At 34.5% G+C, this 72,089-nt stretch overlaps 4 protein-coding genes across 17 annotated transcripts; 3 read left to right on the top strand and 1 right to left on the bottom strand.

Moving 5' to 3' along the window:
• Nucleotides 1-809: 809 nt before the first annotated feature.
• On the top strand, nucleotides 810-52,160 carry LOC132274233 (uncharacterized). Of its 14 annotated transcripts, none has more exons than XR_009470362.1 (5): nucleotides 811-934; nucleotides 2,308-2,416; nucleotides 2,508-2,616; nucleotides 47,204-51,249; nucleotides 51,355-52,160. XR_009470362.1 is itself a non-coding variant. In XM_059775469.1 (5 exons), exon 5 carries the CDS (start codon nucleotides 47,445-47,447, stop codon nucleotides 48,594-48,596), a length of 1,152 nt encoding a protein of 383 aa, XP_059631452.1. In that variant the 5' UTR covers nucleotides 811-934; nucleotides 1,050-1,494; nucleotides 2,308-2,416; nucleotides 2,508-2,616; nucleotides 47,204-47,444; the 3' UTR covers nucleotides 48,597-51,348. The 14 variants fall into 14 exon arrangements, 5 of the variants coding, with proteins under 5 accessions (XP_059631452.1, XP_059631455.1, XP_059631451.1 ...); XR_009470364.1 differs by having other exon boundaries at nucleotides 47,204-48,878; nucleotides 51,355-52,158; XR_009470365.1 differs by having other exon boundaries at nucleotides 47,204-48,716; nucleotides 51,355-52,157.
• LOC132272781 (uncharacterized) lies at nucleotides 13,701-15,707 on the top strand. The gene is made up of 2 exons (XM_059773874.1): nucleotides 13,701-14,771; nucleotides 15,381-15,707. Exons 1-2 carry the CDS (start codon nucleotides 13,701-13,703, stop codon nucleotides 15,705-15,707), a joined length of 1,398 nt encoding a protein of 465 aa, XP_059629857.1.
• Nucleotides 52,161-53,590: 1,430 nt separating the features above from the next.
• LOC132272782 (transcription termination factor MTERF9, chloroplastic-like) lies at nucleotides 53,591-54,715 on the top strand. The gene has a single exon (XM_059773875.1). It carries the CDS (start codon nucleotides 53,591-53,593, stop codon nucleotides 54,713-54,715), a length of 1,125 nt encoding a protein of 374 aa, XP_059629858.1.
• A 6,606-nt stretch (nucleotides 54,716-61,321) lies between these two features.
• Nucleotides 61,322-65,851, bottom strand: LOC132274235 (pentatricopeptide repeat-containing protein At4g18520, chloroplastic). The gene has a single exon (XM_059775473.1). The coding sequence runs from the start codon at nucleotides 65,638-65,640 to the stop codon at nucleotides 63,787-63,789; it is 1,854 nt and encodes a 617-aa protein (XP_059631456.1). The 5' UTR covers nucleotides 65,641-65,851; the 3' UTR covers nucleotides 61,322-63,786.
• Between the last annotated feature and the right edge of the window lie 6,238 nt (nucleotides 65,852-72,089).

A 72,089-nucleotide genomic window follows, 5' to 3' on the forward strand; every position in this document is an offset into this window, starting at 1 on the left:
TGGGTTGAGACTGTGATGGGTTGGGCCAACCCAACTTGCAGCCCTACCCAGGACGACCAAGTCTGTGAGACCTCTTAGATATTACTAGTTGTGTGGGCTGTGAAAGTGTGAATCTGGGGAACGGCCCAATATACCATCCGTTTGGATAATATAAAAGAAAATGAGTAACTTCTGGGGGTGGTTTAGCAATGTTTATTATATATTTATGTAAGAATGCCATAAAAAAATAGAGGGAAAAAAAAAAAAGTCCCAGTTAATAATATGTTTGGTCAAATTATTTTTAGTTTTAAAATTTTGTAAACAAAACACCAAAAACACTTTATTTTCGCCTAAAGATTTTTTTCATTTCTCTTTCCACTTCAGCAATTAGCAAAGAGAAAGAAAGCTTATTGTCACAGTCCAGCATCAAGGCATTACTTCTACTCGCACAAGCGATTGGTCAGCCCGTACGATCTGGGCATATCAAGACTATATGCTGACTGATTTCGACCTACCTTGATCTCATAAGAGGAACGACTCCATCGACAGGCATGACATCATGCCTTACTTTTATTTATTTCTTAAAAAAATAGCTCGATAAGCTGATGAACATCATACACACCGTAAAAGATTATTTGAGTAAAAAGTAAACACCTATTCTGAGTAAAGGGTAAAAAGATACTCCGAATGGCCTTTGAGATCAACAATCAAGCTGGAGCTTCATTTTAGTTGGGCCAATTTCTATAGGGCCTTGGCCCAATATAGATCCAAGATACAGGTCATTTTGAATCTGGCCCACTTCTCCCACGAACTTTCAGTTAATGATTTTTTTTCGCAATTGAAACGGTACAATAATCTTCAAGGTCTGAGGCTATCAATCCCCAGATTTACTACGAGAGAGGGAAGAGAAATTTGCAGTCCACGATCTCTATCACCCAGGGACTTTCAGTTTCAGGTACTTCATCTAAGACTCAAACTTATATATTCTTTTCTTTCATTTTTCCTGCGATTTCTCGCCAACCAAACAGAAATGTTCGGATATGATTTTGATTTAATCGAGTGATTTGTAGTCCTCAGATAAAATACAGCCCACTCAGCTAGAATTAGACACCATGGACGCAGAAGCTAGATCAGTCCACTTTCTAAAAAAATATTTTTAGGGCAAATCAATTCAGCCTCCCCAATCGCCTCCATCTCTATTCTCGTTCTCAACTCCGAACTTGCCCCCCCTCTCTCTCTCTGCAACTGCAAACTACAAGAATCAGAAGTTCAAAACCCATATATTTCAGTTTATATGTCTGTCTGCAAGAATCAAAAGTTCAAAACCTATTACCTATATCAAAACCCATATCGGTATATCATTTCAGATTGTTCAAAAATCAAAACCCATATCTTTCAGTTTCCATCGCCCGCTGTTCCAGTTCGGGTTCGCAGTTCGCAAGCTTCAGCCGCTGGCCCGCTGTCTCTCAACTCTCAAGCTTGCCCCCCTCCCTCTCTCTCTGCAACTGCTAACTTGTATGTATGGGTTTTGTTTTAATTTTTTTTTTTTTTTCTAAATCAACTAATCAAGGTCTGTAATTCTTGTTTTGCAAACTAAATCCTATTTGGTGAAATTTTTTATGATCTTTTTTATATAATTTTTTTTTTAACAATATAATAACAAAATTTGCATTGTATTTTGAGGTAATCATTGCATTGCATTTTGAGGTAATCACCGTAATCTACATTTTATTTCAGCAAAACAAATAAATTTTTTTAAAATTTCTATAACTTCTATTGCTGTTTTTTTTTTTTTTTTTTTCTGTGTCATTATGTCTACAAGAAAATTTGAATCTGGGCATGAAAAAAGAAAGAGAAAAAAAAAAAGAATCTGAACTGGATTAGAAATCTGCAGAGAGATTGAATCTGAAACAATTTTTATTTGAAAATGGAAATATTTTCAGAACTAAAAAAAAAATCATAACAAGAACTTTGACAAGCAAAAGTACTTAATATAGGGTAAAGCTCTAAAGTTACTTCTTGAAAATTAAAATACTTACAAAAAGCATGCTTTTGGGTGAATTCCGTAGTGTTGGAAGGGGCTTGCCATGAACCACCTCACACTCTGCTTCCACAAGTAGATTCTCAAATAGGATTAGTAAATTGGTCAAAAGAAGAGATAGGGCATTGAGTGGTGAATTGTTCAGAAATAAATTGGTAATTTTTTTTTATTAAAATCCCAAATAGGATTTCCTATGCCTTAATCAGTCAATTGTCTAAAGAAACATTGTTAGTTAACTAAAATTGAATTAAACAACAGTTGATTTTGGTTGATATATTTTGATTTAGCCCACCCCATTGAGAAATCCTGGATCTGCCCTTGCCCAGATTTACTACGAGAGAGGGAAGGGAAATTTGCAATCCACGATCTCTATCACCCAGGGACTTTCAGTTTCAGGTAATTCATCTAAGATTCAAACTTATATTTTCTTTTCTTTCCTAAACAGAAATGTTCCGATATGATTTTGATTTAATCGAGTAATTTGTAGTCCTCAGATAAAATACAGTCCACTCAGCTAGAATTAGACACCATGGACGCAGAAGCTAGCTCAGTCCCCTTTCTCTGATCTTCGCTTTCCGCAAACTACGACACAAACGGTACTTGAAACCTGATTTCCTTTTGATGAATGATAAATATAGATAATTTCTAAGAATAACACTTTTGATTTTGTAATTTCTAGCTCATAAAGTAAATTTTCTTGAGAAATATCATTTAGAAGCCATTAGATTATAAATGAAGATCCTAAGAAGTTTTTTGAAGAATTCAGTGGCTTTTGTTTGTGTAGTGATCTATGTTTCTTGCCTTTCGGTTACGACTATTTCGATGCTTAGGCTTCCAGAGGTATCAGTGGGAAATAGTACAATTCTTGCCTTAAGACCCCATAGATTCAATAGATTTGAGAAGGTTTATGTGGATAGTATAGGGAAATTTGGGGAAATGATGGTTGATATGTTGCCTAAAGATCTAAAATTTACTATATTTGTCCCTTCAGAGAAGGCGTTTGAGAGGGACTTGAGGCTGCGGGTGAATGAGAGTTTGAGTGCGGAGAAGGTGAATGATACATATGCAATACTCACTCGAGTATTGGGTTTCTCGGCTGTGCCTCGGATGATTTCTTCAGTTATGTTACCATTTGATAAGGAGATCAATTATGATTCCTTATCTGGATTTAGATTGTACATTTCAAAGGGATTAGATGGAATGCTGGTAGTTAATAGAGTTAGGTCAGTGCGGGAAGGTCTTAGTTAATATTTTTTATTTGAAAATGAGCCTAAATTACAGAGCTCGAGCTAGGGTTAGGGCACACTGTTCTCTGAGAATCAGAGAGAGAAAGAGAGATCACTGCAAATCTACGAAGCTCCCCACTTTACAGGCAAGTACTCATCTGTACACTCTTCGCTTTGATTGATAGCATATTAGTATATGTGTGTGCATCTTCAAGAAATGAGGACTATATACATCTGCAAAAGTCTCATCTCACTCTCTCTCAACAATTCTTCACATCTCAACACAGCTTTTCCTTAGCACGGGTAAATGTGATATCTCATATGTTGTTAATAACCCACTCTTACTTACTTACAGTGTTGAGAATAGGCTTAAGCCACGGCTAAGAGTTCTGGAGGTTTTGGAAAGCAGGAATTTGCTTCTTAAAAAGCCGAGTTTGGGGACTGTATGCAGGATGACTGATAAGAAGTTCTTTGAGAAATATGTAGTCCCTCATTCAAATGAAGTTGGCCAATTATTTGTGGCTCGTTGAAAGCAGAAATATGTGCTTAAGATCATGATATCATTCGTGACTTAATGATTTAATACCTAGGGGCAGGCTGAGACTGAATCTTTTTTCCAGAAAGCAAATGACTTTGAGGCATAGCATGGCAGGTAAGTAGCTACTCTTTTCTCGTACTGCAGAGAAAAACATGGATTAATTTTCCAGCTGGCTGTCTAATTTCAAATTTGTTGAAATATATCCTTAATTTAACATTTCTTTTTCCCTTTTTCAAATTTTCAATTGAGGCATCATGTTGAGTAATCCTGATAGGTATTATATCTTGCTCAAGCTTTCTCATTTTGTGTGAGGCAATGATTATGGCCGTGATCTTAATTTAACATTCCCTTTTCCCTTTTTCAAATTTTCTTTTCAAATTTTCAGACTTCCATTAGATTGAGAGATCCAATTTTTATTTACTCTATAATTATTTCCAAAAAACATGACCAACACAATCCAAGGTTAAGCTATGAATTCCCTATTTCTCAACTCGAAATTTCTTTTAGTTATACAAAGGTTCCAAATCATAAATAGAACACAAATAAAGAAGAAAAAGCGAGTCAAGAATAAAGTTGGTACATAAATAAAATAACTAAAGTTCAATATAAATTACTGCAAAATGTAAACAGAGTCAACTTTTCAGTTTTTCACTATGAAATATGGTATCTAATTAGTACACCATATTCCATATAGATACAACCCGGAAAGCTAAGGTAACATGCAAAGTTTAGCCTTTTGTGATTGGACTCCAATCCTTTAAACGAACAAACCGACAGTGATTACAAATTTAATTCATCTGAACCTTATAAATGGTCTATAATCTCACAGCTTCTCCTCTGTCGCATTTTGGCGATGGCATGTCGGTCGGAAAAATCTTCTTGAAGATATAAAAGAAGCAACCTTGTGAATTTTCACTTTCATGATCTTCAATTACCTCCCTTTTGGCCGCCTTCTTTGATGTTATCTTCATTTTCTCCTTGTGGGTTTTTCGCATAACGTAAACTTCAGCAAGATTAGCTCCGGCTAAAGACATGGCCGGAAAAACAAAGCCGAAATTGTGTGTGAGAACTGGATTGTCTTTTGACAATTGGATTTTGTGATGATAAGGTTTTGGGGGGCTTAAAGAAGCTATTTATACACAAGTATGGGCGTGGAGAGCAAGCAAGTTTTGTCACTGCAAGTTCTTGGCTGTTTCATTTCATGGCGGCTTGGAAATAAGATTGAAGACTTCGTTTAAAAAATATGGAGTGGGGTCACATGAAAAGTGGTCCTTTTAATATTAGACCATGAATCCTGCATGACATAAACATGAATAAAGTTGGCTTGGTGACCAAGTCATTTTTTGACACCATTGCACATTCTTAAAAGGTTGCCTGTTGTGATTGGAAAAAATTGGCATGATTTAAAAAAAAAAAAACAAAAAAGAAATTGATATTGGCGCTCCACTGACATTCCATTTCCTTTTTTTCTAAAAATTAAATTATAATAGAATCCCCACAAGGTAAGGTGCAAAAAACCACTTAACTAGGGCCATTTTACAAATAACCTCTTGAACTAAAGATTGTCTCACTGAACTATTAATTTGTTGCAATTAAGGACGAACTCATCACTATTTTACTCTTTCTTATTAAAATTGTCATTTCTTAGTAAATTATTTTAATTATATTTTCTCTTATTCAAAAATTAATTATACCATTTACCTTAATTTTATAATCCGTATCAATTTACCATAAAAATGAAAAATAATAAATAGATTAATAGCTACCATTTTTTAAAATGATTAACTTATTTAATAAAACTTTTTTATACTCACTTAAACAAAAATTGTGTAAAAAAATATCTTCTTTTTTATGCAGTATTAACAAATTACGTAAATAAAAAATAGCTTTTTTTTATGCAATATATTCATGAAAAATTAAGAAATTACTTAAGTTATTTGAAAATATTCTACTTAAGATTTTTATTTAAATAATTAATTTCAAAATAAAAGTCAAAATTATACAAATTTAATAGAGAATATTTTATCAAATTAGTATGAATTTTTTTCGTAATTTATTTCAACAAGAAAAATAGATTGAATGTAATTCAACAACAAATGGTACTATAGTCATTTAATGAAAAATAGTCAAGGTAATGGAGCATTTTGTAACTAAATGTGATAACTCAGGGGTTTTACGCACAAAAAATATTTTAGGGGCTTATTTGCAAATTTGGACATAATTTAGGAGGATTTTTTTGCTCTTTACCCCTACATCATACAAAATTTAGTTCTAATATTTTTTATACCATAATTTCCCTTCATATAAAAGGAGATTGAATATCCTCCTATTCTATGCACCATCCGGTGTATAAAAAGGACTTAGTTTAAATCGAGTGCACAAAGAACTAGTGGAACTGGAGAACCGATTGGAATCGAACCGAATCAGTGCTTCGGTTCCGGTTCCTCACTAGTCCAGTTTTAGTTCAAATTTATAGAACCGTTGAGTAACGGTTCGTTTTCAGATCCTTTGGAACCGAACCAAATATGTTATTTTTTAAATTATATAATTCCTATGAATAATGATAATATTAAGGGATTCTGATATCCCTCCCATACTGAATATTCCATCCTCTCTGGAGTAGATTTGGGCTTGGTATTAGGCTTTTATACACATATAGGCCCAGTTTGGATCCATCCTTGTGTTTATGTCATTGCTTTTTGATTAGCCTCCAGGTTAGGCTTTCGGCTAATTAGCCCAATCCACTTTTTCCTGGCTAAGAGGATCCATATATGCTTAATTGTGGAGGCAGTGTTCAGGTTTTGCCTAATCGGTCCATATTTATTCAAATATCAAGGAAGATGAGTGTAATTTATCTTTTTTTAAACCTCGGTTATAGAGCAAGAGAGGTTGATGGGCCTAATTATTACGTGGCCCATTGAGCTTTACTTCTTACACCCAGTCAGCTAAAGGCCCGATAATTTCTTTTTTATTTGGAAATGAGCCTAACTTACAGAGCTCGAACTAGGTTTAGGGCACACTGTTCTTTGAGAATCAGAGAGAGAGATCACTGCAAATCGACGAAGCTCCCCACTTTACAGGCAAGTACTCATCTCTACACTCTTCGCTTTGATTGATAGCATATTATATGTGTGTGTATTTTCAAGAAATGAGGACTATTTATATCTGCAAAAGTCTCATCTCACTCTCTCTCAACAACACTTCACAACTCAACAAAACCCCAATCTCTCTTTTCTCTTCCCTCTTCTCTCCAGAAAGCCCCATTCCGGTGGCCGATTACTTGATTGATAGATACAAATTTTCTGCTGAAACTGCTTCGAAAGTCTCTTCCGTCGTAAAGTATCTGAAAAGGCCCGAAGAGACCGATTCGGTTCTTTCATTTCTCCAGGAAAGTGGTTTTGCGGATACCCATCTCGAGCTTCTCATCAAACGCATGCCTCAAGTTCTCTCTGCAAATCTTGAGCGCTCCATCAAACCCAAATTCAAGTTTTTACAAGACTTGGGTATTTCTTCTAGCGATGTTGTGGAAATTGTTTCGTCTCACCCACGGATTCTAGCTACTAGCGTTGATCGGCTTGGTCCGTCAATTTTAGCATTGAAGAGTGTTTTGGGTTCAAATATGGATGTGCCTATGGCTTTAAAGAGATCTAGGAGGCTTTTGGGGCATGATTTGGCGAAAACAATGATACCCAATATTGAATTTATGAAGAGTTGTGGTATTAGTTCGTCGCAAATAACCCACCATGTCTGTAAATTCCCAAGATTATTCTTGCATAAACCGACGAGTATTAGAGAATATGTCAACAGGGTTGATGAGATGGGTTTCAACAGGAAATCTAAGTTGTTTATTGAAGCGATTCGGATTATTAGTTCTATGACTAAAGAGAATTGGGAGTTGAAATTGGAGGTGTTTAAGAGTTTGGGGTTTTCGGAAGATAACATTTTGTCAGTTTTTAGGACACAGCCTCAGGCTTTTGGTAAGTCAGAGAGGAAAATTAGGGCGATAACTCAGCTTTTCCTTAGCACGGGCAAATGTGATATCTCATTTGTTGTTAAAAACCCAGAATTATTTGGTTACAGTGTTGAGAATAGGCTTAAGCCACGGTTAAGAGTTCTGGAGGTATTGGAAAGCAGGAATTTGCTTCTTAAAAAGCAGAGTTTGGTAACTGTATGCAAGATGACTGATAAGAAGTTCTCTGAGAAATATATACTCCCTTATACAAATGAAGTTGGCCAATTAGTTGTGGTTAACAAGCCCCCTTGTTGAAAGCAAATAACCCACCATGTCTGTAAATTCCCAAGATTATTCTTGCATAAACCGACGAGTATTAGAGAATATGTCAAGAGGGTTGATGAGATGGGTTTTGACAGGAAATCTAAGTTGTTTATTCAAGCGATTCTGGTTATTAGTTCTATGACTGTAGAGAATTTGGAGTTGAAATTGGAGGTCTTTAAGAGTTTGGGGTTTTCGGAAGATGACATTTTGTCAGTTCTTAGGAAACAGCCTCAGGCTTTTGCTAAGTCAGAATGGAAAATTAAGGCGATAACTCAGCTTTTCCTTAGCACGGGCAATTGTGATATCTCATTTTTTGTTAAAAACCCCGGAATTATTGGTTTCAATGTTGAGAATAGGATTAAGCCACGGTTAAGAGTTCTTGAGGTGTTGGAAAGCAGGAATTTACTTCTTAAAAAGTCGAATTTAGCAACTGTATGCGGGATGGCTGATAAGAAGTTCTTTGAGAAATATGTACTCCCTTATTCAGATGAAGATGGTGAATTATTCGTGGTTAACAAGGCCTTGTTGACAGCAGAAATATGTGCTTAAGATCATGACATCCTTTGTGACTTCATGATTGCATACCTAGAGGCAGGCTGAGACTGAATCTTTTTTCCAAAAAGCAAATGACTTTGAGGCATTGCATGGCAGGTAAGTACGTACACTTTTCTTCTATCCATATGGTGTACTACTGAGAAAAACATGGATTAATTTTCCAGCTGGCTGTCTAATTTCAAATGTGTTGAAATATATCCTTAATTTAACATTTCTTTTTCCCTTTTTCAAATTTTCAATTGAGGCATCATGTTGAATAATCCTGATAGGTAATATATCTTGCTCAAGCTTTCTCATTTTGCATGAGGCAATGATAATGGCCGTGATCTTATTCTTCACGCATAATTATGTCATTGTGCAGAATTGTATGCTATTATAAGTTTTGTTTATCATGTACATTGAAACTTACAGTAGTCATGCATATCTTCCAATATAACCATGAATTGGCATATCTTCCAATATAACCATGAATTGGGGAAGTAAGGTGCTTCTTACAGTAGTCATGCATATACTGAAAATTGGATCAAGTGAGTTCAGCAGTAGGATAAATCCAACAAAAGGGAGACTAGAGAACCTCCTCACACAGCAAATGTGACAAAACCCCTTTTTAAGTGGATTATTTGATGTGAGAAATTGGTTGAAATTGAATTTCAAGGCTTTTTTATTTTTTATTTTTTTTATAACTATTTTTAAAATTATAGTTGTTGTTGTTGTGGTGGTGGTGGTGGTAATAAAAAGAATTGCAAGTTGAACCTAATTTCACAAACAAAATGTGCCAAATTTTAGCTATTTTTTCATTCAATCTGGAATCAAGGTGAAAAAAAGCCTACTTAGGCAGTGAGGGTGCCTATCCTGGGTCGCCTTACGGATGAGGATGACCATTTTTCACTTCTTATAATTTGTCCGAGCTTACCTCGTCAAGATTTATTCTAGTAGGTTACACTGTTGATGAAATATACATTAGTAAAGTGCATAATTTACTCCTATAACATTCTAAATTCTATTGAAATGTCCCCCCAATAGAGGATCATGCATTTTTCATTTAATTTGTCCTTAAATACTTGTATGAAGTGGTTTCAACCAGTCCATTGACCACACCAAATTCAATCTAACCTGTTCCCAAATTATTAGTCTATTTATCTATTGTTCTAACAAAAACTCATACTCACATTCTCCTATAATGAGTTCTCCACATTTTACTTTGGAAGGTGAGTGGATGAGTAAAGATCCCAAGAGATTCCTCCTTATCTTGTCTTTCTCTATAGCAGTGATCTTTATTCTGCAATCCTCCTGAACTAAAAATGTCTTTTGGCAATGGTCTTTCTAAAATGCCCTTAACAAGAAACATGATGTGATGCTCACATATACAGTCATAGTACTATGTGTGTGATATATATATATATATATAGTTACTTTAGTTGAAAGATGCTCCCAACTTGTGCCAGAATTACTAATTCCCTTTCTGTCCATAGAATTAATGATGATATGCAGGGGCATTAAAGTATTTTTCCTCAAAATTTAGTTCTTTCTCAAATTGTTAAATAGTCCTGAGCCATAAGTCATTTGGTGGTTCATTTGAGACCAAATTTTAATTGTAGTGAAATCCTTTCTCTATGACAGTGATCTTTATTCTGCAATCCTTCTGAACTAAAAATGTCTTTGAGCAATGATGAAAAAGATGGACAAAAGTAATAACTTTCATCATATAAGCCGTTGTTAACTCATGATTTTGGATAGATATTCTAAATCCCATTTTATAACTGTTCTCTCTTTTATAGCATACCCCAGGTTACTACTTTTATAGCTTGTGTTCGGCTTAGGGGTGCACGCGGTTCGAATTGGACTGGTTTGAGAATATTTTGGAACCAAACCATTTATAAAGGTTCCATAAAAATTGGAACCGAACCAAACCATGTTCCAATGGAACTGAACCAAACCAAACCATAAAAAAACGGTTTGGTTTGGTTGGGTTTCATAGTTTTAGGGTTTTTTATAATTCAATCTAATATATATATACAATTAAAAATATATATTATATATTATATATAATATAATTTTTATTATATATTATGATATATATTTGTGTGGTTAAAGAGCTAATCTTATTATTTTATTATTTATATAATACAAAATATAATACGAAATATATAAATATATATACAATTTATAAAACGGTTCGGTTCGGTCTTGTAGAACCTCAAATCGTAACCAATCCGTTTATAGACGGTTCCATGTTTTTGAACCATAACTGAACCGAACCGTGAAAATGGTGATTGAGTGTGTTTTTCCTTTCTTCCTTTTTTTTTTTTATTTTTTTTATTTTTTATTTTTATTTATTATGATGGCAGAAAACCTTGAATAGATATGGAAAGAGAAGTTTAGATGTTGTTTGCTTTTGTCACTATGGCAGAGAAAAAGTAATAAAAGAAAATAGAAGCATTAGGTACATAGGTGAAGCTATTGCTATAAAGACGAATATGACGTATGATGCGTTCAAAGAACTATTTTGCTGACAATTTTCGATTGATTTTCATAAGAAAGTAACATGGTATGAAGGCAATGCTTCTAGTAAATCTGTAAATGACAACAGAGTCAATGTTTATATTGATGATGGAATGGTTGTGGGGCTAGAATCCTTTCCTTGTCATGTCACCTTAAGGTAGTTCATAATCCTACTAAACTTAATATGTTTTTGATTTATTTATTTATTTATTTTTAAATGTAGAGAATATGTTTTTAGTCTAATACTGTAAATGTTATGTAGGACACCAAATGAAGATCGTGACAACTCCCAGTTGTTGAGCAATGGCATTATTGGCTTGATACTCGGGCTAAGAGGACAGATACTTGATACTCGGGCTTGCCATCTTTATAACAAACCAACAGTGATTACACAATACAAAACCATATAATTTAATTCATCTGAAGCTTATAAATGGTCTAATCTCACAGCTTCTACTCTGTCATGTCTTGGCGATGGCACGACGGTCGGATGTATCTTCTTGAAGATCGAAAAGTAGCAACCTTGTGGATTTTCACTTTCATGATCTGCAATTACCTCCCTTTTGGCCGCCTTTGATGTTCTCTTCATCTTCTCCTTGTGAATTTTTCGCATCACATAAACTTCAGCAAGATTGGCACCGGCTAAAGACATGGCCGGAAAAATAAAGCCGGTACGGTGAAATTGTGTGAGAAATGGATGTCTTGTGACAATTGGATTGATTTTGTGATGATAATGTCTTGTGACAATTGGCCTTAAAGAAGCCATTTATACACAATTATAGGCTTGGAGAGCAAGCAAGTTTTGTCACTGCATGTTCTTGGTTGTTTCATTTCATGGCGGCTTAGAAATAAGATTGAAGACTTTCTTGGGAAAAATATGTAGTGGGGTCACATGAAAAGTGTTCCTGCATGACATAAACATGCATAAAGTTGGCTTAGTGATCAAGTCATTTTTGGCCTATTGCTCTTGTAGGCTCAACGATATCCTTTTGACAATTTTGCATTTTGTGTTAGACACCATTGCACATTCCTAAAAGGTTGCCTATTAATTGGCTGGTATATATTGGACAAAATTGGCATCATCAAATATATCATAGAGAAAAGTGCAAAAAAAACCCCTGAACTATTGGGGTTTTGCAAGTAACCCCCTTGAACTATAAAAAACCCCATGAACTTTAGCATTGTTGCAATTAAATCCATTAAAACAATTGCCGGCACCGGAAAAGCCAAAAGGCATCTATACCTTTAATAGTAACGACGTAGTTTCAACGTCTGTACACTTTAACTTGCTGACATGTAAAGTGAAATATGAAGGGCCACTAATATTGTGACAACACACGATTTAAAGATAATGTTTCTCACCCTTATCTAATTGGCGGCATTACAGAACCCACCCTTCCCTTTTACGAGCTATTATAACGAATGAAGGACAGTATCAACAACTCTGCCATGGAATTCCTTTATTCTCTGCAACTCCTTGATTACCTCGAACACTAATTGTAGTTTTAAAACCCTAATAATTTCTTTTGGTATGAGCTGACCCCCAAGGATCTGTCTTGCTTCAAGCTCTGGAACTCAGTAAATTCCTTACCTTTATTCCATTATTTTCAGTTTTCTTCTAGCTGATTTATATATAGAGAAAGTGTAAACCCCTTATGCTTTATCTTGTTTTGTTGATGTTGACAAAGTATTACTCGACAGAGACAATGATTGTTATTTGTTCCTTTTTGGTGCCTTTATCGTGCTTTTTTTTTTTGTGAGTTTTCTGTGTTTTTTATATTTGTTGCTTACTATTGAAAGCTCCTAGGTACAAAAGCTTAAATGTTGTCTTTGTATAAACGACCTATGTTCTATAAAATGCTTATTTGTGGTCTCCATCAGTAAAAGTTGTCTGCATCCGAAGACACATATCTATAGTGTATGTAACTTGTGGTCCCTCTATTTGAGTCAAATTTTTTTGTATGTTCTGTAGTGGTTGAGTGGTCCTTGTCGTGTGTTTAATTTTCTTTTGTATTATTGATTTTTTTGTCAACTTGTTATGTTGAATATTTAATTATGTCTTCCTTGTTTGTGCCTATCATGTGTTATTAATTTTGCCTCAATATTAAAATTTGATTTTAATTTACCTTAATTTTGCCTTAACATTGTGATAACCATTATTTTTTTTTTTTAAGTAATTAAACACTGTGATAACTTTGTAAGCACATAATGGTATTTAAATTTTCTCTTACCACTATATATTACCATGTCTGCACTATATGCCTTTGAAAGATCTTGGTATTGTTTCAACTGATACCACTTGTTTGTCATTGTAATTTGTTATTGTAAATGGATGGTCTTTACACAATTGAACTTCATCATGGGGGTGTTTTTGAGAAATCACCCCCCATGACGTACCTAAGAGGAAATATCTCACACTTCGAGAAAGTAAACCCTGACTTGATGTCAATGATTGAGATTCAAGGGATGGCAAGTAAGTTAGGATATGGGCTATCAGGGAAGTTTTTTACAAAGTACCCTATGAGTGGCAAAGCTTTAGAGAAGTCAAGTGTGATATAGATGTGTTTAGAATGTTTTATGGCCATGAAGCCCATAGGGAAAGCAGTAAAAGTGAAACTTTACATTGTTGCACCTTTATTGAGCAATGCAGAAAATGTGGCAGGTTTATATGGTGAATTAGGTTCAAATGGTGAATTAGGGTGGGATACTGCAGTACACCAAACCCTCATTGCTCACGTGTCTAGCCCAAATTGTCAAAATGATGAGTTGATAAGTTTATATGGATTTGATGATGATGGATTTGACAGTGGTTCTATGCAGCAAGAGTTTATTCCTTCAAGGGATTTGGGGGAAAAGGAATTAGAAGTAGGCATGAAATTTGGGTCAGCTGAAGATTTTAGGTTGGCATTGAGGGAAATAGCATTGAAGAACAAGTTTGATATAAAATTCACAAGAAATGATGGAGATAGGGTAAGTGCAGTATGCAAAGCTGAATGTGGTTGGAGGATATATGCAAGCAAACCAGAATATAATAATTGCTTAATAATTAAGACATGTGTATCAAAACACACAAATTGCCTTTGGTTTCACACCAATGCACAAGCATCATCTTCCTATTTAGCAACCAAATACTTAGAACAATTGAGAATTAACCCAAAGATGCCTTTAAGTACACTTAGGACCAATATTGCATGTGATTTAAACATTGATGTATCTAAACACAAAGTGTATAAGGCTAAGAGGAAGGCATTAGAATTGATTGAGGGAAATGATGCAGAACAGTATGAAAAAATGAGGGATTATTGTAGTTTGATCTTGAGAACAAACCCTGGTGTTATTAAACTACAAACTGAGCCCACTGGTGTTGAAAATGAGAGAAGGTTTCAAAGGGTTTTTATCCGTTATTCCGCAATGAAAACTGGTTTTAAAGAAGGTTGTAGGCCCCTAATTGGTGTGGATGGTTGCTTTCTAAAAGGGCCATATGGTGGCCATCTATTGAGTGCAGTGTCAAATGATGGAAATGGCCAAATTTTTCAAGTTACAATTGCAATAGTGGAAGCTGAGACAAGAGATTCTTGGGAGTGGTTTATGGGAGAATTGATTGATGTCATAGGGTCCTACCATGGTACAACTTTCATATCTGATAGACAGAAGGTACATATTTTTAGTTGCAATTGTGTTTTACTATTTAATTAATGTTTTTAACAAGTTGATATTGTTTCTATTAACATAAATATTCTGGTATTTTATCTCATATGCAAGGTTTAGTAGAAACCTTTGATCACATGATGGAAGGTTCAGACCACAAATTTTGTGTGAGGCATTTGTATGAGAATTTCAAGCTCAAATTCAAAGGACAACAACTAAAAAATGAGTTATGAGAGGCAGCAAGGTCATATACTGATGCAGATTTTGAACAACATATGAGGAAAATAAGGGACTTGAATGTTGATGCTTATGAATGGTTGAGGAAGGTGCCAGCTGAACTGTGGTCTAGGTCAGGGTTCACACATATTTCAAAAAATGATGTGCTCATCAACAACATGTGTGAGAGTTGGAATGCAGTTCTTGTTGAAGTAAGGGATAAGCCAATCATATACATGTTGGAGTGGATTAGAAGACACCTAATGCTAACGTTCCAATGCAAGAAAGAATGGATGCTAGCACAGGGTAGGTTATTATGTCCAGAAGTACAAAAGAATTTGAACAAAGTCAACATCAAGCTAGAATGTGTAATGTGCAATATGCTGGTGATCAAATGAGGTACAATGCTATGGCATTAGTGAGGCAGTTGACATTGAGAATAAATCATGCAGTTGTAGGGTCTGGGATGTGACTGGTATCCCTTGTAGGCATGCTGGAGCATGCATATTTACCAAGAGAAACTCTCCTGAAGCATATGTTCACCCACACTACCACAGAGAAACCTATTTGAAGTCCTATGCTGGTATAATCTTGGCAATTCCAATGGGGAGGTTGATGACAACAGACCCCATTCACCCATTGCTTCCACCATACTATAGGAAACCCACTAGTAGACCAAAGAAGGTAGGAAAGTGGTCACAACTCAAGGACATGTCAATTAGTTGAACCATTGGTCATTAAGAAACCTCCACCAAGAAGGGGAGGTAGACCACCAATTATGGGAAGAGGAAAAGGAGTAGGACCTGAGGGGATGCCAATTATGGGAAGAGGAAAAGGAGTAGGACATGAGGAAGAGGAAGGAGGGGTTCAAGGGGAAGAGCAAAAAGACTTCAAGTTCCTGCTGCAGTACCTGCACAGGAAGAGGTATTCTTATGTGATCTATACTTATAATTTTCATGTAATATATACCTTAAAATAAGCTAACTTTTACTACTGATTTGCATTTTAGGTTCTAAATATACCATTTTCTCAGCTTTCACAAACTCAAGCATTATCATCTTCTTCAAGGTATAATCAAAACACTCATATGTTCTTTGTATTTTGATAATGACTTCTTCCAGATTTTTTTTTAATTGCTTGGTTGAGTGACAGGTCAACGATGGATAATGAATATGCTTGTTGGTAGTGAAGATGGACACTAATTGTAGCTTCTGTTGATGGTTTTTGTTGGTAGTGAAGATGGACACTAATTGTAGCTTCTGTTGATGGTTTTTGTTGTTGACTGGCCACCTGTTACAACTTTTGTTTATGGTTACTTCTGTCTACTTGTTGCAGTTGTCAATGCTTTTTGTCACTCCAAGCTACTGTTAAAGGTTGTTTTGCTGTAGTTATGCCTTGTTCTGACAAGATGAACTTAACTTTTATGTTTTTTGGTGATTGTAATTGTTAACTTCTATGACATAGGATTTGGTACTATTTTCTATTTGAATGTATGTTATTAAGTACTATGGGTGATGTTATGAATGTTTAAGTTCAGGAAATGTAACATGTTTTTAATTATGATTGTTGTCATGTGGTGCTATGCTTATTTTCTTCCATTATTTTGTCAATGCATAGCAGAGAGTAAAGCACTATGTCATTTAGTGTTTCCAAATTCTATTCCTTTCTTTAATTATGATTGTTGTCATGTGGTGCTATGGGATGTGGAGTTATGTTTATATATATATTTTTGCCATTTTTTTTGTCAATGCAGAGCAGTGAGTTCCTTTCTTTAATTATGATGGTTGTCATATGGTGCTATAGTATGCGGTGTTATGTTTATATATATTTTTTGCCATTTTTTTGTCAATGCAGAGCAGTGAGTGAGTTTCTTTAATTATGATTGTTGTCATATGGTGCTATGGTATGTCGTGTTTATTTAATTCTATTTTATTTTTTTAATGTTGTAAACTAGATTACTTTGTGTTATTTTTCTATATATCATTCATTTCATTGTCAGTACATAGAACACACACAAAATAAAATTAAAATAAAAAGGGTTAGGAGAAAAAGGATTCTGAAGTAAAGCACCCTAACTCTGATCTGTGTACTTGTTTCCCTCATCTTAAAATGTAAATTGTGTTTAAGAGAAAAAAATGTTCCTGTATTAAGCTTTAAAATTCGAGTTTATGGATTGTAGACCAGTAGTATTTTAATATGTGGCTTATTTGTTCATGTTAGACTTGGGTGGACTGATTCTTAATAGTTATTAATGAAATCCTTGTTGTGAAAATAAACTGTCATGTGAGCATGTTATAGGATTTGCATGTTGTCTTCCTCAAGAAGTCCTTTTTCTTATACAAGTTTTGAGTATTTTGAAATTTGGAATAAATATCAAGAATTTGAGTTAGACTCAAAACCAGCAGGTGAGTTTGAAAGCATATTAGATTACCTTACAGTTTCAAGATCATCCTTGTACTTAGTAACCCTGCTTAAGCAACTACCAAATGCAGGCTTTTCTCTCTCTCTCAAACACACACACACACACACACACAAATTGCTTTCTTCTTCTTCTTCTCTCTCTCTCACTTACTTCTTCTTTCTTTTCTTCTAATTTTTTTGTCAATACAGAGCAGTGTGTAAGGCACTCTGTCATTTATTGTCTCTAAGTGCCATCCTTTGTGTCATTTATAGCTCCAATTGCTTTCAATGCAAAGTAGTTCTAAGGCATTGCAATTCCATTCCAGTTCATTAATCAAAACACAACATTTCATTCCAATTGTCAAAATATTACAAGAGGATTTCATTCATGAAGCTACAACCCAACCCTCTAAACCATCCTATAACAAACTAACTTACAACCATATTACCCAAACCTCCATAAGATTATACAATAACCCAGAACCATAAAAAAAAAAAAAAAAAAAAAAAAAAAAAAAAAAAACTTCACCCGAAGCCATTCACTTCATAACCAGAGCAAAAAGAATAAGTAAAACTAATAAAATAGAACACCCAAACAAAAGCAAGCTTCCGACAATCATAGCCTTTGCAAATGCAATTATGGAACTGAGAGCTACTGGATGAACTTCATTAGGCAGAAGATAACCATTTTGTGCAGCTACTGGATGAGCTCCAATTTGGTTTGCTATAGCAACAGGAGTCGCCCATTCAAAGTATTTGCAATGCTTTTTATTGCACTTGTAATACAATCTCCCAAGATTGTTGTTGGACTCAGAAATGCATAAAACAGCTCTTATGCGACACCAACACTTCTTATTCACAAACTGAACCCTTCGAAGCCCAGCAATGTCCATTACAAAAACCTTCAAATTTTTTTGAAAACTGAGACGACAAAAAAAAAAAAAAAAAAAAAAAGAAAAAAGGGACAAACTATTTGTGATTAATAATAGACAAAGAGTAAAAATGAGGCAAAATCACACAAAAACAAACCCAAAGAAACAAAGGAAAAGTATATATATAAATATGTATATGTGTGTGTGTGTGTGTGTATATATATATATCTCAAAACACACAAAAACAAACCCGAATCCTTTATTACCTTTCAGTCAAATACGAATCGAGAGTGGGAGGGAAGAGTAGATGACCACCAACCGAGAGTGATAGAGATTAACAGATAACGACCCAAGAGAGTAGTCTGAGTTAGGGTTAAAATGATTTGGGAATTTTATAATTGAGGGTAAAGGTAAGGGGTTGTTTGGCTGTAACGGTCAAACTATGGGCAATTTAGTATTTTCAGTTTTCAAGGGTATTATTGTCTATAAAACATATATTGTACAGCACGTGACAACCACATGTACTGATAACGGCCATTTTTGGATGGATTCTTGCCGGACTGGGCTACTACAACAAAAAATCATAGTTCAAGAGGTTTCTTGCATAAATTGTAGTTCAGGGGTTTTTTTTGCATTTTTGTCAATAGTTTAGGGGTTTTTTACACTTTTCTCTATATCATATAATGAAAGATATATATATATATATATATATATATATATATATATATATATATATACACACACACACCATATATAAAGGGCTAGCTCAAGGCAGACTTTGGTTGGTGCGGGTCTGAAGAGAGTACACAAGTCTACTTCACGTTCCATGAGGCATGGGAAAGATTCAATGAATTGCTTAGGAAGTATCCACATCATGACATGCCCAAATGGCAATTGGTTCAATATTTCTTTGAGAGCTTATTGGACAATTATAAGGGCATGGTTGATGCTTCCATGGGTGGCTCTTATAGTGATAGGCATGAGGAGGACGTGTGGCGTCTTTATGAGAGCATGAGTGAAAATTCCTTGCATCGAACTTTATCTTCCAATAATGGTAGGAATTCAAGTGGAAGGAAGAGTGTTGGCTTACATCAAGTTGACCATTCCAATGAAATAGCCGCCGAGATGAAATCCTTATCCCAAAGGTTTGATCGATTCTTGATCAACCAAAACTCGGCAAATCAAGTATCTTCCATCCCTAACCATTCCCATCATGCATCCAATGAGACATGTATGACTTGTTCAAGTGTTTTACATTCTACTTCCAATTGTCCCCATGGACATGTGCAAAATAAGCATTATGAACAAGTCAATGCAGTTTTTGTTAATCAAGGGAACAATCTTTATGGAAATCATTATAATCCTAGTTGAAGGAATCACCTGAATTTCTCTTGGAGAAACCAAAGGGAAGGCTCAAACCCTCCCCAAGGTGATTTCTAAGAGAAATATGTCACACCTCCAATGCAAAGCCAAGGTTCTCAAGGATATAGACCATTTCAATCACAAGGAAATCAATTTTCTAATTCTCATTTTCCTAATCAACCATCATATTCTCAAGGAAATGCTAGGAGTCCCACTTTTGAAGAGAAAGTTTTGACCGTTCTAGGCACTCTAGAGGCAAACACTCAATTGCTTCATTCTCATTCTCAATCCAATGCTAAGCTAGAAACCCAAGTAGGGCAAATAGCTAGTACTTTAAATGCTTTAGAAAAAGGGAAAATGCCTTGAATGCCCCACAAAAGCAACAATGTGTTGTGGAGACTCATTCCTCATCGGAAGGTCACACAATAGAGCATGTCAATGCGGTGACTACCTTGAGAAGTGGGAAGATTGTGGACAACCAAGTGGGTATGTCCAATGAAGAGAGTGAACCGGTGCAACCACAAGTTGACACCCGTCCCGTTTCACATCCTATTCCTCCTTCATTGCATATGCATGATCTTTCAAATGAGAATATCTTGAAAAGTGATTTGAAAAGTAATTTTGAAAAGAAAAATTTGCAACATGATTTCAAAACTTCTTGTGTTAAAGAGACTTCAAAGAAAATGTTTGAAAAGGTTTTTGAGCCAAGAGCTCCATTCCCGGATCCATTAAAAGGATCCATTTCAATTGACAAGCAAAAGACCAAAACAAATGAAATTATAGATGTGTTTAGGCAAGTGAAAGTCAATCTTCCACTTTTGAATGCAATCAAGCAAATTCTGGCTTATGCTAAGTTTCTGAAAGACTTATGCACCCAAAAGAGGAAGAACAAAAGCCAAGCACCTAGGAAAGCGGTCTTAACCGAGCAAGTAAGCTCAATTTTGCAGCATAACACTCTTCCGAAGTTTAAAGACCCCGGTTCACCTACCATTTCATGCATCATTGGAGATCATATCATTAATCGGGCTCTTCTTGACTTAAGAGCAAGTGTTAATCTTCTTCCATACTCGATATATGTCAAATTAGGCTTATGAGACTTGAAACCGAAGTCGGTGGTTTTGCAACTTGCCGACCGATCCATCAAAAAGCCTAAGGGTATCATTGAGGGCGTATTGATTAAGATTGATAAATTCTTCTTCCCTGTTGATTTCGTTGTCATTGACACGGAACTGGTCCCGAATCCTAAGAGCCAAATTCCCGTTATCCTTGGCCGTACTTTCTTGGTAACCGCTAATGCCAACATTAATTGTAGGACGGGGATAATGAAGATCTCATTTGGCCACATGAAGGTGAAGTTGAATATCTTTAATTCGACCCCCAATTCATTTGATAAGTATGAAGAAGTTAATGTTGTGGAGAAATGTCATGACCTTAAATGTGAAGGAATTGAGTTTTTGTGTGAGACCGAAGTTTCAAAAAGTTCATCTTCAACCCTGCATTCTAAGAAAATTGTTTCAAATTCTTGCTTTGAAAGGGTATGGAAGCCCAAAGATTGTTTTGATCAAGGACCGAAAACTTCTTTTAAGCTTAATCTAATAAGTTACTTAAAGAACAATTTGTTGGGTGGAGTTCAAAGCACTTATCACCTCGTCAAGGAGGGGATGCATTATAAGATGTTTGATCTGGGCTAAAAGAGCCCAACGTCTTACTAGAGACGTTAAAGACTAGTACAATTCGTATGGTGTCAAAACCCTATTCCTCCCTCATTTCTATCTTTAATTTCATTTCTTGCGAAGTCTAAATATTAGCTTTGGGTTCATATGCATTGCTAGGAATTGTGATTAGAATTGCATGCAGTTTTATGTTGAAATTGAGCATTTCGCATAAGTTCGATCGATCTCAAAATGAGTTCGATCGATCGAACTCCTCACCTGCATCCAACCTGCATCCAAATCACTCTCTGTCCCATCGATCGAGAAAAACCTGCATATTTCAGCTCTCTGTCCCATCGATCGAAGACTTTCCTTGATCGATCTGAAGTTCTTCGATCGATCCAACTTCACCATTGGATCGATCTGCAGTGTCCAACACTTAGAAAAAAATTTGAACCCAAAAACCTGCATATTTTTGCTCTCTGTCAGATCGATCGAACATTTATTGCAAATCAATCTCAATTCTGGAATTCATTGCTTTGACTCTGTTTTGACTTTTAAATTTTAAACTTTAAAAAAAAAAAAAAAAAAAAGAATTTATTCTCTTTTATTTTATTTTCTTTTATTTTCCCAAAAAAAAAAAAAAAAAAAAAAACTCAAAATTTTTAGAAGAAAGATCGATCTAAGTTCGATTGATCTGAAGTTGCAGTTCGATCAATCGAACTAGTTCGGGAATGTTTTTAAAAATCAAGTCAAGGGTTTGTAGATCGATCTACACCTTCTCAAACCCTCGTTCCCTTTGCCGCTGCATAACCCATTTTCTCCATCTCCGGCGAGATTCTGGCGACCATCCCAAGTGTCAATCTTCTCTCTCTTCCATCGTAGATCTCATTCGCATCTCACCCTTTCGCATCTCAACTTCCCTCTTGATTTATAGGTGAGATCCGAACCCCACTTGTGTTTCAAGCTTCGATTTAAGGAATCTATGTTTTAAATGTTAGATCTATGTTGTTTTGATGATGCATATCGCCATTGATGAAGCTTGAAGCTATGTGTATACATGTATACATATGTATATATGGTTTTATATGTTTTTGATTTTTGATTTGATTTCGGGGGTCACGGGCCGAATCAAGTGACCAATGTTGATCCTTTGTTGTGTAGATGGGCCCACGACCATGTTCATGAAGACCCCGTGCCATCCATGTCACAGATCTGTGACTTTTCGAGTTTTACCTCACAGTTCGATCGATCGAACTTTTTCTTCGATCGATCTGTAACAGATCGATCTCACTTATTCTCGATCGATCGAACTTCACAAATTTGTATCACACATTTCCCACAACATCTCGTGTTTCATGCTATCTCATATATGCCCAATGCCTGTGTTTTCCACATTGGATGCATTCCATACTTATACTGTCTAGCATGCTTCACATCATGTCACTCATTCCTTGTCACTTACATAGATTCATGTTCCTTGTATGTTTTGTCTATCTTATTTGACATACATAATTCTATTAATTGTGTTTTAATTCTTTATACCGGCACTGACTTCCTTTTTGCAAGTTTTCCTTTTATTTTGCAGGCCATGGCTAGGGTAAAAACTGTTGCTCGCGGACATTATCACTGAAGGACCAGGCGGAGTTTAGACGACAAGGCAGGTCCATCTCACACCCAGGACCTCATTCAGGAGGAGCCAGCAGAGCCCACCCACTTCAGTCTCCATCCGACAGTCGACTACAGTCTTCAGCCTAGGTATCTTCTTCACAGGCTGACACTGAAGCTGAGCACATACCATCTCTATCACCACCACTAGCTCAGCCAGCCCAGGCCTTAGACCGACCATTGCCGAGATACTCACGCCTTCGAGTGGTGCATGAGTCTGTCTTTGACATAGACTACTTCTCCCGGTTTGTTCTTACCAGAGCCCCATATGACGATATAAACTAGAGGGGCATCTCAGCCATACTAGCCCCTGTCACATACCCAGTGTACCCGAGGTTGGTCCGGATGTTCTTCTAGAACCTCCAACCTGCCCCGAGTAACCTGGCGGAGCTGCGGACTACCATTGACAGCCACCCTATCAGTATCACAGTGCATACTCTTTCCAGATTATGCCGTTGTCCACACGTCTGCCCTCCCGATCTCCAGGATACCTATCCTACTCTATAGAGGCCCACATATGCAGACATGGCCGTTGCACTCACAGGTCACCATGCCGGTGGTGAGACTTTCGCCACCCGGACTTATCTGCCAGACGACTTGTGGTTCTTCGATTCGGTGCTATACCGAAATGTTTTCATGGCCGGCCACAAGATACAGAAGCGCGGTGACTATCTTGCAGCTTTATACGCCTTCTATACAAGGCACTGGTTGTCCATTCCTGCGTTCATCTGGAGCGTTATGATGAAGCTGTATGTTGACCATATCAGCAAGGCCAAACCTAAAAGGGCTAAGTATCTCCCATTCGGCTATCTCATTACACAGATTCTGAGAGACTAGCACGCTATCCCTTCCAGCCACAGAAGCGTATTGAGTTCGAGGCCTGCACATTCCAGAAGAAGGATTGGGATAAAAGCTACAAGGCTCTTATCAAGAGCCTACAGGACGACGCTGTCGAGGCAGCTGAGGAGCTAGAGAGAGAGGAGTTGGAGCAGGCAGCGGCAACAGCAGCAGAGCAGGCGGCGGACGATATATCAGTCGATCCGCCTGCCATGCACATGGATATTGACTTGGAGCAGCCCACAGAGGACCAGGAGTATCACTCTCTAGTTGGGTCGCCCATTCATGATGAGGAGCAGGCTAAGGATCATCATTCTCCCGCTCCAACGGTACCTGAGGCTCCAGCACAGACACCCGGCTTTGGAGAGCGCATCCAGGCTTTGGAGGATGCCGTAGTCTCTATCCGAGCAGACACCGTCTCTATTCGAGTTGACATTACTTCACTCCGTACGAATGTCATAGCGGCATTACGTGATCTATCCAGAGACATCCGCAGAACACGCCTTGCTCGTCCTACCTTCTCTTCATGATTTCCATATCTTCTTACTCCTCTTATATATCTGTGATATCTGCATATTTTTTATACTGTTATATTATTTTTTGCGGCCAGTCTGTTGGCCTTGATATCTTACTGGATGTACTGTACTTTATTCTGTTTTTCTATTTTACCCATGATCTTTTGGATGTCATATTCTTCTAGTGATATATCTGTCTGTGGCTGACTCCATTAGGTGCATCTCAGTGACTTCAATAAGAGAGAATACTACCCAAAATTTTCAGAACCACCCTTATACCTCTCTCTATTTTCAGTTGTTATCCCATTTACACTTGCATGTCCACTGTGCACTGTTATTATCCCTTTTGTTATCTGATGAATTTTATCCAAGTGCCAAATTTTCAGGACCACAGTTAATCCCAAGTTTGGGGGGGCTATGCCACCTCTTTAGATACTTCTGTTTTGGCTATTTTTTGCTATAGTTGCACTGGTATACTCTTTCCTTTTGTTCTCTTTGCACATTGAGGACACTGTGCCATTTAAGTTTGGAGGTAATAGTGTGATTTGCAGTGTTTCTTTTAAATTCAAAATTTTGAGCATGACTTGTGTATTTGAGGAATTTTCTACGATTGGTCCATAACTAGTCATGATTTTGATCTTTTGAGGACTATATTGTTTAAAATTTAAAAATTGCTTGACTTGAGAGTCCAATACTCATTGTATGCCTTATGGATGCCATTTAGGGGTAAATTTTTCAAAAGATTGATATCATGCTTGCACTTGTGGTCCACATCATCCTGATTTTGTGATTGTTTTGAGATTCACTCTAGTATTCTACACTAGCACAGGCGCACACTAGCATTCATTTGTGGGGTACATGCTTAGTTGATTATTGAATTGGTTATATCCCAATTGGGTTAGTAGTGCATTGAAAACTTTCATTCTTGATAAAGGTGGATAATAAACTCTTTTCAATGAGTAGCCGGGATTCTAGCCTCATTAAGCGCTGAATTTCTCGCATCGAAAGGTGGAAGGCCCAAACTCAAGGTTTTAAAAAAAAAAAAAGAAAGAAAGAAAGAAAAGAAAAAGAAAAGTTGCAAAAGTAATAAAAAAGTGAAGATTTCTCCCAAAAGGTGAGAAGTGGGAAATGATTAGATGGAGGTTGTTTTGATTTGTAGCCTAGTTGATTTGAGCTTGTAAGTCCTTAGGGGTGTTTGAACACCTAATGCTAGGGCTGCAACTCGGGCGGGCCCAACCCGAATTTACCCGAGCCCAGCCCACATTGGACAATGATTTTTTGTTCTGGGCCTGGGCTAAGTTTTTTTAGCCCGAATTCAATTCGGGCCGGGCTCGGGTAGATATGTTATAAAGCCCGAAGCCCAACCCGAACCTGCCCGAAACGCTAAAGCCCGCCCAACCCGCTGAAAGAACCCGAACATCAAGTCCGATCTCATAAGCCTGCCCAACTTGTCACATTCAGACTACTTCTAGTAATGGTAGTAGACATAAAAATATGAGGACGTAAGAGATTTGAATGTTAGACCTATTAGAGGAAAGAACTAGGCATTACCATTTCTACTCCAACAGTCCTTGTGAAATATTTCGCTTAGTAAAATATATAAATACTAATAATATATACCTAATATAAAATTATAAGGAAGGCCATATTTGCATCCGTTTTTCTACACTTACACTACAATCTTAAATAAAATGTCAATTATAACCTTAACTTTACAACTAAATGATTATTACTTTTAAAATGACACAATAATCCTTTCAAATTTCCTCTCCTTATATCTAATATTTATATCTTTTGTCAAGATTCAAAAAACATATATATATGAAAAAAGATGATTCAAAAAAAAAATTATCTGTATTGAATAAATTATCTCTTTTGATAAGATCCAAAAAATAAAAAGATTATTTCTATTGAATAAATTATTTCTTTTTACGGGCCATAAAAAAAATATCAATTTTTTTTTTCAAAATAGGAATTAATGACTCATTATCATTATTAGAGGAATTCCTTTATTGAAAGTGATATTATTGACGATTTTAATATCTGACTCATTATTAGAGAAATTCCTCTACAAAAACTGCAATGTTTTATAATTTTTCAATACTTTGCATTTTTTTTTTTTTTGTTTTTGTTTTTTTGTTTATGAGTGTCAAATAGTCAGATAGATCATTAGCTTTAATCACTAATGCCTGCCAAAGTAATAGTGTATATTAATGAATAATGATTAAAGAAACAATCTTTTACATATAAAGTATAAACGAAAGGGATACACAATCTAATTATATATAAAGAGTCCTGATGTATATTAATGATCAAAGATACAATCTTTTACATATAAAGTATAAACGAAAGGGATACACAATCTAATTATATATAAAGAGTCCTTACAAGTATGCAATCTAGAAAGGAGATTATAACTTTCTAAATAGTTAATTACCTTCTATTTACAACTTTCTAAATAGTTAATTACCTTCTATTTTTAAATAGGTCCTATTATATTTTTAAATAGGTCATATTATTATTATATTTACGTGAAGTAGTAAATTCTTACCTTCTATTTACAACTTTCTAAATAGTTAATTACTTTCTATTTTTAAATAGGTTCTATTATATTTTTAAATAAGTCCTATTATTATTATATGTAATACTCCTAATTTTAAAAGGATAGTCTCGGTATTTATTTATTTATTTTTATTGTATTTTTTTTAATTGTTTAATTGATTATTTGACTAATTGTTTATGTGTTTAATTGAATTAAGTGTTACTTGATTAATTGGCTACTTATTTATGTGTTATTTGTATTTTGTCTAGGTGTTATTTGTATTATTTGTTTAATTAGATTGTGTGCTTAAATGATGTATTTGATTAATTGTAATTAATTGTAAATTAAATGATTAAATGCTTTATTTTATTTTATTTTATGGTTATGGTTAGTGGTAATGGGCTAACTAATTGGGTCCCATGGACTACTTGGATAGGAGGTTGGATGGGTATGGATAATTACCCAATGATAGTTCTATATGTATATATATAAATATATATGTATATACATATATATAAAAAGGAAAGTAATTTATTAATATTATAGTAACTTTAGTATTAATAAATAATCTGATGTATATATTTTATATATTTATATAATAAGGATACGTAACATGTTTTAAGTTACCTTTTTAATATTATGGTAACTTTAGTATAAATAAATAATCTGATATAAATATTTTATTTATTTAATGAGGATATAGATAGATTATATACGTAACATGTTTTAAGTTACCTTTTAATATTATGGTAACTTTAGTATTAATAAATAATCTAATGTATATATTTTATTTAATTAATAAGGATATACATAGATTATATACGTAACATATTTTAAGTTATCTTTTTAATATTTTCATTTTTATTTTTCTTTATTAAGTTGACTTGGATTGGGAAAAGGAATATGGTTATTATTTAGCCTATAAATACACAACTATAGGTTGAAAAAGGAGTGAAAATATATTACGTAATATATTCTAGAGAGAGAGTGTTAGAGAGGGAAGGAGGAAAAGGAAGGAATGAGGAGAAAAACGCTGTAGAGAGAAGATCAAGGAAGAAGAAGTTTAACTTTCGATCCGAAAGTTTAAGGCAAGTTCTTCTTTTATCTCTTTCCATTTGATTCGTGTTTCTGTACATGCCTAGGAAATTCCAGGATTTATTAAATACATAAAATTAAATAATTATGCATGTTTAATTGGATTAAAACATAGGTTTTTATGAATTAGTTCATATCTGTTCTTGTGTTATGAATTAATAAATGTATGATTTTGATTTGATTTCTGGTGTGAATTTTTACATGTTTGAATTATGTATTTTTCATATCTGTGGAATAATGGAACGTAGAAACATGCTTAGGATTCCTGAATATTAAATAGGGACTAGGTTTGGGTTTAAATAAATTTAAATACACTCAATCATAACGATGTTTGCTATTTAAATGTTTTAAACAAACGAATGGATTTAATCTTTTAAAATGCTTTAGCAATTGAGATTAAATGTGTAGGATGAATTGAATATAGAGAATGTTTATTTGACGATATAATAAAATATCATCATGCATAAGATTCAGTTTGTGTAGGACATATGATATAGGAAGCTTAAATAAATAACAAGTCATTCATATTATGTGATAACTTGATATCATATTATCATAGTTATTTCTGGAATATTTGATGTATTTCTTTAATTGTTACATCAATTGTTGGATTGTGTGGTTTAATGCACCGGTATGAGACGGTGGTATTCTAGGGACGGATTAACTTATCAGTTAAGTCCTACCTATTTTATATAAGGGAATGGATTAACTAAAATGTTAAGTCCTACTTATATTCAGGTCAGTTCAGCTGAACAAGTTGAATGACTTATGGAGGATTAATTTATTATATAAGGGAATTGATTAACTAAAATGTTAAGTCTTACTTATATTCAAGTTAGGTCAGTTGAACAAGTTGAATGACTTATAGGGGATTAATTTATTATATAAGGGAATGGATTAACTAAAATGTTAAGTCCTACTTATATTCAAGTCAGGTCAGCTGAACAAGTTGAATGACTTATGGAGGATAAATTTATACTAGATAGGATGATTACTAGATTTTATATATATATAAGTATGGTGCCATGATATGAGCTTGAGTCTCAGGATCAGTGGTTAGGGTGCGTATATCGCTAGGGATGTGTAGCTAGATATAGTGTAGTTGTGTACCCTGGTAGGTCTAGGTACTCATGCCCACTATATGTGCGTTTTGCATGTTGCCTACTATTCAGGTTGAGACAACCCTATAGTCTAGTGAGGTTCCTTTAGTGTGTGTATATATATATACGGACTACCAGTTACTGTTGGATTGACTAGGATGTATACGTGTATCGGATCTCTGCCTGGACTGTAGTAGAGTAGAACTTGTTTGTGGGCCTGACCCACCATTATTTTTCAGGTGTTCGCCAAGAGTAGAGGTTGTTCGTGCTGAGCGGGGATCAGTCGACTTCATTCTTCCGATGCTATATAGGAGTTCCTTTATGATTTAGTTTCCTGATTTAGACAGTTATTGTTGTCATTTGTTTAGTTTGGATTTTCTAGGGGTCCACACAGTATGGATTCTCGAGTTGTATTTTGGAGGATCAGTTGTATCAGAAGGGTTTATTAATTAATGGAAATATATTCTGAGGTTTATTAGTAGATTATCATTTTAGTTTCTTGTCAGCATTTTATTTATTCTTCTTTATTCTTTTGTACTCTGTGTTCGTTTATTATCAATTTGTTTTGATATCCTCGGGTATTCGGGAATAGACCTGGCCAACCTGCATTCGAAAATCCGGGGGTATCACATTATATTTACGTAAAGTAGTAAATTTTTATTTACCAGGATAAATAGTAAGACTCATATAATCATATATATATATATGGTATCTCCTAATAAGCATGGCATGTCACAATGAAAATATATATCAACAACAAATAATCAAAACTGAAACATTGGCTATATATATAATTATATATATATACACAATAAAAATAAAAATTTATTATTGTATTGTTCAGGAAAGAATTAGTCGAACACTAAAAAAAAATATATAATAAAAATAAAAAAATAAAAAAGAAAGACTGTTTTTGGTATATAGAAAGTTAGAAACCCTACGTTCCTTATATCTTTACGGACCTTACCTTACTTCAAAGGCCGCCTCACCTAAGTCCTTTCCTAAAAAAAAAACACTCCGCCTCCCCTCTTCTTAGTTTCTGCTTTCCATGCTTCTTGTTCTAGATCGGATCCCCTTTTCTCAGTTTCCATCGCTTGTTATTCTAGATTAGATTCACCGTTTGCCTCCCCCTCCCTCTCTGCAACTGCTAACTTGTAGGTGTGGGTTTTGTTTCAATTTTTTTTTTTTTTCCCCCTAAATCAACTAATCAAGGCTGTAAGACTGTAATTTTTATTTTGCAATTTTTTTATTTTATTTTATTTTTTTCAGATTGTTTAAAAAATTAAAACCCATATCTTTCACTTTCTAGATCCAGATCTCAGACCCCTATTCGCCACCGTCCTCTGTCCTGCCGTGACTGCCGACCTTCGTCATCGTCTGCTGTCATATCGGTAGGTACTACAGATTTTTTATTTATTTTTTGTTTTAATGAGTTGAATCCATTGCAATTTCTTGCTATTGTTGTTTTGTCTTGCATATTGAAGTATAAATTTATATAAAAAACACAATCTGCTATTATTGATTTACTCTCAACTCTCAAGCTTGCCCCTCTCTCTCTCTGCAACGCTAACTTGTGTGTATAGGTTTTGTTTTAATTTTTTAATTTTTTTTCTTTTTCTAAATCAACTAATCAAGGCTGTAAAACTGTAATTCTTGTTTTGCAATTTTTATTTTTTATTTTTTAATTTCAGATTGTTCAAAAAATAAAAACCCATATAAGACTATAATTTTTGTTTTGCAATTTTTTTTTTTTTTTAATTTCAGATTGTTCAAAAATCCAACCCCTATTCTTGTTATTATTGTTTTGTCTTGCATATTGAAGTAGAAATTTATATATACACACAATTTGCTATTATTGATTTACTGAGCATTTTTTATTTATTTATTTTCTTCACACATACGTTTTAGAAGTATTGAAAATTTGGGATGGTGAAAAAGAGAGAGACAAAGGCAACAAATGAAGCCACAATAAAAACCATGCCAACTTTGCAGAAAAAGAGTTATCTACCAAAATCTGAGGTGTGGAATCATTTCACAAAACAGAAGAAAGGGGGGGGGGGGGGGGGCTTTTGATAAGGCTAATTGCAATTATTGTGGGGGCTTATATAGCTGTCCTACTAAGAATGGAAGTAGCACTCTAATTCGACACTTAGGAGTTTGTTCTAAGTATGATGGTAATAAAGACCCTACTAAAAAAATCTTAAGTTTTGGAGGTGATGGTTCTGGTGTTAGTAATTGGAAGTTTGACCAGGAAGACTGTCGCAAAGAGCTTGTAAGAATGATTATTGCTGAAGAACTTCCTTTTAGTTTTGTGGAGAAAACTTATTTTAAATGGTTTTTAAGTGTGTTACAGCCAAAATTTAAGTTGTTTTCTCGAACTACTATGACAAAAGATTGCATTAATTTATATGAAGTTGAGAAATGCAAACTTAGATGGATTTTTGAGTCATCGGCTTCAAGAATTTGTCTTACCACTGATTTGTGGACTTCCATCCAAAATCTTGGCTATATGTGTCTTACGGCACATTATATTGATAAAGATTGGAGGTTACAAAAAAAAATTATTAATTTTCATGTGGTTCCAACTCCATATAATGGTGACATCATTGCCCAAGCTGTTGAAGGTTGTTTGTTGGAGTGGGGAATTGATCAACTTTGCATGTTAACTAGCTGACAATGCAAGTTGTAATGATACGACAGTTTCAACTTTGAAGAGAAAGTTCAATAAGCGCAATGGGCTGTTATTGGAGGGTAAGATGTTTCATGTAAGGTGTTTTGCACACATCTTGAATTTGATAGTGAAGGATGGAATTGATGAGGTGAGTAGTTCCATCATTAAGATTCGTGAAGCAGTGAAGTATGTTAGGAGTTTTCCTTCTCGTTATCAATGTTTCAAGAAGTGTGCTGAGGTAGAGAAGATCACATCTAAAAGAACAGTATGTTTGGATGTTCCAACACGATGGAATTCAACATATTTAATGCTTGGTGCAGCACTTAAGTATCAAAAAGCCTTTGAGCGGTTAGAGGATCAAGATTTAACTTTTTCAAAGGGTGCTCCATTTGAAGAGGATTGGTTAAAGGGAAAGAACTTACACAAGTTCTTGGAGCACTTTTACATTATCACAAATCGTGTATCGGGGTCCAAGTATGTCATTTCTAACACCTATTTTCAAGAAGTGACTGGAATTCAAACTTTGCTACAAAAGTGGTCAAGAAATGAAAATGTTTTCTTTAGTAATATGGGGAAAAAAATGATCCTAAAGTTTGAGAAGTATTGCAATATTGACAAAATTAATATTTTGTTGATCATAGCAGTGGTTTTAGATCCTCGTTATAAGTTGGGATTTGTAAAATTTTGTGTTGCAAAATTTTGTTCGGATACCTAGGTTGAAGAGTTGACGGGGAAGATAAGAGATATTATGGCTGCACTTTATAAATATTATTCATCAATTGAGTTGGCAAAAAATGTTGAGTCAACTAAAACAAATGCTGATGTTGAAATGGATGATGTTGAGGGGGTGGATGATGTACTTGATGAGCATAGGAGGAATTGGCGTAATCACTTGAAAAATGAGCAAAGGGAGGTAATTAAGTCAGACTTAGAATGTTACTTGTATGATGCTGTTGAAGAGGAATCACCAGAATTTGATATTTTAGCGTGGTGGAAAGTAAAAGCCCCTACATATCCTGCCCTTTCAGAAATGGCTAGAGACATTTTGGCCATTCCAGTTTCAACTGTGGCTTCTGAGTCAGCTTTCAGCACGGGGGGACGAGTACTTAACTCATTTCGAAGTTCCTTAACTCCTTATATTGTTGAGTGCTTGATTTGTGCACAAGATTGGCTGAGGAGTTCATCAACATCTATTGATATGAAAGAAAAATTAGAGGAACTAGAAGCTTTAGAAAAAAGTATTACTTTTCTTCACTTTCTTTATTAATTTTATATGTATATAAAATTGTTTTTGTGATCTCTATAGTTGACAAATAATTAATATTCTCATTTGCATATAGGTTTGGAGATCAAAGTTGGAGAACCTGGAGCTTGCACCACTTCAGCATCATCTAGCAAAATTCAAGAGGTAATATTATCAATTTTGTGTATATGAGATAGTTTTGACAAATGATTTATATATTTCATGTTTTTTTATTACAAGTTATCTATAATTTGATATTGTCATATCCCTTTTGTAAGAATGAGGAGCATGGAGATTGGAGGATGAATGACCAATAATTTTTTTTGTTGTTTTGGAGGATGAATGTTATTATTAATGTTGGTTATGAATTTTATATTTTGTTGGAATGTGGCTTGTTATTTTGTTAACTTTGTACTTATTTATTATTAATGTTGGACTTGTATGTTTTATTGTTTTGTAATGAATGTATTATGAACGCATGGAATGTGGCTTGTTATTTTGTTAACTTTGTATTTAAAATTATATTGACTTTTGCCTAGAAATTTAGGTGTTCTAGAAGCCAGGGGAAGTTAATAATCTCATATGTAATTCCTTGTAAAGTGGACTTAAATGTTGGCAGAAGAAAAAGGTGCATGGAGATGAATTAGATCTTCTAAGACTGATGATTATCAAAGATGTTATTCTCTTATAGATGGTCCGTACTTGCTACTTTATGAATAAATATTTGATAATTTTTGTATGGTCTAAAAGAAAAGGTTTATATGTTACTGAATCTGTGAACTAAAATGTTGTGACTGATGTTGGTAATTGTGGCTTGTGTCTATCGTTACACAGGGAGTAATAATGGGGCTGTGATCCAACTTCAAACACTAATAAAATTGAGAGCCAGCTTCAAAAGCCTAAGAAAACCCGAAAATATAGCCCGAATAAAGAACCCGAGTTTAGCCTGCGTTTTAAAAATTAAGTATGGGCTGGGCTTGGGCTCACTAGGCGACATTATACATGGGCTTGGGCTAGGCTTGGGCTGAAGGTTTATACGTTGGGCTGAGCCCGAGTTAAGTGTCCAACCCGCCCGAGTTGCAGCCCTACCTAATGCCCTAAAGCCGTCTGGTTTGGGAGTCATTGACTTAACACTCGACCTTATGGATCGCTAGAAAGCTTAATAAATCACTACATTGCACCATGCTTCCATCTTTGATCCACTAGGATAAAAAAAAAAAAAAAAATTCGAGTGAAAAGAATAAGCGCATCTATATTAATAAAGCTTTAATAAAAGGTCCACTTTTTGTCTTGATGATCGGTATTAGATTTGTGTGCTAGTTTGAGGGTAAGGATGTAATCATTTTTTTAGTTGGCTAAGATAGCAACATACTTGATGCCGATCCATTCAAAAAGGATCCTAGAGTTGTTTTGATTTGCATGATCATTTTCTTGACGTGTGGATGACCATACTTGTTTGCTTGATGTTGAAATTTTAGGAGATTGCTTGGAAATGTTTGAAAAATTGCATACTTGAGGTAGTTTTCTCCCAATGCTTGTTTACAATATTGGTGCCTCTTTTGAAAGAATGAGCTTAATATTTGTGGGTATCATTTCTGGAAACCCTTATGAGACTTCACTCGTCCACTAGGGGTAATCTAGGGGTTTAAAAGGCTTGTTGCATGTGCTAAATGTAATCGTTTTCCCTATGAAAGTGGCGTTATCCATTTATTGCTTTCTAGTTCGTAGTTGTATAGTTGTTTATTTCATTCCTTTACTTTTTAGTTCATTGCTAGGGACTAGCAATATTTAAGTTTGGGGGTGTGATGAGCGCTGAAAAGTGCGCATTTAAACCCCTTAAGCTTAGGTATTCTAGAATCTTTATCTATCTTATTTTCCCGCTTTAGATTGATTTTATATTATTTCCATTTTCAGGTACTTATCCCCAAAATAAGCTAACTCAAGTAAATAAGAGCATAATTGAAGCAATCTTGAGATGAATCAAAGAAATGAGCAAATTGGGAGCAAAAGGAAGTAAGTGGTGGAAATTCAGCAAGTTCGATCGATCTCATCAAATGTTCGATCGATCGAAAGTTCATCGATCTTAGCATTCCAAGATGGATCCAAGCTCTTTTGTCCTTATCCAAAGATCCCACAAAGTTCGATCGATCCAACTTTCTTCCAATCAATCGAAAAGATTGCGATCTCATCAAATATTCGATCGATCGAAAGTTCATCGATCTTAGCATTCCAAGATGGATCCAAGCTCTTTTGTCCTTATCCAAAGATCCCACAAAGTTCGATCGATCCAACTTTCTTCCAATCAATCGAAAAGATTCCATCTTATCCACTTGTACCACTCTACCTACCACATTTGTCTCTTTCCCAAAAATATCTTCAAAATATCTTAGATTTGTTTTTATCCAAAAAGGTGCCGCCATAGAGGATCGATCCAGCTTCAATTCGATAGATCTCAGCTATGTTCGATCGGTCTCACCACAAGTTCGATCAATCGAACTTCTCAAATCCCGTGAAAATCCAAATTCCAGCTCATAAAAAGTTATCTCATATCCAATCATTGGAGGAATATTGGTGTACGAGCCCAGCTCATTTGGAGTGATTTTTAACCTACCTATATAAGGAATATGAGCTACCTTTTGAGAGATATACTTGAGAGTAGATAGAGACACAATTTTCATATTCTTAGGGAGGAAGAAAAGAAAGAAGGAGGCTAGAGACACAAGCTTGGAGTTCTTCCATCAACCAAGAAGAGGAGCAATCTCTACCATGGAGTTAGCCCTTAAGGGTTGGAGCACACCATCCATAAGTGGCTAAACATCCTCTTAGGGCTAGAGTTAGCCCTAAGCATGCTTTCTATATCTTGATTTGTATATTTTGAAGGGATTTGTATTGTGATACATGTTTTGACACTTTTATATATATAGATCTTGTTTATTCAATGATTTATATGGTTTAATGCTTCCAATTGATCATTTCATTTTATCCATATGTCCATGTATGCTAGAATAGATGTTCATGTGTTTGTCTCTATTTCTTGTGTTATTGATGCATGTCTATGTGTATTAATGCTATAGATCTAGAGATTGTCAAGACATAGTGCTTAATGGAATGCTCTTGTGGTTTATTTAATAGTTTATACTCATTTCTTGATGGATTGTGCCTCTCCTTTAGTTTACTTAGTTTAATTTCATGTCCTTAACTTAATTGTAGTATAGTTGTAATTTAGATGTTAAATGGGAGGACAATCCATACTTGTTGTTTGATGTTCCATACTTATGAAAGCAAGTAGCATATATCTCTAACCTTGTGATGTGTTTGGATTATGAGCTTAAAGAAATGATTAATGGCTTAATTTGATATATTGTGCTATCCACCATGTTGCTTAGACAATATATGCTTAATTTGTCATCCATGCTTGTTGAAATAACCACACACACACACTATGTTGCAATACATGTTTTTCCCCTCATTAATCATTCATTAAGGGTGTAGAAAAGCTATACTTAGTGGTGATCTCTAAACCTCAAGATCTCTCTCTTATTTTCTCTCCATTACATTTAATTGCCTACTTTAGTTTAAATTGCATCCTAGTGTAATTCAACTACCAACCAATATTTTGATCACTCGACCTACTAACCCTAATATCGATTCCACAACTTAATACGACCCACCAATCCCTTGGGACGATCCCTACTTGCCCTAGCTATATTTTTAGTGAAAGGTAGTAGTGACAATTTCTAAATATAAAACTTGGCCACATTAATCATAACTCTACACCATTATCTTTTGGTGCACAAACTTTAGGTTTGGGACGCGACAAACCAGACCACACCAATACCCTGACTTAGAGTTTGGACCTGCAGTTCCAACGCTGCAAGCCGTGTCTGGTCGTTTGGGACGTCTAGGTTTTCACCCGACTCTACCCTTTGACCAGATCCCTGCGACGGTGTTCCTTCGGTAACCATACCGGACCGCAAACGTATATACCCAACTGAGTAATTAATTGATTCAAGGGAATCGTCGTTCCCACAGACGGCGCTAACTGTTGAGAGTGAAATTCACGCGGTCCGATACGACACCGTTTTCCTGCAAAGAAGAGAAGAAAAGATTGATAAACCTTGACAGCACCGGTGTGGTACTTGCCAAGAGTTTTTCGACGATCAAGTTAGTCACCGGAGGTCTACAAAGAAGGCAGGGATTTAATAATAGTTTTTTCGTCGTACCTTATTCCCGAGTTGTAATAACCCTAATTTTCAAAAGGGATAAAATGGGAATTTAATTTTGTTTTTATAGTATTTTGATTTAATTATGTGACTTATGTGGTTTATTTGCTTAGTTGATGTAGTGTGACTTTATTTTAAATTAATTGGTTAATTGTTATTTTTTTATTTGTTTTATTTAATTGGTTAATTGTAATTATGTATTTGTTTTATTTAATTGGTTACGTGTGATTATTTGTTGGTTTTAGTTAGTCGTTTAATTGTGATTAAATTTACTTATTTGATTTATTGGTTTTAATTGACATGTTTTATCTAGAAGCTTAGGTGGGTTATTTGTTTTAAATATGTATGCTAGGGTTTTAGTTTCATATAGTTTTGGGACGCCGACTTATATTAGGTTTTAATTAACAACTTGTAGATATAAGTTTAAGCCGACTTAGGATGTGGGATGCATATATATATATTCTTAGACGGCTGCTAGGGTTGTAAGAAAACCCTATTCACATAACAGGGTCTTGAGAGGAAAAACTAGAGAGTAGTTTGGAGAGGAAAACACAGAAAGAGAATCACAAGTGTCTTGAGAGATTAATTAAAGGGGTTGCTTTGGGATGGAATTAAGAAGCAATAGTGGAATGAAACTGTGATCAAAGGAGAAACGCTCTTGGTGAATTCTGGAATTTAGCAACGGTATTGAAAGGTTTCAAACCGGAATCTTAAGGCAAGTTTCAGTCTATTCCTTTCCTATAAACTTGTGTTCTATGCATTCTAAATAGACTCCAGAGATGTAATAAAACTTTAAAACAAGTGTTTATGCATAAGGAATTAAATTGAAATCTGTTATATGTTTTGTGTATAACTGTGTTTGCTTTCTTGTATAGACTACTTCGATTCGGATTTAAACCTCTGTAAATCAATTTATAATGGAATTCAAAGAATTTCTAGGGCTGTTTAGACCTTGTTTGAACTCTGAAAACTTTAGAAAAAAAAACTAAGAACAGAAGGTTGAAGTTCGCCATGGAAGAAGAAGACAAACAGAGGAGTATAGAAGGCTCAAAGTAGGAGAGGAGAAGGCTCCAGATTGTGGGAGCCGTCTCCCCCTTCAAAGAGCCGGCTCCAAGGGGTTAGGGAGTCGGCTCTAGGTGGCAAAGAGCCTGCTCCAGTTTTTTAGAGCAGGCTCACTTGTGTGTGTGCGTTCTGAAATTCTTTATGCACTGTTTAGAGAAGTTTCATTTTTCAGAAGGGTTTGGAAGTTTACAAGGGTTTCTAAATATGGTTTTCATGAACCTTTAACTCCTCATATGGAATAAATTATATCTGCAGACGTAATGGATGCAATGGTAAAAAAGTAAACAACAGAGCAAGTTCTGTGGTTGGGTGTTACAGCGTGTGTTACAGAAGCTTAAACTTAGAGAAGGCTCCAGTTTTTTAGAAAAGGCTCAATCTACATAGAGAAGGCTCCAATTTTTTAGAGAAGGCTCAATCTACTTGGAGAAGGCTCCAGTTTTTTGGAGAAGGCTCAATCCACTTAGAGAAGGCTCCAGTTTTTTAAGAGAAGGCTCAATCCACTTAGAGAAGGCTCCAGTTTTTTTAGAGAAGGCTCAATCCACTTAGAAAAGGCTCTTGAAAACTTGGAGAAGGCTCTCCCTTGGTTGGAGACGTCTTTAGGTGTTTAGAGCCTTCTCTAGTTTTTTTAGAGAAGGCTCTGTGGCTTTGTGGATTACAGTAGCTTAAATTACGCCTTGTTTGGTTAACTGGGGTTTTTTCCACTATGGTTGGGTTATTGTGATGGTTTTAAATATTAATTCATGGAATATTAAAGCCCTAGGATGCAAGTCGCAGGCTGTTTACGGACTTGACAGACCGGAAGGATTTAATTATGTAAACGATGTCTAAAAATTTAAAAGGGTTAGAACATGGATTCTAATCATTGTACCATGCTACATTAGAGCCACACTTGATAAATCAATGTCTCTGAACTCATGGGTTTAATTGTAGGAATGTATACAACGGTGCAGACAGTTAACGGTTGGAAGAAGTTTAATTGCCTAATTCAGGTTTAGCAATTTAACAGAGTATGTATGCATTTGTAAATCTTGTTTTGGTTGTACGCTAGGATCATGTAATTAACAAGTTTGATCTATGCATATCCTGGATGTTAATTGTTGAAATACTAATTACTTTTCTGCAATACATGGATTTAAGCTTGGAATCTTAATTGCTGTAACATTAAGCATTTTGCTGCAATTATTTGGGTTAGGGTTTGGATTTAAGTTGCTGAACTAGTACTTAGGTTCTGTCAGTCTAATTGGACGTTGGCCTGGAATTAATTGAAGAATTAAATGTATATTTTCTGTCAATTATCTGGATGGATGCTGGAATTTAACTTGACGAATTAGTAAGCTTTGTCTCGTTTGATGCTGGATTTTTAGTTGATAACTTGTTTAAATTCTGTGTTTATCAACTATATGAATAATGTGGACTTTATTTGATGTACTGTATAAAATGTTGCATCATTTGCATGTATGCACCGGTATAGGACGGTGGCATACGGAGGGACGGATTAGGTCACAACGCTAATCCCTACCCATTCATACATAAGGAATGGATTAACTAAAATAGTTAAATCCTACATGGATACATGTCCTGTCAACTAAAACAGTTGAACGACATAATGGATATTTGTTTTATCTTTCTGCACTAGGAAGGAATTTATATATATATTTATGGTACCGTGGTACGAGCTTGAGTCTTCTGATCATGGTTAGGGTGCGTATATTGCAAAGGTTGAGTAGCTAGATATAGCTAAAGTTCCCTGGTAAGTCTAGGTACTTGGCCGCTGAAAAGCGTGTTTTGTATGTCACCTTCTACCCAGGCTGAACTATGTTATAAGCTAGTGAGCATCCTATAGTGTGTATATATATATATATATATATATATATATATATATATATATATATGAACTATTGTAGATATTGCCGAGCTATCTAGGATGTATCTGCGTATCGGGTTTATGTATGGATTGTAGTAGATTAGAACTTGCATGTGGGCCTGATCCACTCCTATTTTTCAGGTGTTCGTCGGTACCAGGCTTAGAGCTTGATCGTGTTGATGCAGATACAGACATTCACTCTTCCGATTACATAGGATTTTTTTTTTTTTTTTTTTTAGTTTTGGATTTTAATTCTGTAATATTAATTATCGTTTGGGATTATTAGGGGTCTATTAGATGGATTCCCGAGTTGTACGGATTAGAAGGATTTAAATGATATTGATTTATTATTTAAAGTTTAAGGGTTTTTATTTTAGATTTCTTTTAGCGTATTATTATTTTATTCTTAATTCAGTTTTTATTCTTGCTTGTTTATATATTGATTGTTTGGTATCCCTCGGATCTGTGCTCGGACTTGATCACCCGTGCCTCTAGAAACGAGGGGTATCACACGAGTCGTCTTCCTATTTATCGTCATTTCCCTTATTCTTGATAAGGGAATATCATAATCCTTATCCCATGGAACTTATCACATGGAAATCTTATCCTTGATAAGATTTGTCATTATCCCATGAAATTTATCCAATAGAAATCGTTATCCTTGATAACGAAATATTATCTTTCGAAAGTACAAGAGATTTGGCATCTGGTCAACACTTAGTTGCCTCTATTGTTAGGTCAAGATATGTTAGGTTTATTTTTCCCTATCAGCTATAGTAGTGACCTTTTTTCTACAATCCTCCTAAACAAAAAATGTCTTTGCGCAATGGTCTTTCTCACATATACAGTCATACTAGTGTGTATAGTTAATTTAGTTGAAAGAGGCTCCCAACTTGTGCCAGAATTATTAATGGTTAATGACAACCCTTTTTGTGCATAGAATTAATGATGATAAGCAGGGGCATTAATGTATTTTTTTTAAAATTGTTAAATAGTCCTGATCCATAAGTCATTTGTAGTGAAGTAGTTATCTTTATTCAATTGTTTATTCGAAATCCCATGATAATTGTTCTCTCTCTTATGGTGTTTTCCCATGTTACTCAATACATTATCCTTAAAAAAATGCTAATTGATTTTATATTAAAAAAAGGAGGGTTCAAAACAAATTACTGCAAAAATGTATAAATCAGTTTTTCACTATGAAATATGGTACCTAATTAGTACACCATATATATATATATACAACCGAAAAGCTAAGGTAACGCATACAAAGTTTAGCCTTTTGTGATTGAATAAAGGACTCCAAATCTTCAAATGAACAAATAATATATCAAGATCTAAAAACAATATATTACACACAATTTCAGTACAAAATAAGGGTATCTTTCCAAGCTAAGAGTACAAATACTTGATACTCAGGCTTGCCATCTTTATAACAAACCAACAGTACTGATTACACAAAACAAATCCATATAATTTAATTCAGTTGAACCTTGTAAATTAATGGTCTAGTCTCACAGCTTCTTCTCTGCCACAGCTTGGTGATGATGGCACGTCGGTCAGATGTATCTTTTTGAAGATATGAGAGAAGCAACCTTGTGGATTTTCACTTTCATGATCATCAATATTTTCCTCACTTTTGGCCTCCTTCTTTAATGTTCTCTTCATTTTCTCCCTATGGATTTGTCGCATCACGTAAACTTCAGCAAACTCAGCTCCGGCTAAAGACATGGCCGGAAAAATAAAGCCGGTATGGTGAAATTGTGTGTGAGAAATGGATTCTTTTGACAAATTGGATTTTGTGATGATAACGTTTTGGGAGGGCTTGAAGAAGCTATTTATACATAAGTAATAGGCTTGGAGAGCAAACAAGTTTTTTCACTGCATATTCTTTGATGAGCACTGAAAAGTGCGCATTTAAACCCGTTAAGCTTAAGCATTCTAGTACATTTATCTATCTTACTTTGCCGTTTTAGACTTATTACGTGTTATTTATATTTTCAGGCACTAATCCCAAAATTTAGCTAACTCAGCCAAATAAGAGCTTAATTGAAGCAATCCTGAGATAAACCAAAGGAGGGAGCAAAGTGGAGAAAGAAAGGAGCAAAAAGGAATCAAGTTGTGCAGCTGAAAAGTTCGATCGATCCAACTTAGAGTTTGATCGATCGAACATCTATGATCGATCACAGTACTTCTCGAAAGATCCAACCTTGGCCTTTGCTGAAATTCCAAGTTCGATCGATCGAACATCACCTTCAATCGATCGAACCCTATTTTGTCCTATTCAAATGATTGAAATTATCCACAGTTGTACGCCTACCACCCACTTTTGTCTTTTTCCCCATAAATATCTTGAAAATATCCCAGCCTTGTCATTATCCGAAGGAGTCAGACCACTTCGATCGATCCAAGATGCAGTTCGATCGATCGAACCCATTTTCGATCGATCCAAGTTAAGGTTCGATCGATCGAACTTCCTCCAGCGAGAAAAAGTTAAAGTCCAGCTCATTTATTCCGTCCTTCATCCAATGATTGGAGAATATGCCTTGCACGACCACAGCTCATCATGGGGTGTATTTGAAATATGATACACTTTTTGAGGGAGTCTCTTGTCACACATTGAAAATCATCTTGGAGGCTATTCTTGGAGAGGAAGAAGGGAGGAAGCTAGAACAACCTTTGGAGGAGACCTTCATCATCAAGGAGCAGATTTTCACCATGGATTTAGCCCTTGAGGGTTTGAGCTTCATCATCATGAGTGGCTAGACATCCTTTTGGGGCTAGAGTTAGCCCCAAACATGCTTTCTTTACCTAATCTTGTGTAATTTTGAGGGATTTGTGTTGTAATGCATATTTTGACTCTTGAACTTATGAAGATCTTGATTATTCATTGAGTTCTATGGATTAATGCTTCTAATTGATCATTTTCTCTATCTATATGTCTATGTATGCTAGAGTAGATGCTCACCTCTAGATTTAATGTTATTGATGCATGTCTATGTGTATTAATGCCTTTAATCTTGAGATTGTCAAAATATGAAGTTCTTAATGTAATGCTCTTGTTATGTCTTTAGATGGTTCATACTTATTCCTTGATGGATTGTGCTTCTCTTTTAAGTAGTGTAGTGTTAGTTGGGGAAACAATTCATGCTTGTTCTTTGATGTTCCATGCTTTTGAATGCAAGAAGCATATGCTCTAATATTGTGGTGTAATGGAATTTTGAGCTTAATGAAGGATTAATGACTAGTTATGATATATTGTATCTTTCACATGTGTTTAGACAATTTATTCCTCTCCCAATAGATATTTTGTACCTCTCACATGATGTTTAGATAATGCATGTTTAACTAAATCATCCTTATGGATTGCTTAGACTATGAGCTTAATGAAAGGTTCAATGACTTGAATTGTTATTTTGTTATCTTCACATGATGTTTAGACAATATATTCCTCTACCAATAGATGTATTGTGACCTCACACATGTTGATTGAGACAATTTGCACTTGTTGAGTCACCCTTACCAATTGAATGTCTTTTACACACACAACATTGTTGCAACACATTCATTTCCCTTATTAGTCACTTGATTATGGTTTGGAATAGTATTGTTTGGTGGTGATCTCTACACCCCAAGACCTTTCCTTCTTACTTACTCTTTATCTTATTGCATTGCTTTATTATAGTTTAGCTCATTTAGTATAATCAACCAACCAATCAATTGTGTGATCACTCGACCTACTAACCCTAATTACCATAGTTTCACAATTCGATACACCATCAAATCCCTTGGGACGATCCCTACTCGCCCTATCTATATTTTATATAGAGAAAGGTAGTAGTGACTTTCTATAAATGTAAAACTTGGCCACCTCCTAAATTCACAACTCTTTAAGCTTGACTTGGTATCGCGACCCTTGTAAAGGACCGGTCATTCTTGGCTGTTTTATTTCATCATGGCGGCTTAGAAATAAGATTGAAGACTTTCCTGGGAAAAATATAAAGTGGGGTCACATGAAAAGTGGTCCTTTTAACATCATGAATCATGCATGACATAAACATGCATTTATATAGTTGGCTTAGTGAGCAAGTCATTTTTTGGCTTAATTCTCTTGTCGAGGTTAGCCATAGAAAAACTCTACATTTTGTGTAGACACCTTTGATTTGCACCTTCCTAAAAGGTGGCCTACTAATTGACTACTATTGAACAAAATATATCATATAAAGAGTATATATATATATATATATATATATATATATATATATATACAGTATAAAGGACTGAAAAGTGCACAATGATGGGATTTATATGCCCTGACATAGCGAATTTCTAATTGGATTAAAGTGACATATGTTCCTAAGATATCTGAAATATTTATGCTTTATACAATTAATGAATTCAATGTATTATGTTTCGATTCATTATGGAATTGATAGTGTCCACTTGATTACAAGAGATATTTATACATGTATGTGATGGTGATCAATACATGAATATAAATAGTAATCATAAATAGTTCATAGTCGGTAATTATGGATGGACTCATTATTAACTAAAACTTGAACTAGATCCGCGTTAGGTTGAGATATATTGCGAGAGTCGTCATATGCAATTGCTCCCTATCACCATTATAATTTTTTACTCTTAAGTACGAGGGAAGTATAGACTCTTTTATTAATTAGTAATTACTTTAATTTGTTCGGCGGAATCTTCGGAATCCTTAGACTGGCACTTTGGGTAAGTATGTAATTAATAGTTAGAGGGTTATATTTTCAATATTTATATTATTGCTACTTGTATTTATTTTGTATTGGTTATAGTTGATCATAAAGTAAATTCAAAGGCCTTCGTGTGTTTTTAGATAAAATAATTTATTATATATTTATTTATTTAAATTATTATTTTTGTCAAACAAATGTTTTATTGTGATCAAACCGGATATAATCAAAAGTACCAAAATAAATATATTAATAAAATGGTCAGATTGATGGCTTTATTTATCCGATAACTAATTATGCATAGAGGGGTCAAAGTGCAACATTGACTTAGAGGTTATTTATTATTTAATTGAAGTTCAATTAATTTCTTTTAGTGGAGCAGAAATTAATTAATGAATTAATTTAATTGGGTCCATGGACCGGGCCAATTATTAATTCATTGTAGCTAAGAAAATAATAAGCCCAATAGGATTCTCACTCATAGCCCAACTTGATATTGGAATCTTATTAGATTTGAAATATGTGAATTAGAGATTGAAAAGGATTTATTGTTTCTTTTTCTTATTTTTATGTTTACCTATATATACATGGGTTCATGTATATTTTAGGTGAGATTTTTGGAAAAAAATAAAAAGGAATATATTTTTTTTCTCTCTAGATTTTAGGGTTTGCTTTCTCATCTGATGGAGGCTCCCACAAGTCTAGTTTTCCAACGTCATTCATAGAGGCTTATGGGTGATTCGTAAAGACAAAACTATTACCATGAAGATGGAGATACAAGGAGATGTCATCTAACAAAGGGATCTACAATAAATGAAAACATTCACTTTAGAGGAGAAATCCAAGATTTACTCAAACCTTGATGTAAGTATTCAATCTATTAATTGAATAATACATCATATTTTATTTTTGCATAAAACTTGTCTCTATGTGATAAATCAAGATCTATATTTAAAAATCCCTCATAAAGTTTTTAAAACTTGCACGTTTCCCAACAGTGGTATCATAGCATGGTTTGATTCATTACTAGAGATCGTGTTTTTTTTTTTTAAATCCCAATTGGTTATTTTTACAAGGAAAGTTGGCTTGGTGACCAAGTCATTTTTGGACACCATTGCACATTCTTAAAAGGTTGCCTGTTGTACATTGGAAAAAATTGGCATGATTATAAAAAAATAATAAAAATAAAAAGATAAAAAAGAGTTAATATTGGCGCTCCACTGACATTCCATTTCCTTTTTTTCTAAAAATAAAATTATAATAGAATCCCTACAAGATAAGGTGCATAAAACCACTTAACTAGGGCCATTTTACAGATAACCCCTTGAACTAAAGATTGTCTTACTGAACTATTAATTTGTTGCAATTAAGGACAAACTCATCACTATTTTACTCTTTCTTATTTAAATTGTCATTTCTTATTAAATTATTTCTATTATATTTTCTCTTATTCAAAAATTAATTATACCATTTACCTTAATTTTATAATCCGTATCAATTTACCATAAAAATGGAAAATAATAAATAGATTAGTAGCTACCATTTTTTTAAAATGATTAACTTATTTAATAAAATTTTTTTATACTCACTTAAAAAAAAATTGTGTAAAAAAAATCTTCTTTTTTATGCAATATTAACAAATTACGTAAATAAAAAATATCTTTTTTTATGCAATATATTCATAAAAAATTAGGAAATTACTTAAGTTATTTGAAAATATTCTACTTAAGATTTTTATTTAAATAGTTAATTTCAAAATAAAAGTCAAAATTATACAAATTTAATAGAGAATATTTCATCAAATTATTATGAATTTTTTTTGTAATTTATTTCAACAAGAAAAATAGATTAAATGTAATTCAACAAGAAAGGGTACAATAGTCATTTAATGAAAAATAGTCAAGGCAATGGAGTATTTTGCAACTAAATGTGATAACTCAGGGGTTTTATGCACAAAAAATATTTAAGGGGCTTATTTGTAAATTTGGACATAATTTAGGAGGATTTTTTTTGCACTTTAGCCCTACATCATACAAAATTTAGTTCTAATATTTTTTATACCATAATTTCCCTTCATATAAAAAGATATTGAATATCATCCTATTCTATGCACCGTCCGGTGTATAAAAAGGACTTAGTTTAAATTAAATGTACAAAGAACTAGTGGAATTGGAGAATCGATCGGAATCGAACTGAATCAGTGCTTCGATTCCGGTTCCTCATGAGTCCAGTTTTAGTTTAAATTTATAGAACCGTTGAGTAACGGTTCGTTTTCAGATCCTTTGGAACCGAACCGAATCAAATATATTATTTTTTAAATTATATAATTACTATGAATAATGATAATATTAAGGGATCATGTGGCTTAATTGTGGAGGCAGTTTTCGGGATCGCGTAGAGAGCGAGAGAGGTTGATGGGCCTAGTTATTACTTGGCCCATTAAGCTTTACTTCTTAGACCCAGTCAGCTAAAGGCCTAATAATTTATTTTTTATTTGGAAATGAGCCTAACTTACAGAGCTCGAACTAGGGTTAGGGCACACTGTTCTCTGAGAATCAGAGAGAGTAGGAGAAGCTCCCCACTTTACAGGCAAGTACTCATCTCTACACTTTTCGCTTTGATTGATAACATATTAGTATATGTGTGTGCATCTTCAAGAAATGAGGACTATATACATCTGCAAGAGTCTCATCTCACTCTCTCTCAACAATTCTTCACATCTCAACAAAACCCCAATCTCTCTTTTCTCTCTCCTCTTCTTCTCTTCCTCTCCAAAAAGCCCCAATGCGGTGGCTGATTACTTGATTGAGAGACACAAATTTTCTCCTGAAACTGCTTCGAAAGTCTCTTTCTCTCCAAGAAGCCCCAATCTAAAAAGGCCTGAAACGATCGATTCGATTCTGTCATTTCTCGAGGAAAGTGGTTTTTCGGATACCAATCTCGAGCGTGTCATCAAACACGCGCCTCAACTTCTCTCTGCAAATCTTGAGCTTTCCATCAAACCCAAATTCAAGTTTTTTCAAGAATTGGGTATTTCTTCTAGCGATATTGTGCAAATTGTTTCGTCTGACCCTCGGATTCTAACTCGCGTTGATAGTCAGCTGGGCCCATCGATTTTAGCATTGAAGAGCGTTTTGGTTTCGAATATGGACGTGTCTAGGGTTTTAAAGAGATCTGGGCATAATTTGAGCCAGGATTGGGCAAAAACTATGATACCCAATATTGAATTTTTGAAGAGCTGTGGCATTAGTTCATCGCAAATAACTCGACGTGTCTATAATTCCCCAACATTTTGCTTTCTTAAACCAACGAGAATTAGAGAAAATGTGAAGAGGGTTGATGAGATGGGCTTTGACAGGAAGTCTAAGATGTTTCTTGAAGCGATTCGGATTATTAGTTCGATGACTAAAGAGAAATGGGAGTTGAAATTGGAGGTGTTTAAGAGTTTGGGGTTTTCGGAAGATGACATTTTGTCAGTTTTTAGGAGAGCGCCTCAGTTATTTGGTCTGTCAGAGAGGAAAATTAAGGAGACAACACAGCTTTTCCTTCGCACAGGCAAATGTGATATATCGTATGTTGTTAATAACCCAGAATTACTTTGTTACAGTGTTGAGAATAGGACTAAGCCACGGCTAAGAGTTCTGGAGGTTTTGGAAAGCAGGAATTTGCTTCTTAAAAAGCCGAGTTTGGGGACTGTATGCAAGATGACTGATAAGAAGTTCTTTGAGAAATATGTGGTCCCTCATTCAAATGAAGTTGGCGAATTATTTGTGGCTACAAGGCCTCGTTGAAAGCAGAAATATGTGCTTAAGATCATGATATCTTTTATGACTTACCTAGGGGCAGGCTGAGACTGAATTTTTTTTTCCAGAGAGCAAATGACTTCGAGGCATAGCATGGCAGGTAAGTAGGTACTCTTTTCTTCTATCCATATGGTGTACTAAGAAAAACATGGATTAATTTTCCAGCTGGCTGTCTAATTTCAAATGTGTTGAAATATATCCTTAATTTAACATTTCTTTTTCCCTTTTTCAATTTTTCAATTGAGGCATCATGTTGAATAATCCTGATAGGTAATATATCTTGCCCAAGCTTTCTCATTTTGTATGAGGCAATGATAATGGCCGTGATCTTATTCTTCACGTATAATTATGTCATTGTGCAGAATTGTATGCTATTATAAGTTTTGTTTATCATGTACATTGGTACTTACAGTAGTCATGCATATCTTCCAATACAACCATGAATTGGGGAAGTAAGGTGCTTCTTACAGTAGTCATGCATATACTGAAAATTGGATCAAGTGAGTTCAGCAGTAGGATAAATCCAACAAAAGGTAGACTAGAGAACCTCCTCACACAGCAAATGTGACAAAACCCCTTTTTAAGTGGATTATTTGATGTGAGAAATTGGTTGAAATTAAATTTCAAGGTTTTGTTTTGTTTTGTTGTGGTGGTGGTGGTAATAAAAGGAATTGCAAGTTGAACCTAATTTCACAAACAAAATGTGCCAATTTTTAGCTATTTTTTCATTCAATCTAGAATCAAGGTGGAAAAAAAGCCTACTTAGGCAGTGAGGGTGCCTATCCTGGGTCGCCTTACAGATGAGGATGACCATTTTTCACTTCTTATAATTTGTCTGAGCTTACCTCGTCAAGATTTATTCTAGTAGGTTACACTGTCGATGAAATATACATTAGTAAAGTGCATAATTTACTCCTATAACATTCTAAATTCTATTGAAATGTCCCCCCAATAGAGGATCATGCATTTTTCATTTAATTTGTCCTTAAATACTTGTATGAAGTGGTTTCAACCAGTCCATTGACCACACCAAAATTCAATCTAACCTGTTCCCAAATTATTAGTCTATTTATTTATTGTTCTAACAAAAACTCATACTGGCATTCTCCTATAATGAATTCTTCACATTTTACTTTGGAAGGTGAGTGGATGAGTAAAGATCCCAAGAGATTTCTCCTTATCCTGTCTTTCTCTATAGCAGTGATCTTTATTCTGCAATCCTCCTGAACTAAAAATGTCTTTTGGCAATGGTCTTTCTAAAATGCCCTTAACAAGAAACATGATGTGATGCTCACATATACAGTCATAGTACTATGTGTGTGATATATATATATATATATATATATATATATATATATATATATATACACATATGTAGTTAATTTAGTTGAAAGATGCTCCCAACTTGTGCCAGAATTATTAATTCCCTTTCTGTCCATAGAATTAATGATGATATGCAGGGGCATTAAAGTATTTTTCCTCAAAATTTAGTTCTTTCTCAAATTGTTAAATAGTCCTGAGCCATAAGTCATTTGGTGGTTCATTTGAGACCAAATTTCAATTGTAGTGAAACCCTTTCTCTATGACAGTGATCTTTATTCTGCAATCCTTCTGAACTAAAAATGTCTTTGAGCAATGATGAAAAAGATGGACAAAAGTAATAACTTTCATCATATAAGCCGTTGTTAACTCATGATTTTGGATAGATATTCTAAATCCCATTTTATAACTGTTCTCTCTTTTATAGCATACCCCAGGTTACTACTTTTATAGCTTGTGTTCGGCTTCGGGGTGCACGCGGTTCGAATTGGACTGGTTTGAGAATATTTTGGAACCCAACCATTTATAAAGGTTCCATAAAAATTGGAACCGAACCAAACCATGTTCCAATGGAACTGAACCAAACCAAACCATAAAAAAAGGGTTTGGTTTGGTTGGGTTTCATAGTTTTAGGGTTTTTTATAATTTAATCTAATATATATATACAATTAAAAATATATATTATATATAATATAATTTTCTATTATAATATAATTTTTATTATATATTATGATATATATTTGTGTGGTTAAAGAGCTAATCTTATTATTTTATTATTTATATAATACAAAATATAATACGAAATATATAAATATATATACAATTTATAAAACGGTTCGGTTCGGTTCAGTTTGGTCTTGTAGAACCTCAAATCGTAACCAATCCGTTTGTAGACGGTTCCATGTTTTTGAACCATAACCGAACCGAACCGTGAAAATGGTGATTGAGTGTGTTTTTCCTTTCTTCTTTTTTTTTTTTTATTTTTTATTTTTATTTATTATGATGGCAGAAAACCTTGAATAGATATGGAAAGAGAAGTTTAGATGTTGTTTGCTTTTGTCACTATAGCAGAGAAAAAGTAATAAAAGAAAATAGAAGCATTAGGTACATAGGTGGAAGCTATTGCTATAAAGACGAATATGACGTATGATGCGTTCAAAGAACTATTTTGCTGACAATTTTCAATTGATTTTCATAAGAAAGTACCATGGTATGAAGGCAATGCTTCTAGTAAATCTGTAAATGACAACAGAGTCAATGTTTATATTGATGATGGAATGGTTGTGGGGCTAGAATCCTTTCCTAGTCATGTCACCTTAAGGTAGTTCATAATCCTACTAAACTTAATATGTTTTTGATTTATTTATTTATTTATTTTTAAATGTAGAGAATATGTTTTTAGTCTAATACTATAAATGTTATGTAGGACACCAAATGAAGATCGTGACAACTCCCAGTTGTTGAGCAATGGCATTATTGGCTTGATACTCGGGCTAAGAGGACAGATACTTGATACTCGGGCTTGCCATCTTTATAACAAACCAACAGTGATTACACAATACAAAACCATATAATTTAATTCATCTGAAGCTTATAAATGGTCTAATCTCACAGCTTCTACTCTGTCATGTCTTGGCGATGGCACGACGGTCGGATGTATCTTCTTGAAGATCGAAAAGTAGCAACCTTGTGGATTTTCACTTTCATGATCTGCAATTACCTCCCTTTTGGCCTTCTTTGATGTTCTCTTCATCTTCTCCTTGTGGATTTTTCGCATCATGTAAACTTCAGCAAGATCAGCACCGGCTAAAGACATGGCCGGAAAAATAAAGCCGGTACAGTGAAATTGTGTGTGAGAAATGGATGTCTTGTGACAATTGGATTGATTTTGTGATGATAATGTTTTGGGAGGCCTTAAAGAAGCCATTTATACACAAGTATAGGCTTGGAGAGCAAGCAAGTTTTGTCACTGCATGTTCTTGGCTGTTTCATTTCATGGCGGCTTAGAAATAAGATTGAAGACTTTCTTGGGAAAAATATGTAGTGGGGTCACATGAAAGTGTTCGTGCATGACATAAACATGCATAAAGTTGGCTTAGTGATCAAGTCATTTTTGGCCTATTGCTCTTGTAGACTCAACGATATCCTTTTGACAATTTTGCATTTTGTGTTAGACACCATTGCACGTTCCTAATAGGTTGCGTATTAATTGACTGTTATATATTGGACAAAATTGGCATCATCAAATATATCATATAAAGAAAGATACACACACACACACACACCCTATATAAAGGGCTAGCTCCAGGCTGACTTTGGTTGTTGCGGGTCTAAAGAGAGTACACAAGTCTCAAACGACAATTTTGAGAACTTGGCATCATCACATGTGAATGGGTATACACTGGAGTTCAGATTAATACTTCATTTGAAGAGTCTCAAAAAATTCCTATCATTTTGAGGTGGTGGTAAATTGGCATTAAGAGATTAATTAAATTCAACCCCACACGACAATTTTCCCATGGAACAAGACTACCAAGTGAAAATTAGAACTAAAAATAAGTTGGATATGGTTGTTTTTAAGAAGATTTGCGTGTATTGATGATAACAATATTGATACCTATTTGGCCTTAACATCCATTGCTATTGTTTGAAAATAATAGTATTTTCTTTTATTTTCTTCTTTACTTGTCTCGAAACATTTATCGAGAACTCGACAATATTTGATTTTTCTTTTCTCCTTTTCTCTACCAGTCTCTGAATCGTTTAGGGGACTTGAGAGTTAAAGACCCCAAATGTTACAAAGAGAGATTTGTCCTACATCGAATCCGGATGAAATAGTGATTGGGTATAAATGGTAGAATGGCTTAAAGTTGTAGCTGTTATCTTAGTTTAATAATGATCATAGTCAATGTTATTTAACTAGTGGTCTTCATAAATAATTAATGACAACAAGTAAAACACTTTTAGGTTTTGTAATTGAATTATTTATTATTGTTCATTCTGAATTATTTATTTGATCTACTTTGGCATCTAAATACTCTGGTGTGATAGAATTTTTTATTTTTATTTTTAATTTTCCCATAATTTTAGATTTAGAGTTTATTTCAGAATTATGGTGCATGAATTTTATTTTATTTCAAATTATTTAGTTTTAGTATATCTAATCAATTATTTAGTTTTGAGTTGGTTATTAAATTTTAGTTTGATTCTGGTTTGGAACCCAAATCCCAAACCCTATATATATATATATATTCATAATATTAATTAATTTCATTGAATTAATTAAAAAAATTTAGGAACAAAATAAAAATTGAAAACACTAGATATTATTTTTCTGTGTTTTCGTGAGATGCCCCAATTCCAGATTCTATCTCCTATCCTTCAACTTTGGGCCACTGTAGAGCACCAGCCCACCTAATTCTTGGGCTAGGACTTTCACTCAATCGAACACTTTGAAGAACCAAACATGATAAAGAGCTCGAACTAGGTTTAGGGTTCATCATTCAAACACTCTCAGACAACCAGAGAGAGATCCAGAATGATATAGAGAGAAAATCGAAGCACTGCAAATCTATGAAGCTCCGCGCTTTACAGGCAAGTGCTTATCCCTATACTCTTCGCTTTGATTGATAGCATATTATATGTGTATGTATCTTCAAGAAATGAGGACTATATATATCTGCAAAAGTCTTATCTCACTCTCTCTCAACAACACTTCACATCTCAACAAAACCCCAATCTCTCTTCTCTCTCTCCTCTTCATCTCTTCCTCTCCAGAAACCCCCATTGCGGTGGCCGATTACTTGATTGATAGACACAAATTTTCCCCTGAAACTGCTTCGAAAGTCTCTTCCGTCGTAAAGTATGTGAAAAGGCCTGAAGAGACGGATTCGATTCTTTCATTTCTCCAGGAAAGTGGTTTTTCGGATACCCATCTCGAGCTTCTCATCAAACGCATGCCTAGAATTCTCTCTGCAAATCTGCGCTCCATCAAACCGAAACTCAAGTTTTTTCAAGACTTGGGTTTTTCTTCTAGTGATGTTGTGGAATTTGTTTCGAATGACCCACAGCCTCTAACGTGTAGCGTTGATAATCGGCTTGGCCCGTCGATTTTAGCATTGAAGAGTGTTTTGGGTTCGAATATGGATGATGTGTCTAGGGTTTTAAAGAAAAGTGGGTGGTTTTTTACGCGTGATTTGGCCAAAACTATGATACCCAACATTGAATTTATGAAAAGCTGTGGTATTAGTTCGTCGCAAATAACCCAACAGGTCTATAATTTCCCAAGACTTTTCTTGCATAAACCGACGAGGATTAGAGAAATTGCCAAGAGGGTTGATGAGATGGGCATTGACAGGAAGTCTAAGATGTTTGTTCATGCGATTCGGGCTATTAGTTCGATGACTAGAGAGAATTGGGAGTTGAAATTGGAGGTCTTTAAGAGTTTGGGGTTTTCGGAAGATGACATTTTGTCAGTTTTTAGGAGATACCCTCAGGTGTTTGCTGTGTCAGAGAGCAAAATTAAGGCGTCAACGCAGTTTTTGCTTAGCACTGGCAAATGTGATATCTCATATGTTATTAATTACCCATTCGTACTTACTTTCAGTGTTGAGAATAGGCTTAAGCCACGGCTAAGAGTTCTGGAGGCTTTGGAAAGCAGGAATTTGCTTCTTAAAAATCCGAGTTTGATGACTGTATGTGGGATGACTGATAAGAAGTTCTTTGAGAAATATGTACTCCCTTATTCAGATGAAGTTGGCGAATTATTTGTGGTTAACAAGGCCTAATTGACAGCAGAAATATGTGCTTAAGATCACGACATCCTCCTTTGTGACTTGATGATTTAATACCTAGAAACTGAATCTGTTTTCCAAAAAGCAAATGACTTGGCGGCATAGCATGGCAGTGAGTAGGTACTCTTTTCTTCTATCCATATGGTGTACTACTGAGAAAAACATGGATTAAATTTCCAGCTGGCTGTCTAATTTCAAATGTGTTGATATATATCCTTAATTTAACATTTCTTTTTCCCTTTTTCAAATTTTCAATTGAGGCATCATGTTGAATAATCCTGATAGGTAATATATCTTGCTCAAGCTTTCTCATTTTGTATGAGGCAATGAAAATGGCCGTGATCTTATTCTTCACGTATAATTATGTAATTGTGCAGAATTGTATGCTATTATAAGTTTTGTTTATCATGTACATTGGTACTTAGTCATGCATATCTTCCAATATAACCATGAATTGGCATATCTTCCAATATAACCATGAATTGGGGAAGTAAGGTGCTTCTTACAGTAGTCATGCATATACTGAAAATTGGATCAAGTGAGTTCAGCAGTAGGATAAATCCAACAAAAGGGAGACTAGAGAACCTCCTCACACAGCAAATGTGACAAAACCCCTTTTTAAGTGGATTATTTGATGTGAGAAATTGGTTGAAATTGTGTTTCAAGGTTTTGTTTATTTATTTATTTATTATTATAATTATGTTTGTTGTTGTTGTTGTGGTGGTGGTAATAAAAGGAATTGCAAGTTGAACCTAATTTCACAAACAAAATGTGCTAAATTTTAGCTCTTCTTTTCATTCAATCAGGAATCGAGGTGGAAAAAAGCCTATTTAGGCAGAGGGAGTGCCTCTCCTGGTCCGCCTAACGGATTAGGATGACCATTTTTCACTTCTTGTAGCTTGGCAGAGCTTACATCGTCAAGATTTATTCTACTAGGTTACACTGTTGATGAAATATACATTAATAAAGTGTATAATTTACTCCTACAAAGGAGCATGCATTTTTTCATTTAATTTGACACACAAGAATGTTTTATAAAGCTTGCTTGTCTTCTTCTTCTTCTTCTTCTTCTTCCATTTTTATTTATTATTTTATTTTTGGGGGCTGTTGAATACAATACTGCAAAACATAAAGATATCTTCATATGTGGGGTGTCATCATTGTCATAGCTATAGTAGTGATCTTTATTCTGCAATCCTCCTGAACAAAAAATGTCTTTGGGCAATGGTCTTTCTAAAATGCCCTTAACAAGAAACATGATGTAATGCTCACATATACAGTCATACTAGTGTGTGTGTATAGTTAATTTAGTTGAAAGAGGCTCCCAACTTGTGCCAGAATTATTAATGGGTTAATGACAACCCTTTTTGTCCATAGAATTAATGATGATATGCAGGGGCATTAATGTATTTTTCCTCAAATTGTTAAATAGTGCTGAACCATAAGTCATTTGATGGTTCAATTCATCTAGACCATATTTCAATTGTAGTGAAACCCTTTCTCTATGGTAGTTATCTTTATTCTGTCATTGCTAACTCTATGATTTTGGATAGATATTTAATTGTTCTTTATCCTTAAAAAATGCTAATTTATTTTATATAAAAAAAGGGATGGTTCAAAACAAATTACTGCAAAATGTATAAATCAGTTTTGCACTATAAAATATGGCAGCTAATTAGTACACCATATATATATATGTATATATATACAACCCAAATGCTAAGGTAACACATACAAAGTTTAGCCTTTTGTGATTGAATAGAGGACTCCAATCCTTCGAATGAAAAAAGAATATATCAAGATCTAAAAACAATATATTACACACAATTTCATTACAAACTAGGGTTTTCTTTCCAAGCTAAGAGTACAAATACTTGATACTCAGGCTTGCCATCTTCATAACAAACCAATAGTACTGATTACACAAAACAAATCCATATAATTTAATTCACAGCTTCTCCCCTGCCACATCTTGGCGATGATGGCACGTCGGTCGGATGTATCTTCTTGAACATATAAAAGAAGCAGCCTTGTGGATTTTCACTGTCACGGTCTGCAATATTTACCTCCCTTTTGGCCTCCTCCTTTGATGTTCTCTTCATTTTCTCCTTGTGGATTTGTCGCATCACGTAAGCTTCAGCAAACTCAGCTCCGGCTAAAGACATGGCCGGAAAAATAAAGCCGGTATGGTGAAATTGTGTGTGAGAAATGGATTCTTTTGACAAATTGGATTTTGTGATGATAACGTTTTGGGAGGGCTTGAAGAAGCTATTTATACACAAGTAATAGGCTTGGAGAGCAAGCAAGTTTTGGCACTGCATGTTCTTGGCTGTTTCATTTCATCATGGCGGCTTAGAAATAAGATTGAAGAATTTCCTGGGAAAAATATGAAGTGGGGTCACATGAAAAGTGGTCCTTATAACATCATGAATCATGCATGACATAAACATGCATTTATATAGTTGGCTTAGTGACCAAGTCATTTTTGTCTTAATTCTCTTGTAGAGGTCAACCATAGCAAAACTTTGCATTTTGTGTAGACACCTTTGATTTGCACCTTCCTAAAAGGTGGCCTACTAATTGACTACTATTGAACAAAATTGGCTGATCAAATATAGCACATACGTGCGCGCGCACACATATATACAGTCCCGTTCAGTTGCTCTTAAGTGTGTAGGGAACAATATACACAATTTCTATTTTAGTCATTGTATTTCATCTAACAACTGAAATTAAAAACTACTATATTATGTGTTTTTGGTTTTTTAAGACTCTAAAAATCACTCAATTTCAGTGTTCTAAATAAAATAAAATACCTTAATTGAGAATAGAATATATATATATATATATTTTGACACAATCACCTATATTTTGAATAGAATACAAATATAAAAGGAAAATAAAGTGGTTAGCACACCATAACCTTTTACCCTTTGGACTTGTGCAAGTGTAAGCAATAGCGACGTACTTCTTATCACACTAAATAAAAGTCATCATCACAGACCATATGTGACATTGCACAAACTAAATGTATGGTTAAATACAGACCATATGTGACATTGCACAAACTAAATGTATGGTCAAGTAAGAGAAATTACAAATATGTATATATAATAATAATAATGATAATAATAATAATTTTAACTAAGTTGTCATTCTTGTATATTAAAAGACTTAATGCCCACTAAAATAGGATACTAATATTTTTGAACTAACAAGAATGACTTGAGCATATATACAATCTAAATAGCGGAATTAAGGTATTTTATTTTATTTAGAACACTGAAATTGAGTGGTTTTTGGAGTTTTAAAAAACCAGAAATATATAATATAGTAATTATTAATTTCAGTCGTTGAATTGTAGTTGTCAATTTCAATCGTCGTCGAACGACTGAAATAGAAATCGCGTATATTTTTCATCCAACGATTGAAATAGAAATCGCGTATATTACTCCCTACACACCAAGGAACAAGTTCAGTACACAAGACTTTGGTTATTGTATTTCTTGGGATTGAAAATAGTACACTTCGCAGTTAGATAGGTCGTAATCTCCCTAGGTCACAATAGAAAAATTTTGTCGCCTTTTTTAATAAATTTTGTTCTCGATAACCTAAGTGTCCAGGACTTTATCCTTACTAATTTATGGAATTCGTACAAGGCGCCCCCTCAAACTCTGTACGCGATTGTGGCCCCTAAAAATTTGTTTACACCTAAAAAGAATCGATTCTAAAACATGATGCTTCATGATGCATAGAGTTCAAGCCTTATCGTCGCATGCAGTAAAACTTATGTATTCATATATTAAACAAAATTGCAATGACAAAATCGGCGTCGTGATAATTTTTGGAGGAAAAATACCCGATTGGTGATTTTTACAATGATACTATGCAATTTGTGCGAACTGATAATATTATGAATAAGATCAGCTGCTTCAAGCCTTAATACACCAGAGGTCAGATTGGTTTAATGATTTTAATACCTCACTTGAAGTCTCAAAATTTTCACATCATTACTTGTGATTAATTTGTTGGAAACTATTAATTGAATAATCTATGAAGCACGGACGCTTCTACAAAAGAGCCGCATGTGTATTGTGTTTGTGTCAAACACCGACACTCGTCAAATAATCCTCGGACACGGGTCCAATACTTTATAAATGTGCCCGTAAATAAAAATAAATTTTTATTATTTTGAACACTTCATGACAGTTCCACGATACTTCTTAGATACTTTTAAATATTTCTAAAACAAACCTATCTAGTAATTTTGAAAATAATATAAACACATTTTAAAGTGTTTAACATTTTCTTTTAAGAAAAATTAATTTTATACACATATGATCACAAACAAAGTATTAAATAGTATTTGTTCATTTAAAATAAAAACACTATTGGGACAAAGTAGTAAAATAACTATATATATATATATATATATATATATATATATATGATATAAAAATTAAAAATGATTTACAATTTTATAATACTATTACTCAATATATGCTTATTGTCACGGGCCTAGAGATTTGGCGCAGCGGCACGGCCCGTGCGGCACCAAGGCGTTGCTTTAGCTCGCGGAAGCGCCCTGATCAGCCACCACGACCTGGCCTTCCAAGGATACATGCTGATTGGTTTCGGCCTGCCTTGACCTCGTCAGAGGAACTGCTTCAGCTCCCGATCAGTTTGTGCAGGGATGGCCAACTCCCTTTTTCATAGTCAAGTCCACGACTAGCGACAAGCACCTCGAACTGAACCGAGTCGACCTGCCTGAACTCTGAAGAGGTACCATCATGTGGTCGTGCACGCTCCTTCCCTGGAACCATTCCCAGTCAATAAATGTTCTTAGCCAACCAGCATGCGTGTCTTCTATGCCCGTGGCGTCGTTAGGAATCAGAACGTGACATTATGCTTACTTTTTTAAAATTTTAAGTGTTGACCTATGTGTCAGGTCGTATATGCGTGTCGATGCTACATGGATTCAAGCTAAAAGTGCAAGTGGAATTTGTCTGAATATATATGCAATATGTTGGATATGGTTGTGTCTTTTACAAGATTTGCGTGTTCTGAGGATAACAATGTACCTATTTGGTCATAACATCCACAATTGTCTGAAATTTAAAACTTCCCTTTGAAAACCATAGGTTCTACAGTTGAATGTCGACAATATAAGATTTATAGTTAGACCTGTTAACAAATTTGTATTTCTCTTCCTTTTTTAACCAAAGAGCTATCAATTTGACCTGAGATCCAATCTAATCCAAAACTCGTATTAATTATTAGATCCTGGATTTGCTCCAATTATTCATAGATTGTATGCGTTGGATGGATTTTGTTTCTAGGATCTAGCTCGGATTTGGATGCAGGTTTTGAGATTGAAATATAGACATGAATTTGAATCTACCCATATTGATTTACCTATCGCTGTGGTAAGGTTCATGCAGTGCCACATCCAGGGTTTATTTGAAGAAAAATGATAAAAGTTTCGAATCGGTATTATTATTGACTGATGTGTTCATTATTGATTTGAATATTTTGAAAAGAGAAACACCCGTTGTTATCATAGTCTTTGTTGGATCATGGAGATTAAAATAATGAAAAAAATCAATTGTCAAGGTGAATCATTACACTTATTTTAATTATCACATTCAATGTCATTAAACTAGTGTCTTCATAAATGATTAATGGCAACAAGTAAAACACTTTCATAGTGCAAACAAGAAGAAAATGAATGAGATGATAACCTAAGCAGTCTAAGCAAGTACTATAAATGAAGTCTCTTTTGATGATGATGGGTTCCACTTTAAAGTGTAATGCCTCCATTTATAATGAATCTGTTGTTACATATCATATGAAACGACATTAGATCTCATCCTATTCCGTGCACCATCTAGTGTATCAAAACTATGTAGTTTGATGCATCAGATGGGCACCGAATTCCCATGAACAGAAGGGGATTCAGATTCATATGAATCATAGTAATGAGGGATACGATCTAAATAATCTAAAAATAAAACGTTGAAAAATAAAACCAATAATTTAGTGGATTTCAAATTCACCCTCCATATATCAAAGGTAAAACCAAGAATTTAGTGGATGTCAAATTCACCCTCCACATATCAAAAGGTAAAACCAATAATTTAGTGGATGTCAAATTCACCCTCCATATATCAAAGGTAAAACCAAGAATTTAGTGCATATCAACTTCACCATCTAATTTTCCACTTCAAAATAGAAAAAAAATGCACCTTTCAATCTTCGATGTCGTTGTCACATCATTGTGGATGAAAAATTCTGATAAAATTTCTACGTGCACGACATTTTCCTACAGGAAATTGTGTGAATTAGGTCATAATCTGTCAAGCTAAGAGCTACGAGAGCTAATGAATTACATGCAGCTGAATCAAGAATTATTTTGGTATGCACAAGAAGGCTTCACTTAGATTATGTTCCTCCTCAAAAAGTTGCTGATCAGTAATTACCTATAAACTCTCAATTCAGCACCAGAAAACTAAGAATGAATTCATAAAAATCTTATTTAATAGTACCACACCTCAGTTTAATTTCTACCACCAACTTGCAGTTATTGCATATGAAATGATCTGCAATAAGATCCAAATAAATCTTATAACCATACGCGCCTGCAATAAGATCCAAATAAATCTTATAACCATACGCGCCACAACCAACACAATCGAAGATTAAGCTATTAATTTACTGGTTCTCTAAACAGTCAACTTGAAAGTTTTTCACTACGAAATACGGTAGCTTAATACAGGTTTACAACCCAAAAGTGTTTACAAAACACCATTTGATCCCAACTCAACTCTCATGATCCCCTGTCCCGGCTTGCTCTCTGGTCGAATCCGGGGAGGGCACAACAGTGGGATGGATCTTCTTAAACACCGCGAAGAAACCACCACTAGAAGTACTCTTTCCTTCGGCTTGAGCACTCACTTCTCGTCCATTTTTTTCATCTTCCATGCTCTTCATCTTCTCCTTATGCAGCTTTTGCATCATGTAGACTTCTGCTAGACTAGCAGTTCCAGCTAATGCCATGGCACAAAATACAGACTAATATAGCCAAAATGAGTGGTTGGTTTGGTTTATGTAACAAGGTTGGGAGGTCTAGACTCTGGAGAAGCTATATATATAGAAATAATATATATACACATACAAACACAGACCAAATAATATTGTATTAGAACTTGGAAGGCAAGCAATTCTTGACTGTGACTTGGTGGAGGTTTGAAAAATGGGGCTAAAATTGAAGTGGGGACACATAGAATGGGACTAAATTTGGACTAACTCTCTTGTGGCTGAACCATTCCAGGCCACTGGTGTTGTGCCATTCTCGATTCTTTCAAGCATTTGCTTTAAATGGAAGTTCAATTTCAATGGTTCAAGTAAGAATTGGTGGTGATAGAAGTTGTTAGGTCAAAATCTAAGCTAAATGAGGTTGCTTTTGAATTTGGTTTGGAAGTTAGGTTGGGTTGTTGAGCATGGGGTAATGTTTGTTATTAGTCACACTATTCAAGTGGATGACAGGTTTGCATTCTTCGCCGCTACGAAAGAAAATCTTCCTCTTTCACTAACTTAGATGTGCTCTGTCTTGATCAACATCTATCAACATTCCTTCCTAATTAATTCAGAACTAAAAAGAATTAGAAGACACTGAGAGCAAACCACCCTCGACAAAACAACAGGCCAGATTAGAGGCCACAAAAATAAGAGCAACAGGTCCTGCTGTATCCAAAGCCACAAAAGAGAACTTCATATCACAGCCCGAGACAAGGATGCCTAATCCAAACAAAATCCGGGAACACCACCAGAACCAATCAATCTGAACCACTCCCTAGAAATGTATTTGTTTCTATTCTCAAATCTCAATTCTGGTATCACTTGCCCTTTTTCGATTTCATCTGAAGTTTATGTTGATTTGGGTCAACCCAATGCACAAGGCACCCGACGCAGGGGAGAGAAATGTATTCAATCTTATCACCCCAGAGAGATTGATTTTTGTTTGGAACCTATGACTTGCAGGTAACAATATAACAACCTTACCGTTGCGCCAAATATAAGAAGGTTAAACAACATTTGATCATGACATGAGATTGTACAAGCAATAATGGTCCAAGACTATCATCTAGTAATTTCTCAAGCAAAAGAGCTGCCTCAATTTTAAAGGCAAAGTATAAAGGCAGTGCAACCAATATATCAACAGTTCATAATCAATATAATGAGGATAATAATGCAAAAACTCAAGATATATAGCAAAGACATGGGGTTGGTTAGAATTTCATACCTTACATTTTTTCTTTCTCTTCCCCTCTTTTTCCTGCCCTCTTTCTCCTTCTTCCTCCTCTTCTGTGTCCCCCTGTTCATAGAGAGAGCTGCACGGGAGGCTGCCTTCTCAATCACCAACTCAATATGCTAAATCGATTGAGCTCCACACGATGACTAAAATGCCCTATTTTGATTATTTTGGATTTCTACAGGTTTTTTTTTTTTTTTTTGAATTTTATTTACATCCAAGTGCTTAATCACAGATTATATACCAAGGTCCAACAGACACATGCAGAAAGAGAGAGATCTAGGGACTATTTCCATTATGTACAATACTTGTTTATGATCAAATTCTTAGCACAATGAATTTGAATTTCGTTGATAATACATGAATGTGGCTATACAATATCTCCATGTTACAACAAGTGGCCCAGACAATTGGAATCCAAGGCTTGCAATGTTCTCAAGAAACAATTTGAACAAATCACCCTGATGCGAGGAGAACTGAGTCAAACCTTTTCTTTTCTTTCTTTCTCCCTTTCTTGTGAAAGTAGGTTGATGGTGGTTCTTAGACAAACTGGGATCTGCCAGGAAGTTTGGACGAATCACTGTTACGAAGGTTTATACTCAGCCTCTCATATTGAATCAGTATGATATGGTCTTCTACTCCAGTACATGAACAATATTCTTCAATTTAAAGACTGTAGCTTTGATCTAGGCAGCCATCTATAATTTCGTTGAGAGTTTCAAATTGAAAACCGGAATCCAGTTTTGATCAATGATCATATTGATTGCAAGCAATGCTCAGATGAAGGCTCCATACTCCATTCAACATCTCCACATGAAGAAAGAACTGTTGCATGGAGGTAATCATCCACCTCAACACCTTCTGCTTGCATTCGGTACATGAGCTTCAAAGCCTCTTGGCAGAGTCCATTTTTGGCAAAACCCACAATCATAGCCTTCCAAGCAACCAAATTCCGTTCTGGCATGCTATCAAAAATTTGGATTGCCTCTGAAACATATCCACATTTCGCATACATAAAAATTAAAGCACTGCCCACAAACACATTAGCCAAGGCAGGGGTCTTGTTTACAGAGGAGTGAATCAACCTGCCCTGTTGAATATTTTCTAATCTAGCACATGCTTTCAACGCTGATGAATAGGTAAAAGGGTTTGGCTCGACACCTTCCCCCAACATTTCTTTCAAGAATTCAAGAGCCTCGTACTCATGTCCCAAATGAGCACAACCAGAAATCATGGCAGTCCATGAAACGACATCCCTAAGAGGCATCTCTTCAAGGACCTTGGACGCAAGAGAGTACTTCCCACATTTGCAATAGAACCACACAAGAGTGCTTCCAATGTAAATATTGCTCTGAGTAGAATTCTTGAGTAATTGAGCATGAATTTCCTTTCCTAGGAGTAAAGCTCCAATTGAGCCACATGCCCTAAGGACGCTTACCATGGTCAAGTTGTTAGCAAATATTTTTCGTCTTTTCATTACCCAAAATAGTCTTATAGCCTCTTCACCAAGTCCATTCCGAGCATATCCTGCTATAATGGAAGTCCATGTAACTGTATTTCTCTTCCTCAGTCCATCAAAGATTTTCCTAGAATCTCCAATCTCCCCACATTTTGCATACATATCCACTAATGAAGTCCCTACAAAAACATCATTTTTGAATATCTTCTTAACTACGGCCCCGTGTAATTGTCTCCCAAATTTCAAAGCGCCCTCATTTCCACAAGCCTTCAGACCACTACAAACGGTAAACTCATTAGGGGAAAATCCATCAGATAGCATTTGTGAAAGCATCTCAAGAGCCTCCTCCCCCCACCCCCGTCGTGAGCAAGCAGTGATCATTGTCGTCCAACAAACTACGTCCTGCTCTGGCATCCTATCAAATGCACGAAATGCACCAAACAGGTCACCACATTGTGCATAGAAGTAAACAATTGCACTATCTACAATCAGATTACTACAACCACCTTTTATAATACAAGCATGAATTTGTTTCCCAAGCTGAAAATCTAGTCTCTTACTGCACAAATTCAAAACACAAACAAAGGTCTTCGGATTCGCTCGAATCCCTTTCTCAACAAACTCACTAAATAACTTTATAGCTTCATCATCTAACCCGAATCTCAAGTACCCATTAAGAACAGCAGTCCAAGACACAACATTTGGTTCCAACATTTTATCGAACACCTTACGAGCTTCAACTAACTTCCCGAATCTAGCATAAGCACTGATCAAATTATTGTCAACATATACAAGTGGGTCCTTCAAACACTTCAGAACAATCGCATGTGTCCTATTAACATCTCTTACCGTATAACAAGACTGAAGCCAAGATCCAAGCACACCGGAATCAAAGAACTGATCATTAGACGAAGAACTCGGGAAAATGGCATCTGGGTTTTCCTGGGAGCTTGAAAAATTGCTAGAATTTGGCGAATTGAATGAAAAAGATGGGTCTTTGAAGGAAAAACAACGAAATTTTGAGGAATATGTGTTGTAACTATCTCTTGTGTTCAGGTTTTTTCTGGGTTTTGATGATTTGGGTGGTTGAATGTCCAAAAGGCAAGGTAATTGAAAGAGAGAGGTCTGTGGTGAGATGATTGTTAGCATTGCCTGGATTGGTGGTGATTTTGGAGTTCCCGCGATAATTCAATTTCGAAGGAACTGTGAAGCTGAGGACCTGTTTGTTTTTGTATCAGTTTGGCCTTTATCATATACACCACTTGACCTCTTTTGAAGCTCTCACTTTTCAACTAAATTCTGAGAAATATTTACCGGAAAAAAAACTAAATCCAAAGAATTACTACAATTATTCTGGCCATGTTTTTGAAGAAATTTTGAAGAGTACATTTTATATACATTGATTTTGTACAATGTACTTTTTCTTTAAATAAAAGCAAACATAATCTTTTATAAAAGAGAAAGCTTATATGGATTATATCTTGCCTTCCAAACAAACTTTCATCTAGAATTTTTTTTTTCCTAGTTGGTTAATATTCATAAATTTTTAAAGGCCTTTTATTTATCTATCTATCTATATATATATATATATATATATATATATATATATATATATATTTTATCTACTTGGCTACTTGTATTGTTTGTGCATTTTGGAGTTTAAGTGTTGGTCATTTAAATGTTAATTGTTCAGGGGATATTTTATTTTATTGTTTTATTTACTTGGTTATTTGAACTGTGGATGAAATTTGTTTTGGAATGTTTATTTATTTGTTATTTAATGTTAATTATTTGGTAGAAATTTGTTTTCAAGTGTTTATTCTTTATTTCATTAATTAATTATTTAGTAGTCATTGTTTTTTTTTTTTAAGTAACATATATATATAACACACATACCTCCACTAAGACTCGAATCCCGGACCTTTCTTTAAGAAGTAGGGGCCTGATACCGTTAGGCCACTAGCATGTTGGTTCTATCTAGAAATTATCTAACCTTAACCAATAAATAAGAAAACAATTTTAAATTAAGGAACTTTGAAAATATTATGTTCTCAAGCATAATTTTTTTTTTTTTTTTTTGGTCTTTGGCAAGAAAATTTACACACACACTTTACTCCTTTGAAAATTAGAACCCTCACCATTCACTTTGAGAGATAGAGGAAATATCATTGAGCCACAAAGCCCTAGGTATGTTTTCAAACATTATGAAACTTTAACACAGTAAAGAAAGCTTAAAATAAGTCAAAAATGAAACCTTTTTTTAAAAAATATATATAGAAAAACAATAATATAAGAAACCTAATTAGTAAAAATTACTAAACACCAAAAATTAGAATAATTCGAATAAACTTCTAATAAAAATCCAAAATATTCAACAATTTTGAAAACACGATTTTGGAGCCCTAAACTATAGAATTCGGCTAAAAAGCAACGCATATATCTTAGTAGCAATGTTACTAATTTTTAAGAGTTAACCTATTATCGTGTCAGACCGAGTCTGTAAAAAATGTTCCAAAATATGTGTCAGTATGTCCGTTTGAACTTTTGATGGTCCACATTACTTATATATACACACCCACAATATTACCCATATTGGTGCACAAGAGAGACAAGAGACCCAACTTAAGAGGAGGTCAAGAAATACAACCATATAGTCTCAAATGTAAGGATGGCAATGGGGAGGTTTTGGGTTTCCCTACCCTCCCCTGCCCCGACTCCCGTTAAAAGTTCCTGTCTCATTCAAAACTGTCTAAACGGGAGGTGCCTTCCCACCCATCCCCTCCCCCATTTAACTTTTTCACCCCGCAGGCATCCGCCCCACCCCGCCCCGCCCCGCCCCACCCCATTTACTCCCAAAATTTCTCGTTGTCTTTAATTTTTTTCCTCAAATACAATTATATAACTATTAAAAAAATTCATTAAAAAGAGGCAATCAATAGTTTTACATAAAATTCAACATTACAAACATTCCATAATGACTAAAAGTCTAGAACGACTGAGAAAATGAGTGAATGTGACTTATGGTTTCTAACGCTAACTATATATATTAGTAAGAGCAAAAGTAATTTAGTAACTTACATACCTAAACGGGACAGGTGACCTCCCCCCGCCTTCGCCCCGTATTTGTGCGGGTTTTTACTTCTAAACCTCATGTCTACCCAAATAACTTAAATGGTCCCCCAAAACCGGTATAAACGGGAGCGGGGTAGGGCAGGTACCTTTTTCTATGGGGCAAATTGTCATCCCTATCCAAATGGAACTAGTAATAACAAACTAACAAATTGTTTAGTATCAATGGAATTGATAGAAGAAACGTTATTTCCTTTTGATCAGTTTGGAGATCAAATCAAAGGGAAAGCTAGGAATTTGCACTCTTAGTTGTGAAGTGATATTGTATGTTTGTTCGGGAACATTCACAGCAAAAGATGCATGCCAGAATAACTCTTGTGCATCTATTTTTGTTCTTTTGATAATTACTTAAATTAAGAACAACCTATCTTTTCACGATGGTACTTGTGACTTTAGTCCTCATTGGAGGAAAAAATAAAAAAAAAGGCAATAAATTATTTTCTATTGATTGAATTATACATTCATGTTTCAAAATATAAAAGTTTGCTTGGTTTGTAACTCTGAAAATAATTTTCATAAACTCTGATAACAGAAAACTGTTTTTAGATAATTATGAACAGACATTTTTATAACTGAGTTTTCAGAAAACTGAACCAAGCAGAGTTTTTTTTTTTTTTTTTTGTGCAAATTTATATTTTCAGTAATTTGAAAAAAAAAAAACAGTTCTCAGAATTACAAACCAAGTAGGCTAAAAGACCTGTTTTAAGATGATTATCTTTTATAATTATTTAAAAATAGTTTTCTGTTTTTTTGTACAATTTTATATTTTTAATTCTCTAAAAATATAAAACTGTTCTCGAAATTACAAACCAAATAGGCTCAATTATAAAAATATTTATTTTAAAAAAACCGTCTTTCATAATTTTCATCAAATTGTTTTCTAGAGTCACAAAACCAAGGAGCCCTAATTTGCTTTAGTTAAGCTAATCATGGAAGACAAAAAGTATAAACCTTTATTTTAATAAAGTTCAAATCTGAAATGCCTTGAATCTAAAACTGTTGTCCACACATGAACAAAGCAATTCCAACGGCTGACAATGTTTTTGTCCCTGCATGGCTGCACACCACCAATATTAGCAAAACAAACTAAATTATAGTTACAACACATATATATATATAGAGAGAGAGAGAGAGAGAGAGAGAGAGAGAGCGCACAATAAGGATAAAGAAAGACAATGAGAAAGGGAAAGAATAATGTACCAGACTTATGTGGCCACTGAAGACTTTTCATGGTTGTGCTTGCAACATTATTTTTTGTTTACTGTGTCTTGGACCCCAAGTAGTAAATATTATATATAATATATATAATATAATTTTCTTTTGTACACAATTATTAAGTACTCATTTGTCAAATGGCAAACCAAACGTCTTTCAAAATTTGGTAAGTCAAGTTGGATTGTTCCAACAAAAAACCTTTTACAAATCGCATCCAAACAAAAATTCTTCTCTTTCTTTATTATGATCTTTTTGGTGTGAAAAGAAGCTTCAATTTTACTATTTTTTAAAGTTATCTTGTATTTGAAATTTGCTTGGAGAATGCATTTAAATATGCTTATACTACTATATTACACTGATGATGATGGGATTTTAAGACAGGTAATATATACCATTAGCTCGGACAAAGAGAGTGAGTAATCTAAATGGCCCCACCTTAAAGCTAAAAAAGCAAAAGTGAGTTATCTTCTCCAACTTATCTTATCTTTTATTTTTTATTATTTATTATTTTTATTTTTATTTTTTTTGCTCTTCTCCAACTTATCGGGTGTTGTGATTCGGTAGAATCTTTGCATTCACATTTTTGAAGCATAAGGTAAGATATTGTTTGGTTAGTGTTTTTATTTCATGTTTTCTGTTTTTATTAAAGTGTTATAGGCAAGTAAAAGCATGTTTGGTAATATTTAATGTATTTTGGAATAATATCGAAGCGTTTCCAAAATTGAGGCAAAAATCAGAAGCATAAAAATGATGTTTTTATTTGTTTCTGCACTGTAGCAAAATACTATTCAATATATTTTTTTTCTTTCTAAAATAACATTTTTAACTAACCATTTAAATTTTCAAACTTGTAACACTTCTTACCAAACATGCTTTCATGTTTTTGCTTCTAAAAATCTTGTAACAAATTTATATTACCAAATAAATTTTTAAATAGTGTTGAACACACCCTAAAAACAAAACATTGCAAAAGTATAAAGTAATTGTGATTGCCAAATTGACCCTAATTAGTTGAATGCTCAATGCAAATATTATGAATAATTTAATATTTAATTTTCTCTGAAGTATAGTCAAGTACTTCTTATAAGATTAAAAAATGTAATTTCAGAACCTAAACAATATAATTTGGCCAAAACAAACAACGAGACCATCTGTTTGGCCTTCCAGATGGTCCAAATGGTTTAATCATTGACAACCCATTCTACATCAAACGCTCACTCACTCACACACACACACATATGAATTGAGGCTTAATTTTCACATTTCAGTTAATAATACTGTCACGAAGGCAACTCAATTTAAGCAAAAGTATCCAAATGATGTAGTTGCAAAAATCCATACAATGAGACATGAGAGTGCTAAGAGATTGTGTCAAAAACAATTATCTTCATATTTTGTGCAAATATTAGGTCTTGATATACCTTTAGAGATCAATCTCGGTTCTTGTCTCGATAACCTCTCTCCGATCAATAATAGTACATACTTAACTCTGTGTCTCTATACAGGAGATCGATGTTCAATCTCTATAGAAATATTTCTATAGTGTTTGGATGTGTATATCCTATAAAAAAAATAATAAAAAATAAAATAAAAAAACTGAAGTACAACCTATTGGATTAGGTCTTTTCATTAAAAAAATAATTACTTTTAAAATATGGACAATATTATACTCCATTATCAACATTGGTGAATAATATTTCTTTTCATCAATTATTTGACTTGAATATCTTAGTATTATTGTACTTGAATCATTAATTTTTAATCAAGAGACGACCATAATTAAATCGCATTTGGCCAACTTTATCAGCTAATCATGGTGTACCAAAAAAGGCATGCATTATCATCTGATCAAGCATGACGCATGCCCACCAAGCAATTCTTTTCTCTGTCGTTTTCTTTGTGTCTTTTGTTTTTTTCTTCCCCTTTAATTTTCTATGCTAATCTGACGCAACCACTTTGTATCAGAGCTGGCTCTATATAATTATAATGCAACATTACCCTACTAGACAATTTCAATAAAGCACTTATAACCCATGTGTTGATTCAGTTGCATTATCATTATATCACATAATAAAGGATACATTCCAAATCCAAAACCCCAAAAAAATAAAAAATAAAAAATTCCCAGCAAAGTACATTTTAAGGCCAAATTATGTTCGATTATATAGAATTAGCTTAAATTAATTTTTGACCCTTGACTCACTTAATTCGCTTATAGTTTTCACTGGTTGCGATGAATAAGAATTTTTATTTTTTATTTTAAAAAAGGTTGAGCAAACACATACACCTCGGGCACCAAATCTTCCCTTTGGGAAAAGTGGTTGTACCAACTAAGGTTGTTCGTATCGAACATTTCTTGTCTTTTCAAAGTGAAAGAAAAGAATTCAAGTCTTCTTAAAAGTACTGCACAAGTTATTTGTTAGAAGGGACAAGTAAACAATCTAGGATTTACTTTTTGAGCAAATAACACCTGTTTTTAACTTTAGGTATACAATTTTCAAAAATTAAAAAATATTGCAAATTAGGACTTTTCGTAGTCAACCAAATGTACATTAACAAACCAAGTGCCTCCACACGACTAGTTAATTGTATTAAATACCGAAAATGCCCTTACCCTTTTTATATGTATCTCATCATCTCCTAACAAGGTCGTTTAATAAAGGCCATAATAGTAATTTTACATTAACTGATTTTTTTTTTTACTATTTCTGATTTTAATTGTAAAAAGTACATTTTAATATTTTTATCACTCCACCAATGACTGAATGAGGAGAGGTCATTGTTTGCCCCTAAAATAAGCGTTAGAGAATATATAGGAGGTTATATGAACTTATATGCATACAGGGGTATTAAATGCTAGCAAACAATGTTAAAATTATAATAAAAAAAAAAAAAAAAAAAAAAAAAAAAAAAATTGTTCTAAATATATCAATCACAATATAACTATCTTGTCCTTTCAAAGTAAAAATATAGAATTAATTCGAGTCTTCCTAAGAGCATTTTGTTAAATAATAATAATAATAATAATAATTAAACCTTTGTAATGTGGGTTAAAGTGCCATGTACTATATCATTTGTAAGATGACTGCATGGGATGTATATTTGCACTTTATAGGCTACCCTTTTTGTGTATAAAGACATTTAGCCGTTGCATGAATTGTCATCAAACCTTCCAAACTTGCAGTAGTGTGATTCCTGAGACAACAAACACACAGTCTATGACAGCAACTGTACAATGCTTCACCAAACAGAGA

Source organism: Cornus florida, unplaced genomic scaffold (assembly GCF_030987335.1).
Source record: "Cornus florida cultivar Cherokee Brave unplaced genomic scaffold, ASM3098733v1 CherokeeBrave_3.0.0_Hap2_Chr09, whole genome shotgun sequence".
Lineage (NCBI taxonomy): Eukaryota > Viridiplantae > Streptophyta > Magnoliopsida > Cornales > Cornaceae > Cornus > Cornus florida.

Coding starts and splice junctions, on each gene's coding strand:
- LOC132274233 (XM_059775469.1), top strand. CDS start 47,445: ATGTGTGTGCATCTTCAAGAAATGAGGACTATATACATCTGCAAGAGT.
- LOC132274235 (XM_059775473.1), bottom strand. CDS start 65,640: ATGCTAACAATCATCTCACCACAGACCTCTCTCTTTCAATTACCTTGC.
- LOC132272781 (XM_059773874.1), top strand. CDS start 13,701: ATGAAGCCCATAGGGAAAGCAGTAAAAGTGAAACTTTACATTGTTGCA. Junction 14,772..15,380: donor TCATATCTGATAGACAGAAG/GTACATATTTTT, acceptor TGATCAAATGAG/GTACAATGCTATGGCATTAG.
- LOC132272782 (XM_059773875.1), top strand. CDS start 53,591: ATGAGGACTATATATATCTGCAAAAGTCTTATCTCACTCTCTCTCAAC.